Genomic DNA, 69,913 nt, shown 5'->3' on the forward strand with positions numbered 1-69,913 from the left:
GGTCACCATCATTGGGCTGTAACCTATGCAGAGCCTTGAACAACTCCAGGGAGTCACAGTGCCTGCCCACAGCCCCTCGGGCACTATGAAGGTGGGGACACTAAAGTGGCTGCCTGCTTTGCAGTCCTGCCTCTTCCTTCCAGCCCATCCTTGCATCAAGGCAGGGCCTTTAGGGCCTTGGGCAGGTGCATGTTCAAGACGCGAAGGGAGGAAACCCCTCTTCCATGCATTCGTCATCAGGGATGCAGCTCCAGGGGCTGGAGTCTTCGGCCGGGTCTGATCCCAGCTCCTGGGTTACACAGGCAAAAGGCGGCCCCTTTTCACCTGCTGGCCAGCGACACCTACCTTACCGCCACCTGCAGGCCACTGCAGTTACTGCAGCACTTTCTCCTACAGTCTGGGGTCAAGGCTTGACCTTTGCCAAGACATGATTTTCCCTCCGGCAGGTGGAGTGAGTCAGTCTGAACCTGCTGGGGTGCAGGTGAGGAAGACATGAAGGGCTCTCTGCACGTCAGGTTCCTTTACCGTCGGCTTTGCGTGGAAGGAGGAGCTGTGGTTCCCTGAAGTAACCCCAGAGAAACACGAACACACTGGACACTGCCACCCACCCTGCCCCACTTGGCCCTGGCAGCTGCCACCCAGCAAGAGTGGCCAGGACCTTGCCAGAGATGAAGTGCTGCCTCTAGGGCAGGGAGCCACTGAGCTAGGGACTATGGGAGCCCCCAGCCAGGTGTTAGGGTCTCGGCAGCTCAGCCCACCCAGTCAGGGCAAAGCCTGGGAGCCCCCTGAAGCATAGACTTGGTTCAGCAAGAAAGCTGCCTCGTGGGCATCATTCACTGCCAGTTCTAGACAGTAGGCACAGGGCCGGGAGAGAGACCGTGAAGTGGGCAGGATCTCCTGGCTGGTGGGAAGAGTGAGTTTGGGGAGCCACTCCAGTGGTCCCCATGCCTGGGCTGTGGTCCCAGCGGAACCTCAGGCAATTCCGGGTAGCTACAGAGTCCGCTGCTGCCTCCTGTGCACCTCAGTCACCTGGCTGCAGGCCTGGCGACTGCTGAGTTGTCCCAGTCTCTATAAAGCACCTCCCAGCGCATGTTCCCTCTGCCCTGGACTGGGCAACAAGCTGCCATGGGCACCTAGCAGCTCCTGCTTCTGTAAGGCCTGTGGAAGCAGGGGTGCCCTGGTGGGTTTGCAGGGCCACACCACGGAGATTCCTCCCTGGCTGGCCTGCGACTGGGATGGTTTTTCTAATGGGGCTGCAAGCAAGGAGGCTAAGGTGCCAGGCGTCCCCAAAGCAGCATGTACACCCCTGCCCCCAACCCTGGGTGCCGGGCACTGGGATCCCTGGGCACAGCTCAGCATCGTATTATGAGAACAAATCAGCCGGACTCCCATTGTTGAGTTAAATAGTACAGAAGACAGACAGTTTACTGTACAAGCAATTTGTGCATTAAAAATAAATCCCAAGCGAACGATAGTGCAAAGCGGTTTCCAGCCCTCCACCCGCCCTGCCAGCGCCAGGGTGGGGCTTCTGAGGGTGGCGGACAGGAGCCCTGGGCCCGCCAACAGCCAACTCACAGTGACACAGAGTCACATGCTCGCTCTTTTTGTGTTCTCCCATTTCCGTGTGCCTGCAGAATCCAACCTGGGGGCCATGTTGCCCATCAGGACCCGGCGCGCGAAGGGCCCAGGTTTGGTGGGCCCCAAAAGATCGGGTGCAGCAGTCACCCCTCTGTCGGGGTAGGGACAGAGGAGGAGGGTCGGGGTGCTTTATTTTCTGTCCCTGACTCCCCTTGCCCCACCCTGACAGGGGGTTTGGCCCTCCGGAAGGTCATTGGGGTTGCCAAGTACTGAGCATGGGGGGACCCACTGGTCCCTCCCTCGCTGGCCTGGGCCACGCTGCAAACCAGAGAGAAAGGCAATGGACGAGCCCAGGGCAGTGGACTGGTTGCTGTTTCCTGAGAAGGGGGGAGGGGCCGCCAGGGTGTGGGGGGACGCCCAGGACCTCCCCAACAGCAGCCAGGAGACGGACACTGCTTTTTCTCAGGTGGGGGACAGAACAAGAGAAATTGCAGCAAGAGCAGCTCAGGCAGGATCATTGGGACTTTCTGACGGGCCAGGGTGCGCGTCTGGCCTTTGGGGCTGTTGTGCTGGGGATGGCACCGACGGCCACTTACGCATATTCTGCAGGGGAGAGGACTACGGGGACCGTGGCTATGAGAAGCCACAGGCCGTCTGTTTCCTTGTCCTATTGCCCTGGATGGGAGAAGCCACACAGCCTGTGCCAGTTCCTCTGATCCCTGCCATGGCTCACACCCCGGCCATACCCGGCAGAAGGACGACCCCATGTCACAGCAGCGCTGCTATGGGCACTGGGGCAGTCCTCCGGGTCTCCTGCTCTCTGAGCCATGGGCAGGGCAGAGTGGGGCAGGGGCATGGCCACAGAGCTGTACCCCAGGGTGGGTCTGAAGAGTTTTGACTGAAGCTTTACTTCCTGAAATGCATTTAAAACTTGGTTTCTGGTTCGGGACTGCTGCTGGGGAGTGGGCGTGGAGGGACTGGTCCTGTGTGGCTGGGCCCTGGAAAGAAGATTGTCCTCCCCTCCTCAGAACTGAACCCAGGAGGCCGATCCAGGCAGAGGGTGCTCTGGGCCCCCAGCAACGGGGGAGTCCCTGGGCTGGTAAAGTGCATGGAGGGGCCAGGTCTGCAGGAGCCGCCAGCTTAAGGATCTCTGACAGGCTCACCTAAGCTGAGGCAGGGGGCTTTGGAGCTGGGAGGACTTGGGGGGGGAGGCAGGATTGGGGGTAAAGCGGGATGCCCTTGTGTCCCCACCCACCTGTGCTACCCCCATCCTGGGTCCCCCACCCCATCCAGACCAGGAGCAGAGACTTTTCAGCTGTCAACATGTGTCAGTGCCACGGCAGGGTGGGGGCATCATCCTAGGGCCCTGAGGCATTCACCTTGGGCAGCCCTGGACAGGGGCTCTGGGGGGAGGGGTGGGGTGCGCAGGGGACGGTGTCCGTCGGGAGCTCCCCATCAGCCCTCTCTGTACAGACATGGTTGTTGCTCGGTTGCGTCCGTCTCGTCCTTGGCTAGGCTGCCGGAGTCCATCTGGGCAGTGGTGGTCAGTAGGGCCGCCACACGGCCTCGTCCATGCGGCCTGGTGTGCTCAGGGCCGTAGGCGAGTTGCTGTGGCTGCCGTCAGCTTCCACGCCGTCGCTTTGGCCGCCCAGGCTGGGGTTCATGAGGTTACCGGCAGCCACGGACGTGGCGCTGCTGGGGCAAGAGGCCAGCATGCGGGTGGGGGAGCGGTCGCCGCCCCCACTGCCGGCCACCATGGAGAACTGATAGGAGCCTGATGAGGCGGCACCATAGTACAGGTGGTAGGGGGACGGGTTGGCCTGGAAGGGCCCGGCCTGGTTCTGCGGAGCGCCGGGGTAGGGCGGCGGGAGGTAGGTGTGGTGGAAACGACTGGTGGCCGGCATGCCTGCCACGCTGAGGCTGCTGATGCTTGTGCCCGACGGTGTGGCGCTGTAGGGGAAGGCGGCCGACATAGCCCCCGGGTAGTGCATCCGGGGGTCTGGGAAACGGCTCTCCGTGAGCGTCTGCAGCGCTGGGAAGGGGCGGTCAAACTGGCGGGGGTCAGAGAAGGGGCTCAGCTCCGAGGTGCCTGGGAGGACAGCAAGAAGGACAGTTAGGTGTAGTTTGAGACCAACTCTGAGTCTGGGGGCGCCCCCTAGCATCCGTGTGACAGTGGACTCTCCCCATCAAGGCCCGGCCCCAGTTAACAGCAGACCACAGTGACCAACCACTTCTGCAGATCAGGAGACGGGAGGCAGGGGGAGCAGCAGTGGCTCCTGGTGGCAGGAACTTATCCCTGGCCTTGGCTGCCTGCTGCATGTACCACAGTAGGTGCACGCCCAGGTCGAAACTCTCCTGTCCAGGTACAGAGGGGTCCTGGGCCTGCAGCTGGAGATAAAGCGCTGACCCAGTCCCAGGGAGATACAGGGTCCAGGCAGAGCCTGCCTTGCCCCCTCCCTGCCCCCACATCAGGAGCTGGATTTCAGTAGTAGAGAGGGGTCAGCCCCAGTACGGGACCCCAGGTAAAGTCTATCTGGCCCCAACCCCTCTGTCTCATCCTCCCATGATGAGGCCCAGGAGAGGATCCCAGAGGAGGTGGGCAATGCTGGTCACGTCGGAGCATGGAGGCTGTGACCACGGTGAGAGTTGTGGCCACCCAGGGCAGCTACGTGGGTCTCCCGTGGCACCAGCAGCTCTGGACCCGTGTGTGGGTCAGGCCCAAGCCACGCTCCTGGCTCTGAGTGGGGACTCAGGGTGTGGATGGGAGCCTGGCCTCCCAGGGTCATGGACCACTCTCCTTGACGTGTTTCCTGGCTGCCCTATCTGCCATGGGGACCCTTGCAGGAGTCCCTGGGGAGAATGCTATGTGTACGTCCCAGGAGTGAGGCTGGGCACTCTGCCCTGAGCAGGATGCTGCCCGTGCTTCAGCTGCCCTCTTCTCAAGGGGCACCCCAACAAGGAGCACAGGGCGGACCTGAGCCTGCTGTGTGGCCCTCAGACAACATGGGGGCTGCAGGGCACCAGGCTGGGCTGCCTGGACCTGCTGCTTTCCCCTCCTGCTCTGGTCCTGGTGAGGAAGGGCAAGTACCTGACCTCAGACTCCCAGCAGCTTCCCTAAGGCCCCCTTACTCCTGGCCCTGCAGTCCTGGGAAACCCAAGCTGGCCGGGCCACGTGCAGCAGCCATCCCCAACAGGGGAAGGTGATGTTTATTTTCTTCTCCAAATCGCCCCGGCTGCTGTACAGTGGCTGAATGAGTCCTTTGAGCAGCAAGACGCCCCCCGTTGCGGGTGGCTGCAGTTGGGGGGCTGGGGCCTCAGCACTGCTTGTCAGTGACCAAGGCTGGAGGTCAAAGCCATTAACAGGCACTGAGGGGAGCAGGCATGGGGTGGGGGGAGATCCGAGGGAAAGCAGGGCCAGCAGGCGTGGCTCCCCAAGCTGGGGCCTGCCAGCGCCCTCCATGGCAGGGCCCTCCTCCTGCCTATTCAGCAGGCTCAGAGAAGCAGAGTGAGTGCCAGGCATCTCACAGCTACTGTGAAGCATAGTCAGGACTTCTTGTGAAGTCTTACTGCAAAACTCCTGCCCCTCCTGTGGTCCTGGGTTCCCAATATTCCTGCCTCACCGAGAGGAGAAAGACCTGGGAGATGCTAGGAAACCTGTCTCAGGCAACAGCAGCAGGAGGAGGGGGACTCAGGCTCCTTTGCCTATCTAGGCAGGCCTTGTCCCTCCCCCTCCTTCCCACCCCTTGGCGGAGGCAGCAGCTCTACCTGCTGCTGGACTGGCTGGGGCCACACACTGCGGGGTGGGTGGAAGGTGGCCAGGTCTGCCTTGGAATCCCATGGTCACTGAGCCCCAAGCCACGCTTGCCCACTCTGCAAGTGTAGAAGTGGGTTCCCATCCACAGGAGCTGGTGGGCAGGAAGCCACCATTCATACCCAGTGGAAGGAGGGTGGGGCTCCCTTGGTTGGGTGCCAGGCCTTGCTGGGCTCAATTTTGCAGTGCTTGGGAATGGCCCTTGATGGGGTTGCGATAGGTGACTGAGGCAGGAGTGGGTCTGACCCCTGGGGGTCACACTTACTGATCTGGGGGGCTCAGGGAGGCTGGACTCAGGCCTTTGCCCAGGTCTGAGCACCGGTCCAAAACGGGAGAGCCCAGGGGGCTACAGAAGCCCCACCATCAGCAGGTCACACCCCCAGCTTAGCCTGGCATAGGGCTAGAAGCAGAGCGAGAGGCCAGGCTGGCAGCCCCGCTCCCACGCCCTTGCTGCCCTGGGGCCTCAGAGGTACAGGATGTTCCTGGGGGTAGGTGGACCCAAGGTTGGCCTGGGACCTTATAGGCCTCCATGTACCCATCCCCATGGGGGCTTTGACCAGGCCCTGGAGATCCTGGCACACGGCAGAGAGAACCAGGGTCCAGCTCCTTCCTGGGTGCCTGCAAGGCATCACATGTCCTCTGAGACCCATCCATGGCTGTGGTCTGGCTCTGGGGAGACTTTGCAAGCACTAGAGCAGCACTCTACGATTGGCTGGGTCTGCCCAAGGGCTGGGTTATCACTTGAACACCATTCCAACCCCAGGAAAGGGGAAACTAAAGCTGGCTGGGAGGGCGGGGACAAGTCTGTCACTTCCTTGAATGAGACAGTGGGATCCCCAGGGGTTAACCCAATTTCCTGTATCAGCTGGTTCAGAGAGCAAGGGGCATGTGGTGGATGACTGGGGGTGGGAGGCTCCCAGTGGTGGCAGATGGACCATGTGCAGCGCCCTCTGCATACCTTGGATCTGGGTCTGGGCCTGGCTGCTGAAGTGGCTCGTGGTGCTGAGGGAGCCTCGAGGACTGGGTGTGCTTGGCGTCACCCGCATGCGTAGCCGATCCAGGTCCCCGTAGCGGTCGGAGAATGCCTTGGTCTGGTCCTCCAGCTTCTGCCGGTGCCCTGCGGAACACAGGGAGCATCAGCTGCTGCGACTCTAGGCTGGGAGACCCAGAAGAGGCTGCCCTTGCTGCCAGGAAGTTCTCCCTGAGGTCTAACCTGGAGCTGCTGCAGAGAGAACCCTGATATTACCACTAACCTCTTCTCTGGGGCTCTCAAAAGACAGAGACCGGTCAACCTGGGCCTCCCCAGGGCTGCCAGGATCCCACGGTTACACAGCTGGGAGTTGGGGTCCCAAATAGAAGCCTCTAGCAGAAAGGCAAATTGACACACCAGGCCTAGTTAATGGCTCACACATGTTCCCAGGGGAGCCAACACCCTCCACCTCCTAGACATTCCCTCCACCCCTATGTGCAAGACTGTGGGGACCCGGGAGAGGAGGCTGACTGCTCCAGCCCCAAGCCTCATCCTGGCCGCTCCAGAACCCCTGCTTCTCTTTGGGCCTTAGACATGAGGTCTAGGTCATCGTGGGAGGGGTTGGGGTGGGCGGTAAGCCGGAAACCTGGGACATCTAGATGGACTGCACTGCCAGCCCTGCTCAGAACAGGCTTGGGGCATCACGTCTGGAGAGAATGCAGGCCCCTTGGCCACAGACTCTCTGCCATGACCCACACAGGCCATAGCCCTCACCTCCACGCCCCCGCTCCCTGTGGCCAGGGGTTCACAGCTTGGCTGACATCAAGTTTGCAAGGTCCTCTCCTGCCACGTGTGCACACACATACACACTCCTCGGTGACTCACTGTTACATCACACACAGCACATGAACACGCACCAAAATGCACATGCTACTGAGAAGGCTCTCCCTCCCCACGCCCCAGACCCCTCCCCGGGAGTCCTTGCTGCCATCATTTGTTTGTGTGCGTGGCAGATCCTGAGCAAATTCCCCACAGGGCTGTCTTGAATGCCCTCAGTCCAGCCGTGTCACTCTGTAACTTGCTGTCTTTGTAGCGCATCTTAGACCTCAACCTTAGTTTTCTAATCTGTCAAATGGTTCCAGAGAAATGACAAGGTTCCCTTAAAAGCTGGGGAATCCTCTCTGGTACAGCCAGGGCTCAGTGCCTGTGATGGAGATGACACTGCGGGGACATTGGCTGTCCTCCTGTCACACCCCAGGGAGGGGACACCCACTCTGCAGCAGCTTGCTTAGATGGACAACTGCTCTGCAGATCTCCTCTCCTGATCCCTTATGGGCAGGAATACCCCGTTCTGGGATTTTTTCCAGGACAGGCTCAGCCATGAGCCACTTCTGAGCTGGGCAGATCAGCTGCCCATCTGACTTCCTCCGGCCCCCAAAGGAGGGAGCCGGGCAGGGTGGCCTGGTTGGACATTCACTTGTCTGGGGCCACACAGTGAGGAAGGGAGTGGGGCTTCCTGGACCCCCATAGGGCGGTGTGAGGAAGGGGCTGAGAAGGACAGGTGAGAGCAGGTTTGCCCAACTGCGAGAGTCTGGTGGACCATGGAATTTTCTAGACAAGAAGTGAGAAGTGGTGGGAGAAGAAACAGAAGTCCTGTCAGTAACAGGCAATTTCCTAGGGAGAGCACGAGCAGCAGGGGATGGGGACAACTGCAGGCCTCTGCAAAAGGCTGTCATGACCAATAGACTCTGGCACCTGCAGGTCCCCCAAGCTCTCCCAACAGCCCTCGTGAGCTCAAAGGGCCATCCCAGAGCCCACAGAAGTGGAGCAGGCATTCCTGAGTTCCCAGAGACTTCGGCAAGTCCCCCTGGAACCAGGGGACCCCATTTAATTCTCTAATGAAGTGCCCAGCCAGAAATCTAATGAGACACCTGGCAGTGGGACCAAGGCCGTGGCCAAGTTCCACTTCCGCTGCCTCCCAGGATGCCTGGCAACAGAGGGGAAACTGTGGGTGAGGCTGCTGTTAGATGCCCACAGGGCTGGGCGAACGGGATGGGTGGGGACTGTGGCAAGACTGGAATGGGCTAGGCCAGAGTTTCCCACTCAAGGCAGGGGGCTGGGGATGTGCTGGGGTCAGGTGAGTTCAGCATGGGCTCAGCAGGCAGGAGGCTTGTTGGATGGCCGCTGAGACCACAGTGGCCCGACAGCAGCCTGCATGTGAAGGATCTGGGTGTCTTAGTCGCCTGCATGCCTCAACAGGGTTACACGAAGGCAGGTGCAAAACCTCAGGTCTGGTTTTTACCAGCACTGGTGAATAAGGCCCCCTGTTTGTGAGTCAACCCTGCGCGTACACGGAGTGTTTATGGTTCCTCCCAGGGCCCAGCGGAAGCAGGGCGGGGTTCACAACCAGGCTGCCTGTAGCCTCGGGGGCCAAGCTCCAGTCACATTCGCTGTCCCCACCCGGAACTACAGGGTCCCCCTCATGCTGCCCTCCCAGATGGAGGCGCCAGCCTGACAAGGCCTGTGGCCAGGCGACTCCCATGTAGGTCACTGCTGTCATGGCCAGCCATTGCTGTGTCCCTGGTGTCCTCCTGCGCCCCCTTGGTGTGGGAGTCCAGTGATGATGCCAGGCCTGCCATAGGCCGGTGGCTGAATGGAGTTCGCACTCAGACCCTCCCAGCCTGATGTGCTCTTCCCTACTGTTTGGGATCCAGTTGAGGAGGAGAGAACCACTCAGCTAAGGGGCTGGCCTAGCACCCAGGCCATGGACCAGGGACTCTGGCACTGGGTCATACACTACATGCTGTTTTGTCCTCAGGAGGACAGACTTCCTGGAGGAGGAGACAGGTCTCAGCTTCCCTGTGGCTGTGGCATTGTGCAGTCACCCCCGCCAGGGAGGGGCACCAGGGAGCCCTGCCTGGGATGGGAGCTGGGGAGGGAGGGGGAGACGGGTGCAGGGCAGAGGGCATGTGGCCCAGGCGCCAGAGAGTCTCCGAGCCACGGGGCTGGAGCCGAACGGAAGTTCCTGTGCCCGAGGAGAGAAAGCAGCCCTCAGAAAAGGCCCTTTCATGCCATTTCCCACAGAGAGATGGAGTATGCAGTGCCACCCTTGGCTCCCCTGGACACCTGCAGCTCTGTGCCTCAGTTTCCCAGCCAGCATAGTCTGCTCTCTCACCGAGGCTCCTCCCACCAACAGCGGGGTCTTGGGTAGTACGACTGGCTGCTGATCAGATGGGGGGACCCCAGAATGGACGGAAGGAGGTTCATGCCTCTCCCATCACTACCTCTTCCTGCTGCTTCTCCCTGTGTCTTCCTGTGGGGGTTCTTGGTCCGCCACCCACTTGGCTATGAGTGTCCTGCAGTCAGGGCCGTGGCTGGCAGGAACAGAATTGGTATAGGGCAGCACTGAACAGTGCCTGAGTCCCATGTGGTGCCCGAGCTGCCCATGCCTGTGCCTGGCCTGCCCTGAGAGCCTTCCCAGGGAGCAGGTCTCCTGTGTTCTGTAATTTGCAGGTGAGAAAATCAAGTTTCGTGAGGGTCAGGGATGTGTTCAAAGTCACGAGGAAAGCACCTGACTTCCTGCTTGCCATGGAGCCCACCTTTCAGATGAAGAGCCTGGGACTGGACCATGAAGGGCTCCAAATGGGGTGTCAGGGCCCCCAGTGCAGGCTGCCTGCTGAGGAAGAGGAGGAGGTCCTGGAGGCCTCTGGCATGGGCCTTGCCCTGTCCTGCTCTACTAGGTTGCCACAGCCCTCCTCCTCTTGAAAAGTGGTCCTCACGCGGCCTAACCCCAAGGGCGTGGCTGCCGGAGGACAGACCACAAGCTGTGAAGAGGAAGGTATTAGGGGAGTGGGGCTGGGCCACGCCTGGGAAGCCCTTGCTATCCTGCCCAGGTTGGTGGGTCTGGCTGGGGCTACCTGTTTGCCTCCAGTAGCCAGGCCTGGGCCCCCGGAGGGCTCCCTCAACCTCAGTCACTTCTTGGGGAGCAGACCCCAGCCTGCCTTGCCCCTCCGAGGTCCAGGAGCCGCAAGCCCATGCCAGGCAGCTCTTGCCCATTTAAAGGTCTTGGGTAAGTCGCCCATCCCACTAGGCCTCGGTTGCCCCTCTGTGATGTGGCCTTGCCGGATGTGCTCTGAGTGCCGGCTCTGACTCTGCCTCTTCCGACTCTGCAAACACGCCCTTCTCACGGCATTCACAGGGCCCGGGGCAGGATGAGTAGGAGGACCACATGGCAGGGCCACACAGAGCTGGCCAAGGAGGACAAGGATGGCTTCCAGTCTGGGTCCCGGGGTACCCCATCCACACAGCCAGCAAGGGCTCCACCTGCTACCAGGTATCTGCAGCTTCTGTGGGATCCAGGAGCCTACCAGTACTGCCCAACACATGCTGCCCAACACAAGACCCTTTGATGGGGCAGATCCTGTGCCAGGTGGGCCATGTGTGTCAACTTCAAGGTCACACGCTTCTGACAAGCTGTACCCCCTCCCCATTTTACAGATAGCAAAGTGCAGGCACACAGTTAGGGACACACTCCTTGGAGCTCGGTGGCTAAGCTTGGCTTCCAGGGATGCAGCCAGGCAGGAGGCGTGCTGGCTCAGCTCTGGGCCCATCTGAAGCTGTTCCATGGCTGCCTGGAGCGGCCGCAGCGGCTCAGACACAGCTGCCACTGTGTGCGCAGCCGGGGCCAGGCTGCTCTGCGGCCTGTCAGGAGATTTACACCCGGCTCCCACCAACCGCAGGGATGGCAGCGGGTGCTGGCCCGGGGTGGTCCACCGTGAATCGGCCCCCTGTGAGCAGATGAAAGGCCGGAGCTGGCGGGGGGCCAGCGGCCAGGGAGGCGGCAGCTCCCTCCCAGGCCTGCGACTGGGGCTTCCAGCAGCCTGGGCTTGATTAGGGAGCCCGGGAGGTCTGAGCTTAACCCCTTCCCTCCTGTGGGGGCCCAGGAAGAAGCCGAGTGGCCACAGAGGTGGCGCAGGGTTGCTCTCACTGCCTACTGCACCAAGGCCCTAGTCTGCTGAAACATCACCACTTGTGGGCCTTCCCCCACAGTGCCGTGCCCATTCTGTGCACCCCCAGCCTTCCTGCCAGCTGTTTTCCTACTCACTGCTCCCATGAGCCAGCTCTGTTCAAACCTTGCTGAGCACCTACTACTAAGCACCCAGGTCTGCACCCCGGGGATCCACAGCAGGGCCTGGCCAGCCAAGCAGAGGCAGGAACCCCGCACAGCGCATACATGGCAGGGAGGCAAACAATAAATGAAGTGGGCAGGCAGATGACGCTGCTGCATCCTAGCCCAGGCAGGTGCGGCGGGGAGATCACAGCGGCAGTGTGCTGGGGAGGGCAGTGCATGGGCAAAGCTCAAATAGCGTGGCAGCAGCGAGGACTGAAAGGTCTCCAGGGTTGGAGGGCTGAGCCAGGCCTCTAAGGGCAGAAGAGCGCTAAAGCAGAAGAAACAAAAGCCTGGAGGCAGGATCGTGTCTGACCAGTCAGAAGGCCAGGGAGGCCAGTGGTGCGGGCAGGGAGGAGGGTGTCAGAGCGGCAGGCCGAAGGGTGAGGGGCATGGAGGACGTGGGTGGGACCTTGAGGGCAGAGGTGACAGTAACACTTCTTTGCCACTTTGCCCTGCTCTGGGGTGTGGGCCCTAACAGGGCAGCAACCCCCTTTTTGGGTACACGTTGCCATTGCCAACATGTGGAATACTGCCTGATGCCGTGTTGGTGCCCAGGAAAATATTTGCTGGAATCATCCCACGTTGTGCACTTTGGGGAAAGAAAGGGCCCATCAGGAAGATTCCAGAAACAGGCTCTGTGCTTCAGGTAGTACCAGAACCAGCACCTGCTGGGTCCTGAAGAGTGGAACTAGCCCTGTCCAGCCTTGGTCCTCACTAGATGCTGCACAGCTCCTCCGGATCCTGGACCGGGCTCAACGACCAGCTTCGTCCCCAGCCCCCAGCACCTCCGAGGGACACCAGCACTGCAAACCTCAGAAACCAAGGCCACACAGGCAGGAAGCCACCAAGTCTGCCTCTGCCCTAGCTGGCCACCTGGCTGCAGGTCGGGCACGCTCCACAGGGCACCAGAGGAGAAGAGCGCAGCCACAAAACCCACTGCTGGGCCTCAGGGATCTCTGGGGCCCTTGCCTTGGCTCCAGGACCAGCCACCGGGCCTGCTCTGCAGCAGCCTCAGAAGAAGCAAGCCCCAAGAGGAGATCCTGGAGTGCAGCAGGCAGAGACACTCCCTGGGCTGCCAGGCACTTCCTGTGACCAGGCAGCAAGCATTGCATGGAACCCTCACAGCCACAGCCCGAGGTCCACTTTACAGACAGGCACGCTGAGGCAATAAGGGCCCTGAGCTGCACAGAAGCCCCCGCCATGGCTTGGCCTCCTGGTTGTGGAGGATCAGTTCCCAGAGACTTTGCACACTGTATTCCAGAGCTGCTCAAGGAGCTGCAACTGGGAGCTGGCCTCCCACCTCCCACCCACGGCCAGGAAGGGAGAGGCTAGAGGCCAGGTGCAGGCTGGAGCCAAGGTGCTGAATTGTAACTTGGGATTGTGGTGCCAGAGAGCGCAAGAATACCTCCCCCTTCAGTTCTAAGATTTTCTCTGTGCAAGTCACTGCAATACTACCAATCTGCCATGGCCCAGAAAGGGACGCCATTTGCCTTGAGTCACACAGCAAGCTGGCTTCCTGCCTCTCAGTCCGACCTTTCTCCCTTCCTGCTGCTACATGGCTTTCTGGGGGCTGTTTGGGGCCTAGGATTCACCAGGGAGAGGAGCAGGCAGCAGGTCCAGCTAGGGGCTCCCTGGGGTAGGGTCGAGTCTCACACTTGTCCAGGGGCTTCAGTGGAGGAGAGGGGAGGGCAGGCAGCTCTGGACAGGTGTTGCTGGCCCCTTGGGAACCTCTCATGCAGCCCCAGGACCCCTGGCACTAGTGCCTCTAACAGCAAGTTCTCCTTTCTTTGCAGAGTGGCTCCTCCACACCACGTCCCGCAGCGCCCAACCACGGCCCCATTCGCTGCTACCTAAGGGTGCCCACAGGAGCGCAGGGGGCAGGGGCCCCATGCTGAGAACCCCATGGGCTCCCAGGAACCCTCCATCTACTCCTGCCACTTGTGACCATATATCACCACTGTTTGCCAGGCCTGCTGGTGGGCAGCATCTCTGCACTTCATGAAGGAAGGGGTCGAGGCCCAGAGAGGTCAGTGTCACAGCCAAGGTCATTCAGCAAATACACCAGCAAGCACTGCCACCATGTGAGCACTTTATGCACATGAAGACATTCTCTCCTCCCAACGGCACCTTGGCATAGCTCTAGTGTAGTGCCCATGTTCCAGACAAGGCACAGAGGCAACCTGCCCAAGACCAGCTAGCTCACCACCTGCTCTCTGTGCCACGGTCATCCTCCTTGAGTCACAAGGACCCAAAGGGGGCCACTGACCCAGTCCTAAGATGATAAAACTGAGACCAGAGAGGAGATGGGATTCTCTGCAGGTGGCAAAGCCCGAGGCTGAGGGCACGGCCCTGCCCATGTCCATTCTGATGGAAAGCAGTGGGCAGGTACGTGGCTGAAGCAGATCCTGACTGTGAGTCGCTGCTACAGGCCTGAGGAGCACCCACCTCTGGCAAGGTACATGGGGTGACCCTAACATACCAGGGGGGCACAGCTGGGCAATGCCAGGCCTGGGTATCCCTGGCACAGCCACATTCCTGCCCTAGTTTGCCAGGCACCAAGGTGACACCAGGAGCTCATCTTTCTGTACCAGGCCCACCTGGCCAGAAGGGGAGGCTGGCTCTGCAGACCTCAACCTGCAGTACCCAGCCCAGCAGCTATGCAGCTGGGGTGCTGGCCAGGCACCCAACTGTCTCAGCCTGGGTCCCTGCAGCCCTGGTTGTAGGTGACCCTTCGGCTCTGCTAACACCATAACAGATACCAAATACTAAAGCCCAGGAGACAACACATGCAAAGGATGGTAACCTGCAAAGGGTCATAGTTTACACAAACAGACCAGCCCGGCTCCCCATACCACAGCCAGGGGTCCCAGGTCAGCTGAGGGAGCAGCCATCCCCCAGCCCACAGACACCACACTTCACTCACTCACTCCCTTGGCCAACACAGACCAAATGTTCCCAACCTCCCCTGCAGTGGGCAGCAGGAATGAAGCACATTCTCTGCACACAGTAGGTGCTCAATCAGTGTGTGTGGGATCACCAGTGCATCCCCCAACCTCCCTGGTGGGCAGCACCACTGCAGGGGCAGGCTCCCATGCATCTCCCAGCCACAGGTGGAGAAAACTGTGGAGGCCTCATCTTCATCCCCACCACCCCCACATGCACCACAAACACCCCCCTTTCCGGAAGCTGGCCCCACCTTTTCCTTTTCTTGACACCTTCACTGCTCAACCCCGTGAGTGGTTGTTCCATGGCGGAAGTGATCTCACCACCACGTTGCTCTTGCCTTTGGTTCTCAGCCCTAAATCTTGGGTCTAGGCCCCTACAGCCTGGGGTTGCAATTCCCTTCACGCCCCGGCCTGGGGCTCACTTACGTCTTGGCTCCCGGGGTCCATCCACGGTGACCTTGATGGCTCTGTGGTAGGTGGCCACTTGGGTGGGGTTGGTGAATACAGTGATGGTTAGCGTGAAACTCTTTCCTGTGAGAAGCAAGGGAGAGAGGTGGGAGGTTGGCACCCCCGGACCCCAGCTGGAAGCCGCTAACTCCCAAGAAGCTCTCTGTCCTTTGAACCTGTCTGGACAGAAGAGGCTCTGGGGGAGAAGTGGGCGGGGGGGGGGGAGGTTCTACACCCTCTACTTCTCACCTCACTCTGTGGACTCTTCCCTGTCCCCCAGGCTCTGGCCCAGGGACTTACTCTTTCCTCTCTGTGTCTTGGCCACCCTCTGTGCCATTCCTTCAATGCAGAGGCACGTGTGAGACGGGCACAGGAAACTAGCATGAGTACCTAAAGAGCTATTTTCTCTGAAAACGAGGTGTGATCTTGGCAGAACATTCTACAAGCACAGAAAACGCAGACGGACGAGAAGCACCATGCCCAGAGTTCTAGAGTCTGGGACCAAACCCGGCATTCCTTAGAGTGTTTCTTCCTCCGATCCTTGGGTATGAGCCCGGGGACTCTTCCTGAGCAGGAGGATGCTAACACACCTAGTTTTTGGACCCTGCTTTTGTTCCCGCTTAAAATCTCATCGGCAGTGTTTTCCCACATCTGTGCACAATGCCGTGCGCAAACAGCTGTGAGACCCCGCCACTCCTGGAGGCTGCGTGCTGCAGGTAGCCACCTTCCCTCACTCGTTTCCCCTGGTGCAGGCAGTAGATCTTTGCAAAGGGCCTGATCCAGGAGCCGCAGACATTTCATCTGCAGACACAACTGCTATTTCCAGAGCCCTGTTCTATTTTTAGACAGACATTTGGCTCCCAAGTCTCCATTCAAAATTCCTGAGATGGGGTGGAAGGGGGTAACTTGAAATAATACTATATATATATATATATTTTTTATTTGCTTTTAAAATAAAATGAAAGTGGCCTTCTGTATATGAAAATCTTTGCATCTCTGCTTATCTCCTTAGCAAGGATTCCAAGAAGCAGCAAGCAATGACGTCACCGCAGATACTCAGGACGTGTCTGCGTATCTGCGGGCGTTCCTCTCCCAGAGCCAGAGCAGCGCCAGCGCCCGTATCAGGTGCAAGATCTCTGAGATGCGCTTATCTTGTTGGTCTTCCTTCCAGCCCTTGCAGGAGCTTTTCTCCTGGCTGTGACCCGTCCTAGTCCAACACAGCTCCTGTGGAGGCTGAATGCGTTTTACAGCCCACTGTCCTGGAGACACTAGGGAGGTAGCAGGAGTCAGCCTCCCCGGGCCAGCAGCCTACACAGGCCACCTGATGACCCCGGGCTGTTCCTTGGTTCAACTCCAGCCGGCGATCCGGACTTGCTCTATGGACTTGGGGCTGACAGGTGTGCCGAAGGTCAAAGCCTCCTTGCAGTTGACAATGTTCTCTGCACCCTCTACTTCTCACCGCATTGTCAGAGGGGCTAAAACTGGTGAGTTTATGGCCCAGTGCGGTACACTCAGTCCTAGCCTTGCACAGCCAAAATCTCATATGGATGCCGGTTCCAATCCCGGCTGCTCCATTTCCCTTCCAGCTCCTTGCTTGTGGCCTGAGAAAGCAGTAGAGGACGACCCAAAGCCTTGGGACTGCACCCATGCAGGAGATCCAGAAGAAGCTCTTGGCTTCTGGCTTTGGATGGGCTCAGCTCTGGCTATTGTGGCCACTTAGAAAGTGAATCACTGGACAGAAAATCTTTCTGTTTCTCCTTCCCTCTGTAAATCTGTCTTTCCAATAAAAATAAATAAATCTTTTAAAAAAATAATCTGGCAAATTTGGCAAAACCAATTTGCCTAGTGCCTTGATAACAATCTCCGCGTACAGGGCTGCAATAATGGCATCTAGTGGGTGCAGGCTTGAGTCCGGCCTGCTCCACTTCTGATCTAGCCCCGTGCTAATGAACCTTGGGCGGAAGCAGGCGATGGCTCAAGCGCTTGGACCCCTGCTACCTTTATGGGAGACCTGCCTGAAGTTCTGGGCTCCTGGCTTCAGCCTGGCCCGACCCTGGCCGTTGTAGCCATTTGGGGAGTAAACCAGTAGATGGAATATCGCTCTTTCTCTCTGTCATTCTGCCATTCAATAAACAAAGAAAAAAACCTTTAAAAAAAAAATTCCCCATACTATTATTTTACAGTCCTAAGCCTTTATGGGACAACCCCTCCACCCCGCCCCGTCTATGCACCTGCATGTGTCTCCTACATCCAATCACAGGTCCAGGACTCCTTCAGGGCAGAATCCTGGGGAGGACTGAGGCACCCAGTGTCCCCTGCAGGGTCGTGCAGCGGGTCACAGGACCCCAATTTTGCAGGTAGGAGAAGAAGAGGGGATAACAACCGCTGCTCAAGGGATTTTTTTCGCACCTGCTCGAGGGGTCAAGAGGACACTCCTCCCCCAGAACCAGGAGATCCAACACACAATTCAAGCAGCCAGGTTGCCGGAGACCCCCCAAAACACCAAAGGACCCCCAGGGCTCCCAAGATGCTAGGGGATGTGGGGGTGGGGGAGAAGCTGGGGTGTGGCTGTAGAGTGTGAGAGGCACTGCAGTTGCTTGCCCTGGAAGACCCAGCCCCTCACTGCACAGAGGAAATGCAGACAGCTAGACTGCTGGGGACCAGGAGGTGGGCTGGGCTCCTCCTGCCAGCCCTTCCTGAGTCACTTCCCTGGGGGACCCTTCCCCCTCCCCCAGCCAGGACCTTCTTTAGGGATCCCATGAGGCACCACACTGATGGGCACTCATGAGGGTAGAACCCAAGAGGCACTCCAGACACCCAGGACCAGGGGCCCCTGCCCCATGCAGCAAGGTGACCACTGAAATGCACCTCCTTGGGCCCAACGCAGTAGCCTAGCTGCTAAAGTTCTTGCCTTGCACACGCCAGGATCCCATATGGCCCCGCTTCCCATCCAGCAACCTATTTGTGGCCTGGGAAAGCAGTAAAGGACGGCCTAAAACCTTGGGACCCTGTATCCACATGGGAGACCTGGAGGAGGCTCTAGGTTCCTGGCTTTGGATTGGTGTAGCTCGGGCCATTGTGGCCACTTGGGGAGTGAATCAATGGATGGAAGATCTTCCTCTCTGTCTCTCCTCTCTGTATATCTGACTTTCCAATAAAAATTAAAAATCTTTTTTAAAAAATGCACTTTGTTCCTGACCACCTTATCTGGACATCAAGGGAAAACACAGGTGTTGTCGCTAACCTCTCTGTCTTACGGAAGAACGTGGCAGCAAGGCCCACCGGGGTTCTTGGCCATACCCATGACCCTGCGGCCAGTGGCCGTCACAGACGCTCACCTGTCACGTTACAGTCACTGCGGATGCTCGACACATCCTTTCTGACTGTCACTCCATAATCACTCATCACCTGCCTGCCGCTAGCCCTCGCTATTAATACACGGACCAAAGCAGCAACTTGCCACAGTTGCCCCTTTAAGACACCTTCTGGCCATATTTTCACAGCATCAGTTCCCAGGACAAGCCCTTTGATTTTATGCTGTTGGACCCTCCATCTCGAACCCCCTCAGCCCACCCACTCCTTACCCTTCCTACTCCCTGCACCTGCTGGCATCTCTTCAGAACCTCTTCTCCAGCTGGAAAACTCCCCAGGGACCAGGGCAAACTGGCAATTGGCCTGGAGTCCCCAAGCCGGCGGATGATGGAGCTTCAAGTCTGGGATGTAGGTGCCCCCTGGGGGCTCTGAATGTCCTGATACTTCTAAGGCTCCCAAGGGCCTCAGGGCCCTGGGCTACCCAACAGGTTCAGTGGGGCAGGAGCCTGGGTCTCTGCCCTGGGATCCTACGTGACAAGCCCTCCTCCACCCCCGACCCACATTCATACCAGGAGCTGCCTGGGTAGCTGAGGGGCCAGCTGTCTCGCCATCTCTGGGATCCTCTAGGTTTCACCACGTGGATCCAGTAGCCACCTCCCTTCTCCCTAAACTGCACACATCTCACACTCAAAGTCTGTCTGCACCCTTGGCATTCTAACCGGTTACTGACACTTCAGGGGCTCACATCCGTGCTCCTCATCCAGGATAGTGGCTCCACTGCTTGGGGTATCTGGTAGGGAGCAGGTGGGCCATGGAGGACTCCCTCTTGGCTGGGAGGGCTCTGAGCCATGCCCACCCCTCACTCGGTTTAGGGAACATTTGGTGATGGGTCTTTTTCCAACTCCTCTCTACCTGGACAAGAGCGAGGACAGCCCTGGTTTTCCTTTTTGGTGCCATTCAGGGCTTTCCTGAGAGTTCAAAACTTGCAAGAACATGGCCCTGATGGCCAGGCCACACTCAGACATGCATTCCACCTACCCTGGCCAGGGAGGGTGGAGGGGGCTCTTACACAGGTCTTGGTCCCTTCAAAGAACGGCATATGCAGAGGACCCTATTTTAGAAAGCATCTTCCTCTTCCTCCCTTACATCAAAGCTACAAGATTCAGAAATGGTGCATAAGGAGGTGGGTGACAAAACCTGTGAATTTTATGGTAGGATGCATGGTAGAGGGTGGGGTTACTAAACATGTACTGGGGGCCAGTGCCATGGTATAGTAAGCCAGGCATCTGCCTGTGCCGCCAGCATCCCCCTCTGTGTCCCCCAGGGAAGCAATTCAGGTGTCGATTCTTGTCCTGGCTGATCCATTTCTGATCCAGCTCCCTGCTACTAGCCTGGGAAAGCAGTGGAGGATGGTCCAAGCTCTTAGGTCCTTGTACCCACATGGGAGACCCGGAGGAAGTTCCTGGCTCCTGGCTTTGGATTGGCTCAGTTCTGACTATTGCAGGCATTTGTGGAGTGAATCAAAGAATGAAAGATCTTTCTCTGTCTCTCTCTGCATCTTTTTTTTTTTATCTCTGTAAGTCTGTCTTTCAAATAAAAATAAAATAAATCTTTTTAAAAAAGTATACTGGGGCCCGGCGCGGTGGCGCAAGTGGTTAAGGTCCTCGCCTTGCACGCTCGGGATCCCATATGGGCACCGGTTCTATCCCGGCAGCCCCTCTTCCCTTCCAGCTCCCTGCCTGTGGCCCAGGAAAGCAGTCGAGGATGGCCCAAAGCTTTGGGACCCTGCACCCGCGTGGGAGACCCGGAAGAGTCTCCTGGCTTCAGATCAGCATAGCATCGGCCATTGCGCTCACTTGGGGAGTGAATCATAGGACGGAAGATCTTCCTCTCTGTATATCTGCCTTTCCAATAAAAAAAAAAAAAGTATACTGTAATCACTGCAGAAACCCACAGTCAGGTGACATGGCTTTCCTCTCTCCCCCCACCCTTTTTCTTGGTTCACACTTTTAGCCCAATGAAAACAACGTGTAGTCACCTCCCATGTGGGTGTGCCAACTGGTTAAGAGTCTTGGATGTTCCACTTCCCCTCTAGCTCCCTGTAATGGCCTGGGAAAGAGGTAAAGAATGGCCGCACTGCTCAGGCACCTGCCACCCACATGAGAGACCCAGAAGAAGCTCCTTGCTTTTGCTGAGACCAGCCCTGATCATTGTGGCCATGTGGGTAGTGAACCAGTGGTGGAAGACTCTTATCTCTCTACTTCTCCCTTTCTAATAATTAAATAAATCTCTTTCTTAAAAATTTATGGTGTGTATTTCATGGGAGGCTATCTTCCTGGAATTCAGATTCAATCGAGAAACTAAAAAAAATCAAAGAACTTGCAGAAGTTTCTATTTGATTCCTGGCCTTGTCAGAGAGCCAGGAAGGGCTTGGGACTCACGTCCCATCCAGCTCCTGATGGGATCAGATTTCTCTGAGGCGGCAGGTCCGCAGGGCAGGACGGGCTCAGCCCTACATCTCGGACCCTGCTCCCTCCCTCCTCCCTGCCAGCCGCCTCCACCTCTCCCACTCCACAGTTCACACCTTCTGGGTTTCCCCCACCCCCGCCCAAACCGCACCATAATCACAGAATCAGTGACTGTCACCACTCAAAGGGACCTCAAAGCCCGCCCCCAGCCCCAAGCATCTGCAGTGACACAATCTAACAGGCACCCATCTCTCGTTGTATGCCCACTGAGGAATCCTTCCGGAACAGGCCCTGCCCTGATCCCCTTCTTGGAGGAGGAAACGCATAAGGAGAGATGAAACCATTTGTCCAAAGGCACCTTGCCTGTCACTAGCCAGGTTGGTGACAGTGAAACCCTAGTGGGCCAGGTCCAGAGCCCAGACATTCACTGCCCTGAAGTCCCTCAATCCCGAAGCCTGGCAGCCTGGTCCACCAGCCCTGCCCCCTGCCAGGACCCGAGACTGGGAAGGGAGTGGACATGAGGACGGCGTGTAAGCTCAGCATACAAGTCTCCAGCCTTGGCTTTGCCTGCCAAGTTGGTGCTGTCCAACACGGCTTTGGACTTCCCCTCCCTCGGCCCCATGGGCTCAGGCCACAAAGAGATCATTTTCACTGACTGGCCAGACCAGCTCTCAGCAAAACCAGACTCCCCGTCCACATCCCACCTTCCAAGGTAGGAGGGGGCATCGAGAAGGAACACCCCGTCCCTGATGCCCCGCTGTGCTCTTGGGACGGGCTCGCCAGGGGGCGGCAGCCAGTCTGCATTTCCAGGGCAACACACATTCACCTGGATCAGCCCTGCCTGCCTGCCTGCCTGCCGCCTCCCGCTCACCGCCCATCGCCACCAACCCGCAGCCACACCGACACCCGAGGGCTGGGGCTCGGATTAAGTTGCAAAGGGTTTGAGAGATTGGGGATGACAAAAGGGGCTTGGAGACTAATTAGGAGCAGCAATGAAAGCTTAATTCATAAAAGCAAACATTTTCCATCCATCAACCTGCAACCAGTTAAGGGCAACGTTTGAAAGAAATCTGTGCGTGGGGAAGGGAGCCAAGAGGAACAGGAAATGTTTGAAAGAATGTAAACTATTTCAGTTTCATAAAAAGTAACAAGTAAACAGTTATTACATGCAAATAATGCCCTGGTTTTAATTAATGCTGAAAAGTCAAAATATGTCTGACATTTGGACGTATACATCGAGTGGCTGAAAAATAGAAATGGTGCCCAGATGCCCGCTTCAGTGCAGGGCTGGAGACTGGGGGAAGCCAAAGCCCAGAGCAGGTCTCGCTTATTGGTGATGAAAAGTGTAATTCTGCTTCAGCCTCCTCTGCCCGGGACACTGAGCCCAGGAGCCCAGGAGCCCGGGGAATGGTGCACTTGAAATCCTAACCGTGCTGGAGGGTTGCCTGCCTAGGGCAGGATGATGACCGGCTTTAGCCTCACCACGGCAGGGGACCCTTGTGGCTCTACCACGCCCGCAGCGAGGGCAGGGGCTCTGCGACTTCTTTCCCCAGGAGCTAAGTGATGGTCTCCGCTCTCAGCAGCCTCTCACTAAGCAGGTCCTGATGGCAACAGCCACGGTGGCTCCTGCCAGCCTGCCAACCAAAGTGAGCCGGAGTAGGCAGCTCGCAGACCGCATTTCCTAACGCTCGGTATCCTACGGGGCTCCTTGTGGCTTTACTAGGGGCTGGGATAACTGTGTGTCCGGGAGGGCACAGCTCGGGAGAGGTGGCCTGGGAAGAGTGCAGAGCCCGTGCTGTGATGGAAAAGCAGCTATGCGTTTCCCTGGCCAAGCACTTACTGGTCCTCCAAGCCCCTTACCTTTCTGGGCTTGCTAAGCCATCATCACATAGCAACATTCAAGACTGGGGGGCCTCATGAGTTGCGGGTTGCAAGGGGACGGTGTGGAAGGCTGCAGGAGTTAGTAAATGCCAGAAATTGGCAAATAACAGTGTCTTTTCTAGCTGGAGACAAAAAACATCCTCAAAGAGGTCTGGAGCCCCCTCAGGCATGATCAAGGCCATTGTGGACCCAGCTGGGCCTGCAGACCTGCTTCTGGAGCTTCCGGGGAGGACAGATGGGTGCATGGCAGGGGTGGGGGGCTCTATCCCTCTCAGCCTTCTTCCCCTAACCTTTGCCATGGCCACTACCAGACAGCACGAATCCTCACCTCGTCCGCTGCGGCCCACGAAGCGCAGATCATTGAACCTGGCCACCTGGTTCTTCATGACCGCTGAGGCGTTGCGCAGCTCAGCCGAATAGTTCTCATCATTGCCGGCCATCACAGTTACCACGGTTCCATCGGGCACATCCCCCAGCGCCACCACCTGAGGACAAGGGGATAGGGAAGCCACTGAGCAAGGCAGGAGAGGGCAGGCGAAGGGGGAGGAGGGGCTGGGCGGGTTCATGGCACTGCACTGCGGATTCTTCCAAGGAGCGCTGGGGAAGGGAGAGCAATGCCTTTGCCCCCAAAGAAAACAGAAAGCAGCCAGAAGCACAGCTGGGCATCCCAAGTTCCTGGCTCCACTGGTCAACCCGGGTCCCAAGAAATCCTGCTTTCTGCTGACAGCTGGACGAGAGAGCCGCGAGTCAGCTCCGTCCGTCATGGTGTGAGAGGCAGTTCCTCTTGCCGTCTGCTCCAGCAAAAGAGGAATCAACATGCGCCTAGCAACCAGGTCACCAAGTCAAAAGAATATCAACAAGAATCATAACAGGATGGCTCCCCGCATTCACTTCACGCAAGGGCTGCAATGTGGTCCCCAAATGTGGCCCAGGCCCCAGCCATCGGGCTCTACAGGGCCTGAATTTGTTAGGCAGGGGGAAAAATGCAAAATGCTAAATAAACTAGTGTTTTGAGAGGGTGGTCCTCCCAGAAACTCCCTTTAAAGTGCGTGTTGCGGGGTGGGGAGACGGCGGGGGGAGGGAGCTTTTGATAAGAGAAAGATGCACCTGCTGGGAATTGCAGGGTAGGGGCAGGGAAATCCCTCTCCACACCGTTTCCCCCAGCCCAGATGCCTCCTGAAAAGGGATCAGAGTCGCAGCCACTTGAGCGTGCTGGCCGCGTGCGCAGGGACCCGGGATCCAGATGGTAGAGATTTCAAGGAGACATGTTTGGGGTCTGATTAAAAAGGCCAGATTTCCTGTCAACATCCTGTCTTCTTTTAATTTCAAAGATTCCTTTTAAGCTCCAAGTGACAGTCAAGCCTCCGATCTGACGATGAAAGTCGCCCGGGCCTCCCCCTCCTCCGCGGGAGAGTTTCCCCACTGGTATTTTAAGATGTCGCCCGGGAGACCTCAAAAAGCCACTCACATATCCTTTCTTCCAATTTGGAGCCGTCTTAATGGGCGCGAGGACGGCCTCAGCTGCGGGGTCGCAGCGCTTTCCAGCCACCTCGACACCCCCGGGTCCCCCAGCCCCCACGCAGCCGCGGCCCCGGCCCTTCCTGCTCTGCCTTTTCTCACGGCAGCTGTGAGAGGTTTAGGGGAAAACCAAGGCGTTTTTCGTTTCATCTCGCTGCCCCCTTAAACAAATGAAAATGAAACAGTCGCCTACTCTCCGGCATCGGCTAAAGGATCCTCCGAGCCTGGGGGGCCGCCGGGGCGCCGCGCGGGGCGGAGGACACCCGGGCGGAGGACACACTGGCGGCAAAGGCGCGCGCAGGAGGTGGGGGCGGGCACGGAGCGTGGCTTAGGGTCGCCCAGGGTAAAATTTCGGAAGCCCAGAAAAGCTGTCGTGAGCAGGAAGTGCTTCTGAACAGGCACAGGAGGCAAGGCTAGGCCCGCCCGCCTCCCTCCCAGCTCCCCACCTTGGAGGTCCTCCCCCTGGTCCCGGGGAGCCTCTCTGCCCAGTAGCCACTGGGGATCGTGTCCCCGGGATCCCAACCAGAGCGTTTCTGCACCAACGTCTCTACGGAGCCCAGGCAGAGGGGGCACAAGCCCTGAACCTCGCGCTGCTGGGGCGCGTCCCGGCAACGATGCCGAGGTCCCCGGGCTGGGCGCGCGATGCCCGCGTAGGCACCGGCGTAGCGGATTCTCCAGCGCTTTCCTTTCCCGCTCCTCACAGCCGCGGTCCCCCACCCTCGCCCGCTTAGCCGGTCGGAGCCCCGCGGCCGTGACCTCCGTTCCGGGCCGCACTCACCTTGAAGGCGACGGGCAGCGTCTTGTTGCAGCGCCAATGAGAGGGGAGCACGGAGCAGAGGAAGTTGGGGCTGTCGGTGCGCACGAGTTCGCCCGCGTGGTCTGCCAGCACGTCCACCATCGAGCGCACCTCCGGCCGGGTGCGCCCTCCGGGCCCCACGGTCGCTTGTGCGCCCAGGGCGCCGCTGTTCTCGCCCATCTTGCCGCCGCCGCCGCCGCCGCCGCAGGGGAAGGCCGTGGAGGGAGGTGTGAAGCGGCGGCTGGTGCTCGGGTCTACGGGAATACGCATAACAGCGGCCGTCAGGGCGCGCGGGGCGGCGGCTGCGGCGGCTGCCCCGGGGTGGCCGGCGCGGGCGTCTCCTCAGCCACCGCTGCCGCGAGAAGCGGGAAAGCAGAAGCGGCGGCGCGTCCCGGGCCTCAGGGCGCAGGGGGCGGCGCCCGGGGCTGCCCCGTCGCCTCCGGGGCCCGGCCGCCGCGAGGCCTCGTTGCCCCGACGGCCGCGCGCGGTGCGCCCACTAGGACCGCATCCCCGGGCGCGCGGGCCGCTCCTCTTGGCGGTCCCGGCTGCGTGCGCCGCAGCGGGGCCCGTGCGGGCTGTTCCGCCGCCGCCCGCCCCACCACTCGGCGGCCGCCACAGCCCCGGAGCGAAAATCCTAGAGAATCAAGTGGCGGCGCCACGGTCCCCGGCGCGGGGTTAGTAGCCGGGGGCCCGCGGGGCGGGGCCGGCCCGAGCGACGCGCCGCGCAGCCAATCGGAACTCCGCCTCGCCGGCCCCTCGTGGGGGGAGGCCGGGCCCCGCCAGGGCCGCCCCGCGGGGAGCGACGCACGCCCCGCCCTGCCGAGGTAGCCGGGGCCCCGAGAGGCAGCCGTGGGCGTGGCAGCCCCGGGGCCCCGGGAGTTCGAAAGAGCCGGGCACCGAATCTGTCAAGTCGTTGGGAGCTTCTGGGCAGCCCCCCTCCAGGGTCGCGGGACCGTAGCCCCCGTTCTCTCCTGCTCTCTGAGCTCCATCGCTCCTTCCCCAGGAGGCCAGGATCCCGCCCTGGGCATGCGGAGTGCCCAGACCTGCCAAGGGGCGCGAGGAACCTCCCCAAGGAAACTGTGCCCGCGCGCTTTGGTCCCGCAACTTGCTTTGCGCCAAGAGCCTGCATCGCACTGGGGAGCCCACTGCCGTCTGGTGGCCTCTACAGGCTCCCCATTTGGTACAGCCTTGGTGTCGGCCTCGGGGTCCCTATGCCAGGCTAGGGACAGGCAAGGGGGTCCCCCAAGGGCTCACAACCCCGACCCTCTCCGCTCTTTCCTCAAAACAAATGTCACAAGGTGCAGGCCTTTGGGGCCCAGTGCTTCGTTGCAGCGACCTATGACGCTGTGAAAACCACACGGGGCCTGCTGTCCCCTCCACGCTGAACCCTTGTCCTGCATCTTGGAATTGGATGCACGTCCATGGCCGGGGAGAAACGGCGAGGAGTGGCCGCCAGGACGTCGGCCCCAGTCTCTGTGGAAGATCAATGTGCTCCCCGCGTGGGCCTGGAGAGTGGCCCCAGCGGATCCAAGCCTTGGACCGTGCGCTCCGGAGCATCGCAGGACCATGGACCGCCCTGTTTCTCGGTCCTGGGTCCCTGATCCCACTCCCCTGCTTCCCCGCAGACACGCCCCGTCTCTCCTACTTTCTCCCCTGCCTAAGGGACGGGCCGCTGCAGGGAGCAGGGGACAGGGAAGACCAAACCCTTATTTGCTGGCAGTATCCCCTCAGACGTACTCTCGGGACCCTAGGGCACTGGCGCCAAGCGAGTCTCCAGGCCCCTTTGGAGAGGGCATTGGACTTTCGTTGCCTCTGGAGTTGGGCTCGTGCAAAGCAACGAATTCCAAGCCTCTGGAAGAGAACAGCTGTAGGGCTCAAGGAGGCTGCAAGATCCCACCCAGGACCTGATCCGCGACAAGCACACGACATTTCGTTGTCGCCAAACGAAATTGAGTCCTGCGTGTGGTCCAGGGGACGGAACTCCGGTCCAACCCGAACGCCCTGGAGAATGCGTTCCTGTGTGGGCCCCATACCAGCCTCTCGCCCACCAGGAAATCAGGGACCGCGAGGGAACGTGCCTGAACCAGCTTTGAGAGCCTGCAGCTAGAAGCTGTCAGCCTCGGGGGGCCAGGACCCCTGCGCCCTCGGAAGCGCCGGCTGCAGGAGCTGCACAACCCGAGGAAAGTGAGGGATGCGGCCCTTGGCTGGCGGACCTCCGGAAGCTTCCCAGGGGAGAGTCCACTCCACCCTGGAGGCCAGGTATGGCGCTGGGCCCGGGCGGGCGACCCGTGCTGCCCTCCGGCGGCTCTAGGGCCGCGGCTCGCGGCTTCTGGGGTTTGTAAATTCGATTCCTCGAGCGGTTTCAGTTTGCAGCCGTGCCCTTCACTTCTTCCTCCGCCTGATTACTACCTCAGGACTGGGTAACAAGCGGATTTCCTGAGAGCCGGGGACCCGCCGGGGAACCTGGCGAGGCCCCGACCCTCCGGAGGGCGCTCGCTGCCTTAGGGTGCCGGAAGCCGGAGACGCGGGTGGCTGGCGAATGGGTCCCCAGCCCAAGGCCTCTGGGGCCTCCGGGGCAGCGGCAGTCGCGGGAGCCACCGCTAGTTGGCGCCTGCGCCCTGCCCCGGCCAGCAGTGGCCAGCCGAGGCCCTGCGTGCGCACAGATGTGAGCCAGCTGTGGCCCACGTGCCCAGGCGCGGCGGGCAGCCTCCTCCGGGCCGCCCTTTCTGGACAGACTGCCCATCCACTTCCTCGCCATCTGGGCGCCCACGTCTTGAACAAACCGATGACCCGGCTTCAGCGCCAAGACCCAGCCTCCGAAGGACGGGCGCTGTGCGACTTCGTTTCCAGCGGCCCTGCGCCCTGGCGTCGCTACTTTGTCTTCGCGGGAGCTGCGGCCCTTCCCTGATCACCGTGGTGGCTGGGGACGCCGCAGAAAAGCAGCCCCGGGTCTCCCCGATTTCTATTCACCTTACTTATCTGCCGCTAACCTTCTCCCTCCCCAGCCCGGACCGACAACCCGGCGCGCCCTCTTTCCATCTCGTGTGGGCAGTGGCCTTCTCTTCCTCTTCCACCGGACCCAGGCACAGACAGTGCCATTTCTCCCCAGTGCCGCCAGCTCCGCGCTCCCCAGGCTGTCCTCGCCGGAAGGTCAGTCCCCTTCCCCCGCCCCTTCTCCAATGCCTTGGCCCCGAGCTGGGTAAATTGGAACCCAACGTAGGACTCTAAGCCATTTATTTCGCCCCCAGGCGAAGGGTGGAATCCGCCTGTAGTGCTCATCCAGAGCCTACTCCAAATGCCTTCTTGTGGACGGTATTTTACTTTCAAGGGCAAGTCCCACTCCCAAGGAGTAGCCAGTACCTGAGGCTAGGCAGGAACCCCGCATCTCTGGCCCCTAAGAGGCCCGCGGGCTGTAGAAGCATGCGGAACTGCAGTTCCCTAGTCTGAATCCCCACAATGATGGCAGGGCTTCAACCTGCATCCTAGTGATTCCCTAGTAGCTGCCTCCCCCAACAGTATGGGCACACGGCGCATGCCCTATCCAGGCCAACTGCAGCTACTGTTATTAGGAAAATGTCCAGTTCTCACATTCAGCGCTTGCTGGGGACTCAGAGCCTCCTCCAGGCAGGTTTGCCTGTTGGGGGTCTCACCTAGGGACGGGGGACACCACTTGTGAGCCTCCTCAGGCCAACCAGGTCCCTTGGAGGGCTTTCCAGCATGAGTAACAGGTGCGCAAGCTTTGGTCTCTTTTTTTTCACTTTGGAAATTTTCTGGTCCCATTCTCTCTTTCTCTCCTGCCTCCTCCCCACCCCCGCGCCCCTTCTCTCTCCCCATTCTTGGGGGAGGGACAGAGAGAGGAAGAAGAGCAGCAGAGAGTACAGTAGTGAGGCCACAGCGATAGGCTCCTGCTGTGTGTCTGGTTTTTGCCCAGGGTCTGCACCCCTCCAAGCCTGGATTCTCTGCCAGGTTATCTGAGATGGTAGTCATAGGTCATAGCCAGGCACCCTGCAGCTGCAAAGTCTGACTTGACTCCAAATCTGAGCTGTGGACGTGCCAGCTGGTAAGGCCATCACTGCTTACACCCTGCTGAGGGGTGAAGCAGGTAAAGGCAGAGCCCATCTCCACGGGGTACAGTCACCAGGACTTCGGCATCTGTAGACTCCCCAGACCCAGCCAGGAGGATTTGCCGGGCCCTCCCAAGAGCCTCCTGTGCCAAGGCCTGCTCACGGGAAACCCTCACTTGACATCAGCAGGTGGTGTGGGAAGTCGGAGAGGCACAAATTAGGGTCTGGAATGAGCTAGGCAAGACTGGGATGGAGTGGGGTGAGGAGGGTGCAGGGGTAGGGCGCTCAGCTGCCCAAAGCAGGGGCTGCCTGGTCTGGGCTCTGTCTGGGAGACAGACAATGGGAATGGGGGGTGTGCAGGGAGTTACAGTCCCAAGGGTTCAGCCTCCCTGCCATGACACAACCAACCTCCGTCCCCTCACCGCTGGGGTGGAAGCGCAGGAATCGGCTTTTTTCATCCCTGGGTCTGAATGTTGAAGTGGCTCTTCCCAGCTTCTCTGCCTGGGGTCGCTCGCTACATCCCACACCTCGCTGCTTTTTATAGCGGGCAGCCCTGGATCCCGAGACTCAGCAGAAGTAAGAGGGCGCTCGGCTAGGAGGGTGGGAGAGAGAGGGGCGGGAAAGAGCCAGGAGAGAGCCAGTGCTTGGAGGTCCCAGCACGCTCTGTGCGAGCATCGAGCATCCCGCACAGCGCAGGGCAAGTCCTGAGAGGCTGAGCCAGCGGGATGGACTTTGGGCTCCCACCCTCTGACTGGCCTTCCTTTGGCTCTCCCTGTGCTTTTATTTTGTCTCCTACAAATCGGGAAACTAATTCTAGCAGAGAAGCACTTGATCTGTGACTCTGATGATTGACCCGTTGCCTAATAATGTCCCTATTTGCTAGCTGCCTGCGGGGCAGGGAGTGTCCCCAGCGTGGCTCCGCCCTCTGCCTTTTACAGGTGGGGAAATCCGGGTAAGCATGCAAAAAGCTTCCACTCACAGAGCCCTGAGTGGGAGTGGGGGTGGGGAGCCCTTTCAGTAATCTGAAGCCAGCTTGATCTGAATCCTCTAGATGGCTAGCGGACCCAAGCGGTGAACTCACCCTCCCCACCTCATGCAGGTGCAGCGCCACCTGGGGACAGAGCTATCAAATCCGAAGCCACCCACTGTGGGGTGGAGCAGTGGTGGGAGGGAACTCAAGGAAGCTTCCTGAAGAGTCCTGTGCCGAGCCCCAGGGAGTGGCCTCAGCTCTGACAGGTGGAGAAGGGAGTTCTGCACATCCCACATTTACAGTTATTTATGGCGTAGCTGCAGTTGGTTCCTCCATAGCTCAGAGAGAAGTTGCCCAAAGTCACGCAGCTTGGAAGCAGTGACCCTGGACCCCACGTTCCTGCCCACTGCAACCTGGTCTTAACAGTTCTCAACCAGATGTACCGAGCCATAGCCATGGGATAGAATCCTGGCAGAAATCGGAATTTGGCAGCATGGGCCTCCACCGGGCTCTGAGATGTCAGATTGCAAGCTCCCGTTTGCGGTGGAGGAACGGGAAGAAAAGCATCACAGGCGGGGCTCAGCCAGAGTGCCCCTCCCCCTGCTCCCTCCTACCATCTCTGATCCAGGTGCCTTTTTCTCCCACCACCCATTAGGCAGTTCCTGGGACCCCGCCTGCCCCTGTCTGGGATTTTCCACCTCCCAAAAAAGGTCCTAATGGCTGTCAGTCCTTGTGAAGCCTTAATTGATCTCAGAGGCCGATGGCTTGGAGGAGACGGGCCGTGGGCTTACGCAGATGAAGATTACGGCTGCATTTCATGTGGTGGCAAAGGAACGCCTCAGACATTCCTGCCAGCAATAAAAGCCACATGGCTTTCCAGCATCGCCCTTGGAAAAGAAAGAAAGCGCAGGCCTTTGCGGAAAGAAATCAACTATGTGCTGTATGCATGGCATGAGATAAAAACGGGCAGAGCCAGGTGGAGAACAGTCGGTCTTTCATGACGTCCTGATGGCTGCCGAGGGTGGCAGGGCCTAGTGTTCCCGACCCCAGCTACAGCCCTGGGCAGCAGGGTGGTACCGATGGAGAAGGGGACTCACCTTCCACCTGAACCGGCTGTGAGGCACCCCTGGCAGCCCAGAGCACAGACTGCCATCTAGGGCCTTGCTGTCAGAGGGCTCCGAGCTTGCTGTACTGCTTTCTGCTGCTCCCTTGAAATGCACAGTTCTCCTTGATGAAGGGTCTGTATTTTCGTTTTGTTCTGGGTCTCCCACCTGACCGATGGGTCCTTACTACACATGACCCCTTAGCCAAGCACCAGCTCCCCCACCCCCCTCTCCCTTTCTGAGCCTGGAGAGTGGCTTTTCTTGAGCATCTACTTTCGAATTCCCCTCCCCTGAGATGAACTTCTGAACAACTGTGTGAACTGCGCAGGTGCAGAAACAGGCTCCGAGAAGCTTCCCTGCGCCGAGGAAGCCCAGCCTTGCACTCTGGTCCCCCTGTCTCCAGCTGCAGGCACGTCGGACTTCTGCTATTGCTCATCTTTGTCATGTCCAGCAGCAGCGATAAACACGCACTCAGGCTTTTCTCTCCCCAAGTCACAAAGACACAGCGAGGCCAGGGATGGATACCTGCTCAAGCTCACACATAATCAAGGACCTGGGCTGCAATGGGCTCCCAGCCTTGGAGCTGTGCCATCTGTGAACTTAGGAGCTCTCGCTATGTGGACCGTGACCTTGAGAAAGGCTGGGAGTATAGCAGAGCCCTGGCTTCCCCAGTGCTACATTCTAAACATCTGTAAGTCCTTCCTTATATTTTCTCTGCTTCCATGACTGGCTGGAAGCAGTATTGCAGCTAAACAATTATTTTAAAGAGATTTATTTTGCTTATTTGAAAGGCGGAGTTATAGAGATGGGCAGGGGGAGACACAGAGAGAAAGGCATCTTCATCTATCAGTTCATTCCCCAAATGGCTACAGTAACCCTGGGTTGAGCCAAGCTGAAGTCAGAAGCCTGGAACCCTACCCAGGTCTCCGACATGCACTGCAAGGGCCGAAGTACTTGGGACATCTTCTGTTGCTTTTCCAGATACATTGGAATGCGAAGTGAAAGTGAAGCAGTAAAGCCTTGAATAACGTTCGTAGGAGTTACTGGTAAAGCAGGTTAACGCTGCCCCACTCCCACCTGGCATTTTGGCGAACTCAAAGGAAAGGAGGTGAAACTCTCAATGATTCTTAGGAAGTCAGAGCTGACCAGCACCCAAAGGTTGTTGTGTTCTAGAAGCTGGGCTGGGCCTGGGGCTTGTGTACCTATTTACCAGCAACAGGCCCATTCTCTTGCTCAGACTCCCTTTCAGGGAGACAGGTACAGTGGCCCACATGTGGTCCCCAGGAGACCAGCCTGGTTGCCCTGTACAAGCCTTCTGTGGAACCCATACCCTGCTTCCCAGGTTGCCCACTTGAGACTGCCAGGCATCCTATGTGCCCGGGGCCTGGAAGTCACAGCTCAGAGGCCTTGGTAGGCACTCCAAGTACTATGCTGTGGTCTGAATGCTCTTCCACAGTCCTTTGCTGAAACTTGATCCCCAGGGTGGTAACATTAAGAGGTGTGGCCTTTGGAGCAGTGACTAAATCACAGCAAGCATCCTGCCCACAAGAGTGGTTTATGTAAGGGCTGGAGGGACCCGGTGGGTAGCCTGTTTCTCATCAAGATTCCTTCATCAGTTCCAGCTCCTTGTTTCAGCTTCCTGCCGATGCCAACCCTGAGAGGCAGCAGTGGTGGCTCCAGTCATTGGGTCCCTGAAACCACATGGGAAACCTGTACTGAGTTCCTGGCTGCTGGCCCTGCCCCAGCCACAGCTGTGGTGGGCACTGGGGAGAACCAATGGATGGGAGCCGTCTCCACCTGTCAGTTTCCTTCCCATTTTCGGCGACTCTCAAGTAAATTAATTATTTTAAAGGGCTACAGGGACCTTGCATGGTCTGTTTGGTCCTACTGCCTTCCACCACAGGAGGACACAGCATTCATCCCCTTGGGAGGACCCAGCAGCCCAGTGACACCCAGGGAGTAGTGATGAGGTCTTCAGTGGACACTGAACTTATTCGCACCTTGATCTTGGCTGTCCCAGCCCTGACATGGCCAGGCATGCTTCAGTGTCTCTATTTCTAAATCACCCGTTAAGGTGTGGCTATTGTACCATCAACTGGACTAAGACACTCTCCTTGGAGAACAGGCCAGGTGAGTGCAGTCACAGGTTGGCCTCTCTTCTTGGGGCTGTTCTTTCACCAGAAAACCAGGAGGGGTGGGTAGATTCCAGGACCTGAGAGGCAGCTGAGGTTGGAAGCCAGGCTGAGAAAGGTACTGCCAAACCCCATGCGCATACACAGGCCTGTGAGACACACACCACACACTGAGGCACACACACCTGTGGCACACACAGCACCTGCACCTGTGACACACACAGCACACACACCTGTGACACACACACAGCTCACACCCTGAGACACACCCACCCCACACACCTGAGGCACACACCTGTGACACACATAGCACTTGCACCTGTGACACACACAACACACGCACCTGTGACACACACCTGAGGCACACATACCTGTGACACACATAGCACCTGCACCTGTGACACACACAACACATGTACACCTGTGACACACACAGAGCACACACCCTGACACACACACACACCCCACACACCTGAGGCACATACACCTGTGACACACACACACCACACACCTGAGGCACACACACCTGTGACACACACAGCACCTGCACCTGTGACACAAACACCACATGCACACCTGTGACACACACATAGCACACACCCTGACACACACACACACCTGAGGCATACATACCTGTGACATACACACCACACGTATACTTGTGACACACATGCAGCACACACCTGAAACACACACGCACCACATTTACCTGTGACACACAGCAAACATGTCAAACCAAAATCCTCCTGCAACCCAAATCCTCCTGGCACACACACATGTAGTACATGTGTTCATGGGTATGCATAGGCATACATGCTCATGAGAGGCACACAGCACATGTGCCAAAGGCAACACACAGCCCAAATGCTCATGGAACACACACAGGGCATGTGCTCATTAACAATTCACATACACACAAAAGTACACACACACACACACACACACACACACACACACACACACACACACACACACACCCCCTCTCTGGACAAGCCTTGGAATTTGCTGCTGCCCCTCAGCTTGGAGGCATAGACATCCAGCCCCTTACTTAGCAGTTTTAATTCCCTTTGCCACCATCCCTGGAGGCAAGGCAAGCATGGCTGTGCAGGCCCAGCTGACTAGAGGGCTGTGGCAAGGGTGCCCCCAGGCAGCCTGGGCTGGAGGGTAGGGCACTGGCCTGGGGCCCACATGGGTCAGCACTGATGCAGCTTTGGAGTCTCTCTCTCTTGTTCAAGGAAGCCTTCCAGAGGCACCAGCTTCTTTTCCCACCTGTGAAATGGGGTAACTGTGTTGCTGCTCCCAGGGCTGTGGAGGCAGCTCCTGGCAGCAGCTGCCCTCAGCCCCACATGCCATCCCTGTGTCTGACCCCAGGTCCCCTGGTGAGCTCTGAAGGATCTAGAACTTAGTCCTGGAGAAGAACAAACCTGGGGTGGGGGGCAAGAGCTGCAGCTGCAGGTGGGTACTGAGGACCCCTGAGTGCTTGGCTCCAGGCAAGGAGAAGTGCAGAGAACTGGCTGGAAATCAAGCGAACCATGCTCCTTTGGAGGGAGAGCATCCCCTGTTAAGTAAAGGCATTTCAGGGGAAGTCAGATGTTGTAGAAGGGGTTCAAGTGTTAGATGGGACAGGAGGCAGATGGCCACCCCAGGGTCAGCCAGTGCACAGGGAACCTCACTGACTCCAAAGCTACATCATTCCTGACCCAGTCATCTGTGGATCAGAATGTACCAGCTCTGAGTTCCCTGAGAGCTGACTACTGGTGCATCACCTGCCCACTATGTGTTCTTGGGGGGCTCCCCAAGCCTCAGTTTCCCCACGTGGGAAACAGGGAAAACAGATAATCATCCATGTACGCCCCGCCAAATCCTTTTGGTAGCTTCTGTAACTTTTTTCTCCTATTGATGACCTCTCTAATTCACCCCTGGATTTCTGCTCTTTCAAATAGAAAAAGACATTAAAAGCAGCATGGATGCAGACAGGCAAGAGAAAGGTTTCTACAGAAGCCAAGAGAGACCCTCCATGTGTCCCCATGTGGCAGGGTGAGCAGAGCACATTGAGGATGCCCTAACCACGTCAGGTCAGGGCTCTGTTTTTAAAAACCAGCTGATGAGTATGTGGGATGCTTGGTTATCACACTGGAAGATGGCTTGACATGTTACACATTCTTCTGGATCTATAACATAGACTAAAGTACTTAAAAATATCCTTAAAGGAAAAATAACAAAGACTAGAGAAAGCCCCCCCCCCCCAAGCCCAACACCTTGGAAAAGAAATAGACCTACACGCTTCAGGCTGCACTGAGCTGCCCAGCTGTGCATGGGCCCTGCAGTTGGGTGTATTCACTCTTGGCCAAGTCAATGTTTCAGCCAGGCTGTCTTCTGCATGTTCACTGTCATCCCAGCCCCCAGAGGCCTCGGGAAACCATGTCATCTGGTGGCCATGCATGCACACCTTTCCCCCATGGTGGCACTCCTTAGCTCTCTCTCCTAGCCTCCCCATCTCCAGGAAAGGCAGAGCTGGGGTGAGGACCGAGGTCTGCTTGTGGGGAAGCCGAGGACTTGCTGTCTGTAGTGACCTCTTCCCTGGGGCTAGCTGCCAGGTCCCAGTGACCGATGCTGTATAAACATGTGCTTACACTCTCGGTTTCCAGTCATGCTCTGATATTGGGTATCATCATCACTCCCCTTTGTAACGGGGTAGGGGTAACTGGGGTATCAGGTTAGCTGTTTCTCCACATTCAGAGCCTGGGGAGGGTGAAGAGGGGCGTGTCAGTACGGAGCCTTGAATTCTGACAATGCTGCCAAGCCTGGCTGAGTGGGGATCACAGCCTCACAACCAACTTTGGACCCAAAACCAGCCCTGAAGGCTAGCAGGGGTGGATATAGAGTGGGGGGACACTGAATAGGAGATCAGCTTTCAGTGTGACAGGCATCACTGTCAGTATAAACTTGTCACTGGCAGGGAGGTAACCTTTATGGCCTGTGTGTCCATGGCTGCCTGAAGCTCCCTGCCATCTTCCAACCTCAGGACCTTCAATGACACCGGGGCTTGTTCCTATCCCCAAGAGAGGAGCCTTGCATCACCTCCAGGGAGCCCTACACTTGGGGGAAAAGACAGAGGAGGAGCCGCTGGCTTTGGGCCTCAACAAGCACCTGCTGGGCACCTCTTCTTTGGGTGCCAGGGATTCAGCAGCAGCTAGGAGAGCCATGGAGGCAGGTGACTCCAGCATGGAAGATAGAAGACAGGTAAGGATGCAGGTGAACAAACCCAGTACTGGATGAGGCCAGGAACGGGGCTGAAGGCATGAGCATGGCCAACTGGGTCAACAGACACACGGCTCATCACCGATCCTTCAGGCCAAGCCATCAGGGAGCGCTCTCTGAGGAGGTGGCACTGGAGCAGGGTCTGAAGTAGAGGCGGACTGAGGAAGAGGAAGGGAGAAGCAGACAGGTGGGAGCACCCCCTGCATACCCAGGGCATCAGCTTTTCTACCTTTCTGCTCCCCTCCACTCTGCTGCCCATTCTGCGGTTCCTAAGACTTGGTCCCTTTCCTCTTTTCTGCTTCCCCCAAGGCTGGAAAGGGAAGGAACCCAGCCAGCCTAGCCTGGCCCTGAATGCCAGGACCAGATCTGGTCCAGTGCCCAGCTTCCTGCCTGGTGCTCCTCAGGCCTGCCTGCAACTGTGCTGCGCCAGCAGCTGCCTGGAGTCGGGCTGTGGGCACAGTCCCCAGAGGTCACAGGGCTGGAAACGTGGGTAGCTCGGACGAGTTGGGCGGGGGTCCCAGGCGGGAGGCGCCCAGCCCTGATTGGAACAAGGTGGCCGTACTGGCAGCCCAACCGGGCTCCATTGATCTTGCCCGGTGTTCCAGCCAACGGGCGGGGCCAGCGCCGGGCAGGCTGCCGGGATCCCCAGGTGTGGGGACACACTGGGGGGTAGGGCTTTTCATGTGGTCATGGGGCAGGCAGGCCTACCACCCAGTACGTGGGGGAGGCCAGGGCGTCAGCGGCACTTCGGCGAGGGGCAGGGCAGGGGGTGGAGGGAGAGCTGTAGATTCAGAATCCCATAGCCAGCCAATGCTGGGCTCCTGGAGATGGGACATGACCTTACTTCCCTCTCACTGCCTAAAGAGCTAGGTTCTATGACAGATGGGATACTAGGCTCGGGGAGGTTGAGTGGCCTACCTGTGCCACATGGTTTTGAGATCTTCCACGTGGGTGTCAGGAACCCAGTTGTCACTGCCGCCCCCCAGGGTATGCATGGGCAGGAAGCTGGAGTCAGGAGCCACAGCTGGGTACCTGGCCCTGTGATATGGGACCTTGCTGAGCTGAAGGATCACCTCCACCCTGAGGTTTCTGACAGAGAGCCCAAACACCCCAGGATCAGGCTCTCTTGGAGTGTGGGAGTGTCGGCTGGCATTGGGGCTCAGCAGTCTGGCTCCTGTGTTGGAGAAGCAGGTTTGCAGAGGGGACATGGGTCCTGAGGTCACACGCTGCCCCACAGGCCATGGGCTGTGCTGGGCCAGGTCTCACCACTCATGCACACCATCCTGGGAACTTAGTTGCTATCTTGAGTCTGCCCTGTGGGCTGACCTCAATGGAGTTTGATATAACTTTTAGTCTCTGTCCTCTCCTTGTACCTGGCCCCTCCCTCACCTTGCTGCAGCTACACTGGTCTCCAGCATGCCACACCTCTCCCACCAACTGCAGGACGTTTTTGTGTGTTCTACCTTCTGCCCAGAAGGTCCCCAAGCCCCATGTCTGCAGGGCTCAACTCCCCACTTCAAATGGGCCCGTGCTGCTTCCTCCAAGCCCGTCTGGCAGGCAGACTATGGGCACCAAAGATGAGCGCATCTTAAGCCCCAACCTGTGACTGTGACATCCTATGTGGCACAAGAGATCTGACCTATGTGAGGAAGATGAAAGAAAGAATGAGATGGGGGAAATTGACTTGGATTATGTGGGTGGGCCCAAAGTGAATTCACGGGTGCAAAGGAGTGCTCAGCTAGGCTGGGCAGCACGGGTTGGAGAGCCATGACTGGTGGCTCGGCCCAGGTCTGGTGACCTTGGAGATGGAAGCCATGGTCTAAGGAAGGCAGGCGATATCACCAGAAACAGGACAGGACCAGAACATGAACTGCCTGCAGATCCTTCTGAAAGCAGTTCAGCCCTAGCCATGCTTTGACCACAGCTAGGTGCACAGGGTTGCCTGATGGCCCAGACCAAAAGTGGGAAGGTGTGCATCCTATGACGCCTGCAAGTGTGGTCCCAGCAGCAGAGGGCGCATCCCCTCATCCTGCCAGAGGTGCAGTGCTGGAGCACAGTGCCTAGGAACAGGTTCCTCACACATACCACGCTCCTCTCCACGTGGGTGGGCAGCAGCTTGGCGACTGTGCATCTCTGCACCCCGAGTGGTCAGATTTCTCAACCATATACACAGTAAACCCAATCCCACCACACAGCATACCGGCTCGCACAGAATTTCGGATAAACAACAGCCCGCTTTTTGGCCTCAGTAGTGCAACAATCACTGTTTATAGTGCAATAGACTGGTCCCAATAGAGCAACTAGTCATTGTTTATCTAAAATTCAAATAATTTGCATGTCCTGCATTTAATCTGGCAAGCACAGCCAGGAACTACAATAGTTCCTGAGGATGTATGGCATGGGTCTTCTGAAAATTTCTGCAAAAGGAATTGAAAGATTTTATGTTGGTGCATGGCACTATTGAAATCTATGAATCATTTTTTCATAATAGCTATTTTACAAAGCATCTCTGTCTTTTCTAGAATGATTGGTTGATTGATTTGAAAATTAGAGTTACGGGGGGAGGGGACAGGGGGAGGGGACGGAGAAGAACAGAGAGAGAGAGATCGTTCATCTATGGTTTAATCTCCAGATGGACTCAATAGCTAAAGTTGGACCGGGCTGAAGCTAGCAGCCAGGAGCTTCTTCTGGATCTCCCAAGTGGGTACAAGGGCCCAAGAAGCTCCACTGCTTTCCCAGTTACATTAACTGGGAGCTGGATCCGAAATAGAGCAGCCAGGGCTTCAGTTGATGCCCAGACTGGTTGTTGGCCTTGTAGGCGATGGCTTTGCCTGTGACATCACCATTCTTGCTGCAATAACAGGCATTTTTCAGTCCCTTAAACATTTTTATTTATGGGCCTGGCACGATGACTCAGTGGCTAAACCCTCGCCTTGCATGCTCCAGGATCCCATATGGGTGCCGGTTCCTGTCCCAGCTGTTCCATTTCCCATTCAGCTCCCTACATGTGGCCTGAGAAAACAGTAGAGAATGGCCCAAAGCCTTGGGATCCTGAACCTGCATGGGAGACCTGGTAAAAGCTCCTGGCTCCTGGCTTCAGATTGGCTCAGCTCTGGCTGTTGAGGCTACTTGAGGAAGATCTTTCCCTCTGTGTCTCCTTCTCTCTTTAAATTTGAAATTACCTCTCAAATAAAATTAAATAACTCTTTTAAAAAATTATTTAATTGAAAAGTACACTGATAGAGAAGGCAGGGGATGAGAGAGAACATATTTTAACCATTAGTTGACTCCTCAAATGTTTGCCACAAATAGGGTTGGGCCAGGCTGAAGCCAGGAGCAAGGAATTCCACCTGGGTCTCCCACACGAGTGGTAGGCTCTGAGCACTTAGAGTATCCTTTTCTGCCTACCTAGACACATTAACAGGAAGCTGGATGAGAAGCAGAGTAGCTGGGACTCAGAACAGGGATGCAAGCATCACAGGTGGCAACCTGCTGTGCCATGATGCTGGAACCTTGCAAACTTTTTCAAGACCTTTCATACGCACACATACATTTTTAACACCAGAATAACCTTAGCTTTTTACTTGGTGTGAACTTTTTGACGTCTTCCCATATTCTAGGATCTCAAGGAACATCTGTTGAGGCTAGTGTTATAACACAATGAGGATAATGGCTGTTTGTGACATCGGCATTCCTCATGGGTGCAGGTTTGAGTTCACGCTGCTCCATGTCTGATTCAGCTACCTGCTAATGCCCTGGGAAAGGAGCAGAGGCTGCCTCAAATGCATGGTTCCTGCCCATCCATTCTGAGGAGACACAAATGGAGTTTCTGGCTCCTGGCTTTGGACTGGCCCAGCCAGGGCTGTTTTGGCTCTGTTTTAGGCAGTGAATCAGCAGATGGAAAATTTCTCTCTTTCTTTTCATCTCTCTCAGTCACTCTATCTTTCAAATAAATAAAATATATGTTTGAAAAAAGAATTATCTATTAAATGAGCCAACTAAATCCATGAATGAATTTGCATTCATTTCTAGCCTCAGCACCCTCACTGGCTTCCAAAACACCTACAGGATCACGGTCACAAAAGACCAGAACAGACAAAGTCTCTCCCTTGCTTACCTGCCAGGCACTGTGTTGTATAATTGCTCACCCACCTAGTTCTAGTAACAGACCACCAACTCCATTAGTCCATTTCCCAGATAAGAAAATTGAGGTCCTGGAGGTCCAATAAGTTGTTCAAAATCACACAGTCATCAAGTGGCTGAGCTAGGCAATTCCCAGCTCTTGATCCTGATTCATTGAGGGCAGCATTGTGGCACAGTGAGCTAGGGGGGATACTATGAGCTAGGGGAGACACACTTGAAACACTGGCATCTTTTATCAGAGCATCATTGCAGTCCTGGTTGCTTTGCTTCCCATTCAGCTCCCTACTAATACCTAGAAAAAGCAGCGAAAGATGGCCCCCATATACACAGGAGACTAGGATAGAATTCCAGGTTTCTCGTTATAGTCATTTGGGGAGGGAACCTGTGGATGGGAGGTAGGTGTGTGTGTGTGTGTGTGTGTGTGTGTGTTCCCTCTCTCGCTCTCTGTCAACCTGTCTTTAGATAAATAAACAAATGAATAAATAAATCCTAAAAGCACCTGACTTGTGGGACGTTCCGGCTGTGTTTCCTCCCCTGCCAGCAGCCAGCAGTGTCAGCTCTCCATGGCTGCCATACTCTTCCCTGTATGCCTAAGCTTTGTCCTATTCCCCTGGTGTGTGAAATGGGCTCTGGGCCCCGTCCCCTTCTTTCCCCCATGGTTTCCTGTCCTCTTGCTGTGATAAGTCACTGCTGCCCTGCCCTCCACTCACCCCAGTCTGGGGCACTGACCCCGAGGTCACTTCCAGCTCTTGGGGTAACCCTGAGCCCTAGTACCGGGTCTAGCTCTCTGAGTATCTCTCCAGAAGCATTTCTGAATGAATGAATGAATGAATGGGTGCGTGTATGAAAGAATGAATGAACATCTTTCCCTCTGTGGCCCTGACTGTTAGGGCTTTTGACAGGGGAAAAAAAAACATCCCCAATCTCCCCCCTGCTACCATCCATCCTCTTAAAACAAAACACATTTTTTGGGGTATAAAAATAATGCGTATTCATTAAAGAGAAATTGGAAAATAATAAAATTATGAGGAAGAAAATTAAAACCACCCAAAATCCTGCCACCCAGAACAATGGCTGACGTTTCAGGTTAGGCCCCCTGGCTCCCTACTGCATGGAGAGCTCCCCGCTGTCCCTCCCCCCCCCCCTCCTGCCTCTGTTCCTTCTTCCCTGTGTGTCCAGCATTGGACTGCACGGTCTATGTGGGTGGAGACCTGCGCTGGAGACTAACCAACACACTAGGTGTGCTCCCTGCTGTGTCGTGAAATCTCTCTTGGGAGGCAAGGGCCTGGATGTGGCGGGAGTGGGGTATGGGGCGGTCCTCCCCCCCCCCCCCCCGCCCCCGCCACTGGACCACCACCGTGTCCCCTTGTGGTCAGCCGTCAAGGGTGTTTCTGGATTTCTTCGTTGGCAAGGCACTGCTGGGAGCACCCTGGTGTGGAGTTTTAGCCACATACTTGATTGGCCCTCCCTGGGCACAGGCTCTGGGACCAGGACTCTGAGGTTTACAGGGAGCTTGCCAGCTCCATGTGACCCTCCCTGCAGCTACCTCAGGTGACCCACGCTCTCCAGCAGTTCTGGGCTTGGGAGGAAGCCAGCTTTTCTTTCGCCTCTCCTAGAGATAAACCCCCTTCTACATCCCAGGCCTTACTAGTTGCAGCCAAGGCTGAGGGCACCCATCTGTTCAGCCATTTGTGGCTTCATTGGGGTCCCAAGCTCCCTGTTTTTACTGCCGACCAAAGCGGCTGCAGAGGTCGCTGTGGTCTCAGGGTGCTTATGATCTAGGGCCCAGGGAGAGGTCACCCTCGCTGGCCATTCACCAGCTGGGCTGGTCCAAGACCCGCAGTATCCCCCTGGGGTGTGGGCTGGCTGGAGCCCAATTTACAGGTGAGAATATGGAGAGTCTAGAAAGTCATTGAGGAGTGGAGGCTCATCCTATGTCTGCCTGTGTACGGTGGCAGAATCTGACCGTCCCCTTGTCCTGGCCGTATTCAGGGAACTGTGAGCATTGGGTCTGCTCATGTGGGGCACTCTTCCCCTACACCTGCTGCCTGCAAGGCTGGGCTCGGCCCTAAATGCTGAGCAGCCAGTTCCTGCTTCTACCCTTAGAGGATCCTACGCCTTTTCCTCTCCATTGGTAAAATGGGAGAGCAGGGATCTGAGTAAGAGTCTCCTGGGCTTATGGCGGCTCAGGGCAGAGCTGGTGGGCGGAGCTCCAAGCTGAGTCAACGGGAGAAAGAACTCTGTCAGACAGGCCGCTGACCACAGCCGGGTCTTTGGGGGGTTGGAACCAGCAGGCCTTGGTCCCTGGCTGGGTTTAGGGACCCGACAACCCAGAGCAGGGCTACTCCCTCCCCCAAGCCTGGGACAGATGCAAGGCTATTTTTTAACCAACCCCACAGGAAGACGAGGCCAGAAATGAGTTCAGGGGGTTAACCCAGGCCCCTGGGGGCCCTTCCTATTTGCATCGGCTTGGCCTTGCCACCCAGGGAGCTGTGTGCATTTTATGCAGGCTCCCTGGAGCCCCCTACAGCTCCCAGCAATGCCCACCTTCACAGCCGCAGCTGGAAGGTTCTTGTGTGGCGTCGGCGGCGTGAGCAGGGCCCTTGCTTTCTCTAGCCCTACCACGGCCTCCTCTCCTCCTCTGTGCAGCATCTCCACAGGGCTAGCTTGCCTTCCCCACTTCTGCCTTCCCGGGGATGGCGCCCCCTCGCCCCCCCCCCCCCCAGCAGCGCCCTTCTCTTCCTGGCTTCAGGTTCCCCACCTGTCAACACTGTCCAGGCATCTCTGACTTCCCAAGCTGGGAAGCCTTGTTGTGATCAGGGCTCTTCTATACCTCCGGTCCTGGGCTCCCCGTGGCCCCTTTCCGAGGAAACATGGGCCGGCGGAGGCGTCCTGGGACCTCATGGGGTAAGGAAGGTTTCCCGGCCAGAGCAGTGGGGACCTGTGTGGGTGGGGCACAGCTGCCTCCCCGTGTAACCTCCCACAGGCCGCAGGCCCAGGTGTCTCCTGGTGTACCCAGGAAGAGGTTCCTGGAAAGCCTGTGGGTGTTTGTCATGGTGGGCATGTCTGCTGAGCTGTGTGTGTGTGTGATTTCATGGTGGGCGTGGGCACATAAGCCAAGATGCCTCAAGTGGAGGCAGGTAGGCCAGACTTTGGTTGCTGTGCCAGGGGAGGCTTGTATGAAGGCCTAGCCCAACCCCCGGCCCTACCCAGATTCACCACAGGCAGACATGTGTGGGGGAGGTGAATGCCAGCAGGGGTCCCATGTGGTAGGGTGGATGGCAGGGAGCGCAGTGTGCAAGGCAGGGGGACCTCTTGGGGAGTACACACACAGAGCCCCAAAGCTGTCAGGGCCTCCAGAAAGCCAGAATGGGTGCCTGTGGGAGAAGAGCAGCCCAACCCTGCCTCTGCTGGACTGACCGCTTAAACAACACTGTTAATCACACTAATTGAATCTCCTGCCCCCACAGTACAAGTAATCCCAGCACAATGCAAAGCCTTGGGAAAGGCGGAAAAGCACAGTGACTAGGTTAAAGCCCCAAATCTTTGAGCCGGAGCGACGAGTGGGAGCACCCTGAGCGATGGCGTCTGTGGCCGTCTCTGGACCCCACAGGCTGAGCCCCTCACACAGGGCTTCCCAGTCCTCATTCACTCTGGCAGGGTGGGCTAACTGCCCCCAGTGTCTGGGAGAGGAGACCAGGGATAAAGCAGGCTGAACTGCTCTCTGTAGGAATAGGAGAGCAGAACTATGATTTGAATCCAGATCTGGCTAATTGGGGTGCACAGTTCTCCACCAGGGGTCAGGGCTACCCTCTAGCCCTGGATGTCCTAGGGCCAAGCATCCATTTCTGCAATCCTCCAGTGGTGTTTTCTGGGTACATCTCATTGTCAGGACTGGCTCAGTACTGGCAGATGAGGCCGCAAGCTGAGCCCCCAAGAAGCCACAGGCTGACCCCTCACCCGGGCCACAGCTCAGTTCTCGGTCCCAGCTGTCACTGAGGCCCTGCCCTCGTCACTGACCAAGCTGCAGTCCTGCCCCCGCTGAGCCAGCCCTGGTCCATACCTGTGGTGTACCCAGCACACGGCCAGTGTCTACTCTTCAGGCCCACCGTCCACATGAAAACAGGGAGAGGGAGGCCGCTGGAGTCCACCCACTCAGGCCAGCCACCCTGCCCTTGGCCTTGGCCCGGGAGGCTGCAGCTGCACAGAGAAGCCCTCTCTGAGCTCAACAGGTGTAGGTCCAGGGCAGTCCCCTAGGATCTTCCTCCTGCCCAAATCCTCATGCTGTGATCTCCCCTTCCTTCTCTGGGGGACCCCTCCCCCCCGGAGATCCCTGTTGTCGCTTCAGCTGAAAGCAACAGGGCAGGGATGGAAGGGGTGGGAACAGGGTTTGAACCCAGGCCTGCTAACCACTGCTGTCATGGGGGAGGGGCTCTGACTGGCTCCCTGGGGAACCCTCTGATCATGGTTCTGTCATTTCATTCCTTGTTTTCTCCAACTGTGCCCTGGCACGCGTGAGCACCATCACCTTTAAGTGCCAGGTACATGGGGTCTATACCATCCCTTCTCTTGGCCCTCAAATAAATGATTGATGGCTGGCCCATTGCTCAGGCAGAGAAGTGGAACCCAAAAAAGGCAGTGATTCATCTGGCAAGAAGGTGGCACAGCAAGGCACACTGGGCTCTCCAGCCTTCCAGGATTTGGCTGAGGGTCATGAGCACAGCTAGCTCTTCCCAGGAGGGAGGCTAATGGGGGACACAGGTGCTCCCCAGTCAGAGGAAAACTCAGTCTGCTCAGGGGTGCGGTGAAGTCCACGGCTCTGGGTTCAGGCTGCTTGCCTTTGAATTCCAGCTGGGTGACCTTGGGCAGGTGGGTTAGCCTCTCTACGTGTCTGCCTTCTCATGTATAAAATGGGCTTCGTGACAACAATCATCTTCTGGGGCTGTAAGGGTGACATGAGCAAAGCTGCACAAAACCCTTAGTGCAGGCACACTGTAAGACCTCGCTCTGTGTTTGCTTATGGTAATTCAGAGTTGAGTTCTCAGCCTCTCTATTTTCTGGACACTCACACATTTGTTGATTTCAATTTTGTACTTTTCCTTTTTGTATTTAGGACCTAGCATATTTTCCTTTCAATTTCATGCAATTTCCTAAGTCCTTGGAAAGGTGATTGCCCTGTGTTCACAGTCCTTGGTGGACTTAACACTCCTTGAGATGGCTTTTCCCAAAGCGGGCTTCCTAACGCATGCATGGGTCTATTCCAGACGCATCTTTTCATTAGCACATTAAAGGCTCTGAAAAGTCCTGCAGCAAAGCACAGTTGGCCATTGTGAGCTAGCACTGATCCCTGCTTGCCAGCTCCGGCTGAACACAGTGGAGAGCACCATTCCTCTCCTGGGGTCTGGCACGAGGCCGGCAGACGAGAGCCGTGACTATGATGGCCTGCCTGCCTCCAAGGCAGTCAGCTCCGGTAACATGGTATCCTTGAGTCATAGCACACTGGGGTGGCCAGCAATGTGCATAGCCCCATCCTTCAGAGTAGGAAGCTGAGGTCTACAGGGGTTAAGTGGCCACACAGCCAGGAAGCAGCCCATCTGGAAGACAAATCCCACAGCTGCGATCTGAAACTCCACGTTCTCTCTTCTGCGTGTTGATAGGAAAAGTAAGAATGGATTCCACTCGCCAGGATCACTCTTTCTAGGATAAGCTTTTAAAAACTTAAAGGGTTGGGGCTGCTGTTATGGCACTCAGGGTTAAACTGCTGCCCACATTGCCACCATCCCAATGGGAGCACTGGTTTGAGTCCTGGCTGCTCCACGTAAGATCCAGCTCCCTGCTAATGCACCTGGGAAAACAGCAGAGGATGGTCCAAGTGCTTGCACCCCTGTACCCATATGGGAGACCTGGAAGAAGCTTCTGCTTTCAGCTTGGCCCAGCCCCAGTTGTTGTTAACTATTTGGAGCGTGACACAGCAGATAAAAGTAACTTTATCTTTCTATGTGACTTTCAAATAAATAAATCTTCAAACAAAACCTTAAGGGTTTTTTGCCCTCTAAAGTTGAATGTATAAAAACCTCAAAACCCTCAACAGCTTTCTTCCAACCTTAAATGCGGTGTGGGCTTTTCACATATATGACTTTCCAAACATTTTGCATGGGAAAAAATGAGAAATACTGTAATGTCATCTCAAGAAATAAGAGGGTCGGCAGTTAGCCACATGCTGCTTTGGATCCTCATGGTCCAACCCTGGAGCCATTAGCCATGTGGACTTTGTTTGCATGAGAAGACTAAAACTAAAAAGATTAAAAGTGCAGTTCTTTCCCTGTTGTGTGGGCTGCATTCCAAGGGCTACCTATTCCCACAGAGCTTGTGGTTCCCACCAGGGGCAGCACAAGGAACTCAGCCAGCAGAGGTGTCAAAGAGAACCTGGTGACAGCACTGTTCTAGATTCTTCCGAGGCACCCTAACACATCTGTATAACCACTATTAATATTCTAATGCAGCTCTTGAATATAGTTCCCCATACCTTCAATTTGGAGGCAAAAACAAGACATGGGGAAAAAATAAACTGGAAGGAAATACATCGAATGATGGTGGTTTTCTCTGGGTATTGAAATGACTGGGTTCATTTTTAATTTTCCTAGCTCCTTCAGGTGTCCTGCACCATAACCAGCCCACAGGGGAACGTTGACTGGCTTTCCCCAATGTTCTTGTAAGTTCTCAAGTGTTCAAAGGTATGAACTCCCTCAAGACTTAGGGCATTACTGTTTTTTCTTTCTTTGAAAGGCAGCAAGACAGAGAAAGAGAGATTTCCTAGCTACTGAGTCACCCCTAACTGCCTGCCACACCAACCAGGGCTAAGCCAGACCAAAGTCAGGAGGAGCCAGGAACTCAATCCAGCCCTCACAGGTGGTGGCAGGTGCCTAAGAAGCTGAGCCATTACCTGTGGCCTCTCAAGGTGCACATTAGCAGGAAACTGGAGCTAGGATTTGAGCCCAGTCATCCTCACACAGTTTGATGATGTCCAAGTGATATTGCCATCATTGTGCCAAATGCACACACTTATCATTATTATTTTTATAGCTATTTGTTCACTAGTAAGTATTTTTAAATTTTTATTTATTTTAATTGGAAAGTCAAATATACAGAGAGTAGCAGAGACAGAGATCTTCCATCTGTTAATTTACTCCCTAAGTGGTCGTAACAGCTGGAGCTGAGCTGATCTGAAACCAGGAGCTTCCTCCAGGTCTCCCACGCGGGTGAAGGGCCCCAAGATCTTGGACCATCCTCTACTGCTTTGCTTTCCCAGGCCACAAGCAGGGAGCTGGATTGCAAGTGGAGCTGCCAGGACATGAACCGGCACCCATGTGGGATCCTGGCACATGCAAGGTGATGACTTTAGCCATAAGGCTACTGTGCTGGGCCCTCATTATTTTTTAAATTGTGTCCACATCCAAGGGGAAGACACAGAGCCTTCCAGCGAAAGGCTCTGTTGGCCAGCCATGACCTCATGCCTCAGGGGCCTGTGAAGTTACAAGGGAAGGGCTGGTGTTGGGAGCAGTGTTCTGGGACCCATACCCTGGAATGTGTTTTGCACCCAGGGCCCTGCAGTTACCTTTTGCACTGGGCCTTGAGACTCAAGTGGCCATCACTGCTCCTGGAGTATCCCCAAGGAGTTTGAGTGTCACTGTGACAGCTTTGACTCTTTGGCCCCGGTTCTGTCTGACCACAGACATGGTCATCCACAGAGCTCTCTATAAGTCTGAGAACATGCACACGCTGGCTGCTCAGATGTGCGACTAAGCAGTGATAAAAATAGGCCTGGTGAGCGGGTGCAGGAGGCTGCTGTGGGCGCCAGGTGCACGTCCACACTGGCCTGTTTCAGAGGGCTGCCCTCCACATCATGGGCCGCTTTGCCCCACATCACTGCCAGCTCAGCTCCTGCCCACACTCCTGGCTAACCCCAGGCCCAAGCCACCAGTCCCTCTACTGGACCACAAGACCCCTCTACACTTTCCTCACTCTTCTCAGAGTCAGTGCTTTCTTAGGGTCTGCATAGGGCAAGACTGTGCTCCGGTCATACAGAAAATAAACCACCTGACTTAGAGGAGTCAGGGAGGGCTCCGTGGAGGTGGTGTGGCCAGGTCTTCAGGAAGAGGAAACATCAGCCAGGTAGTAAAGTAACAGGGGGATTCCTGATGGTCTGGCTTTGATGCTAGGCAGATCCTGGGCTTTGTTAGTTTTTCTTTATGTGATCTTGAGTGAAAGTGACTTCCCTTGGCTGAGCCTCAGTCTCCCCATCTATGAGGGTAATAATAATAATGACGACATCTGTCACGGGGCCGTGGTAGAGACTGTGAATGTGACACGCTCCCAAGGAGACTGCCTCCATGCCTGAAGCACTGAGTCACAGACAGGGGTTCCCTTTGTTCCCAACTCGCGGAACTGCAACCAGCCCCTGTCACCTGCCTGGGTCTTCACAAGCAGTGGGGTGGAACTAACGGAGATACCCGAAGACTCGGAGAAAACCCAATGCTGCAGCTAGGAGGGAGGGACACAGCTAGGGGGGCCGTGGCAGCTGCGCCACAAGGCCCCTGGAGTTTCAAACAGCTTCTGCAGCTTCCAGGCTGTGGGGTTTAGGCCTCCGTTTCTCCATCTGTAAACGGGAAGGCAGCCAGCGCTGGCTCCAGAGGACTGCATTTTGTTCTGTCAGGGGCAGTACTTCTATGCAGTAGGGGCTCAACAAATGCCTGTTGCCCTGACTCTGATTTGCATGTCCACTGGGAATGTGAGAATCTGGGGACCCAGCCTATCTCTCTCAGGAGATTGCCTCGAGACTGAGAAGACCACAGACCCACAGACCACAGACTCAGGCCACAGACCCTTCCAGAGTGCCTGCTGAATCCACGCCAGGCCAGGGCCTCAGAGGTAGGTGGCTGGGGAGAAGCAGAGCCAAGCCAGGTGATACAAGTTGGAGGCTCCTGAGGGTGGAGCTGCCTCTTCCTCTTTCTTTCTTTGAAAAAACAAACAAAACCTCCCCTAAATCCACAAGTAATAGATGTTCAATATTCACAAGTTCAGAAAGCACGTTGCCACCCAAAGAATATAGAACAAAGCTCCCTGCCTGCTGTAACCACACCAGAGGGTGCTGGGGAGTCCAGGCCAGGCTGTTTCCCGGCATGGGGACAGTTCTTGGGGCTGCGCGTGTCGCCACTGGCGCTCAGGCAGTCGGATCTGGGGACAGGGACATGGCTCAAAAGGATTTCCATGCTTGCCCCCCTCCCTCTTACTTGATTTTGCACGCTCGTTTTTCTGTCCTCAACTCCCTCCTCTTCCTGAGCAAGGTCAGGTCCCTGCTTCCAAGCAAAGGTAAATGGAGCAGGTGCAGCTGGCTGAAGCCCTGACAGCCAGGGGTTACACGACGCTTATGAGAAGAGTACGTGACACTTGGGGATCTGCAACTGTGACGGCTCCCCCCGCCTCGGGACCTGCCTTCATAGAAGCTAAACTGGGCAGTGCCCCGCCCCCTTAGTTACCATGTCACCCAGCGCCAGCCATTCTGCAGGTTCTAAGTCTCACATGTCTGTCCTTTCCGCCCACACGTAAGTCTGAACCTTTTGCCAAAAACCCAGTTCCCAGACTCGAAAGAAAACCCCCAAGAGGAACCTAAACCTTCATGGCCAGGAGTGTGCTGGCTCACGCCAGCAAGCGTTTCAGAGAAAAACGCCAGACAGCCAAGGGGGAAGTAGGGCGCAGCTGGAGACCCGCTGGGCTGGGCAGCTGTCGGCTCATTCATTTGCTCGTTCATTCGTTCTTCCTTCCCTGTGCGACACAGAGTCTGCAAGACCTTTTCTGCAAAGGAGGCAGGGAGCACAGAGGAGTGCTTTCAGCATGGGTAGGAGCCGAGCCCACCCCAGGTCCTGCGTGAAGCCCCTGATGAACAGGACCTCATGAAACCTAGCCAATGAGTCTGGGGCAGGTCTTGTCTGTCCTCCCTGTTTCACAGTAGAGAAAACCAAGCACAGAGAGGCAGGGCCCAGCCATGTTTCACATTTCCTCCTCATCCCACTGTCAGTCCTGGGATCCTTGATAAGGGGCCCATCACACTCCCCGCACAGCTCAGCTCTCTGCAACAGTGGTGGAAAAGCAACCTTGGGCCAGCAGGCAGGGGCAGAATTGAGGGACAAGGCCTAGGAGCATGCTCCCTGCAGACCACACGCGGCCCAGGACTTTGAAGCCCAGGCCTTCCACCACCCACCACCAGCCTTTGAGGTCCATGTTTCAGAGTAGGAGATTTCCAGTCATGAAAGAGCAAGTCAGGTCACTGAGCTCTCTGGGTTCTTGCGCAAAGCAGATAGCGAAAGCTGGGCAAAGTTGGTGGGTGATCGGGGCTCTCCTAAGGCTGCATCTTATCTTTGGACCTCAGTTTCCCCATGGACAGAGAAGGAGGAGGAAGCTTCCGCCCCAGCAGACTCCTGGACCGGGTCACAGGTCCCCATAGCAGCCCTTCCGCTGTGCTGGAGGCTGGCTACAGGAGGGCAGGGCTGCAAAGCGCCTTCTCCCTTCCTGCCCTCCTTTCCTTGCTTCACCAGGTAAGAACGACTCACAGACCTCCCAGGAAGGTACTGGGCTGGGGCTACAGGTGGTCCTAGGAAGACCCTTGGTGGGAAGGGGGTGATATTCGAGCCCAGTCTTAAAGATGGAGAGGGAGATTCTCCAGCCACCAGTGGCAGATTTGAGAAAGGGTCCACAGACGACCTGCCCTCTCCAGGAGACTGTGCCACTGAACCCCAAGTCCAGGAAACAGTGCCTACCCACCACCACCTTCATCCACAACCAGCAGAGTCTGGTCTGGCTAAGGCACCTCTGGGGTCAGAGGATGTTGCTTTCTTCAGAATCTTCCGGAAGGTCAGATTTTCAGACCTTCCCGGCCCCTCCCACCAGGTAATCCAGCAAGCCTCAGCTTTGATGCGGCCACCACCAGGCTGAGGCGTCAATGGGCCTTCTATATGACCAGTGGGACCGCGGTGGGCGTGGGTGAGGCTGAGACACACAGTCCCACTGTGTGGGGCCAACTTACGCCGGCTCAGGCCCTGCGGGCAGTGGGGGGCTCCCAGGAATGCCCTTCCAGTTTGGGGGGTAGTGTGCTTTGGACAGGCAGGGTGGTCTGGGGAGATGGGCGGGTACAGGACGGCCTCCGAGACCGCCGTCAAAGGGGCCGGGCAGTTGTGGCGCCAGGCAAGGCTGCTGTGGTGGGCATGGAGTGGTTAGCAGTCAGGGCCCTCATCTCCCAGAGCTGGCGGGCAAGGGCAAGCTTCCGTGGCATTGGCCCTCATGGGATGGGGGTGGGGGGCAGGAGGATGGTGGTGGGGGATGTGGTGACGAGCTATCCTGGGTTACCTGGGGCTTTGGGTACCCAAACCTACACAGCCCCTTGTTGCCAGCCCTGCCTTGTGCTCAGGAGACAACAGCAGAGTCGGATGACGGAAGGTCTGTGTAGCTTCCTTCCTGTCCAGTGACCTCTGAGTCAGACCCCTGCCTTCATGCAGGCCACCTCTTGCCTGAGGACCCATTTTCTCTTCTTTGCAGATCTCTTTTGGGGTAGGAGCTGCCAGCCACCTCCCCCTCACCTCCCAGCTATTGCTGAGAGAAGTCCGGCCAGGAAGGGGAGGCCCTGGCTTCATTCTCCTCTGACTCTGCCCCCTGTGCCAAGGCCTCCAGCCCAGGCCAGGGGCGCACACAGTCATCACATCCGTGCCTGGTCACACCCCTCTGCCCAGCCTGTTCCCTCTGCCTGGGACCCGCTGGCCACCTCTAGCCTCTGATACCCCTCTCACGTGTCATTCTTTTGTGGATGGGGCTATGCTGGGATTCCCGGAGCTCGACCCATGCTCCTCTTCCAGATGCCAGTCTTGCCCCTAGCAGCCCATCAGCTCCCATAGTAGAGGTCCTGACACTCTCCCCTGGCCCCGTGGCGGGTGCGGGCAGCCAGGATCTGACCTGAGTGCATCCCTCTGAGCGCCAGCATTACTCTCTTCACCTCTCCTCTCCAGCCCCATATATTTTCCTCCCTAGCACTGTGTCCACGGGAGACAACATGTGTCTGTGGAGTGCAATCAAAAGGGTACGGAGAAGGGCCTGAGGGACAGACTCAGGAGAAAAGAGTCAACCCCAGACAAGAGTATGATGAGGATCAGGGGAGGGGGGAAACAGGCCCCGAGAGAGAAGAGGACTTGCTCACATCACGAGGGCAGAGTGCCCCAGCCCCAGCCTCAGCTTCCCTGTTCGTCAAATGCAGGCATAGGCACTTTGTGGGCCATCCAGGAGGCCGTTATGGGCTGCCTGGGAGGCACCCAGAACCCCCTTCACCCTCAGGGGCAGCTGTTTGGGTTTCCCTCAGCCCCTATGCGACTCCTCCATTCCCTTGGGCTGCTATGTGGACTCACCAGTCCCCTCCCAAACCTGGCTTCCACATGACTGCAGGTCAGTTCTGGCCCTCTTGGCTCAGAATGAGCCCCCCTGCTGTTCGTAAGCCAGAGGGGCAAGGCAGTTGGTGCTTCAGGGAGTCTGGGGGCTGTGCTGGCCCCAGCCCTGGGTGGGATTCAGGTGATCCCTATCGGAAAAAAATAGCACACAATCCCTGTCCCCTCCTCCCTCATTCTGGGGTCTATAGCAGCATGTGATGGAGCTAGGGACCCACCCCAGGAGAATGAGAAACCTTCATGGGGGGACCAGATCATCTCAAAGATGCACGGAATCCAAGCCACTCTTCCCCTCTCAGGGGTGAGAGGATGGCAGCCTAGAGAGGTCCCCTGAAAGTCACCCAGCATCCAGGTGCCAGAGCCAGGCAGGAGACAAGGCTCCTGACCGGCAGGCCCCAAGCTTCAGTCACCCAGGGGGACCTGGTGTCCGGGCAGGACCACAGGAATCTAGCATCCAAGACCTCCTTAGGGTGGTGACACTGGAGGACGCCCTGGAGGGACTGCGGAGGTGGGCAGGAGGGCGAGGGGGTCGTGAGGACAAGGTAGGCCCTTCCTTGCTGCTGCAAACCTCTGGGGGCCCCCACAGCCCCGGAAGACTCTAAGCAGCCCGCCTCAGACCTGCGCTTCCTCCCTGCACAGACCTCGGGGGCTCCATGCGTGTGGGCTGGAAACAATGATGTCTTTCCATTTACTGAGCTCTAACTGAAACCGGGGGTCTTTTTCCACCACACCTCTCTGTGCCCCCAGGTACTGCTTTGTATCATTAGGGCCTGTTCACAAGGAGTGTTCTGGATTGTGGCTCCTGCTCACTGCCGCGACATGAGGTTGGTGGCTGTGCTGCGGCCAGACCCCTAACAGGGTACACGCTTACTATCTTGTACGAACGCTTCCTTTCTGAGTTTGATAACCCCTCATGCCCCAGACACACCTTTCTTTGTAATCCTTTGGATTTTGTGTTCTGTATCTAAAAATTTGACTCCTAGATAAGGACCCTGTGTAGGTGGTATGCCTCTAGGGACAGCACAGGCAGCTGGACCTAATGAGAGACGGGAGACAGACTCAAGGGGGCATGCACACGACAAACTGAACTGGTCAGGAGAGGGTTTGCCGGAGTGGACAGAGCTGTCCCAAGGAAACACAGGGAACCCTCAACCCCCGGATCCTAGGCCTCACCAACATCCAGCCTCCCACATCCGAGGCACCTGTTGAGGCGTGAGCAGTCTGCTCTACCCAACTCTTTGCTCACCTACTTCTCCCTTCACCTTGGTGTTTCCGCTGCTGCCACTGGCCACCTCCTGGGTTCTGTGACCCCCGGAGCCCATCCTAGTGGGTCAGCCCTCCAGCCCCGGCTCCCAAGGTTCCTTTGTTTGAAACCCTACATTGCTCCATCGTGCTCACGGAGGGAGAAATACAGATTACAAAGACCCAGCAAATGGTTTTTATAAACTCTTATTTTCTTGCCGCAGAACTGCCTTTAATTAGCTCAGAGGACTACAAAGGGAACACGTATAATAGCAGCAGCTTGAAGGCAGGAGCCCACAACCCCGGCTCCCAGACAGGCCGCCTGTCACCAGCCCCAGCCAGGTTTGCTGGGAGCACTCCCGTGTCGGGTACAGCAGCAGCCCCCAGCCCCTCCCTCACCACTACCTCCATCTCTGCCTGCCTGGACCTACCAGGGTGGAGGCACAACAGCCCCTGCCCAGGCTCCTCTGGACAACAAAGACCCACATGGGTCTCAGGCCCTGCCCAAAGCTGGCCGCCAAGGGCTGCCGCTGAGTCACTCTGGTAGCTGGCAGCAGGGGGGCAGATGGACACACAATCAAGCCAGCTAAGGCGGACCCGCTAACCGTCCGTGTCCAGCAAGGCCACAGTACTCCCAAGCCCAGGAGTTCTAGAACCCCCTTGGCTCTTGGCCACAGGAGAACCAGGTCCTGTGAGTAGCCCAGCCTTGGCATTAGACACTCATAGCTGGAGTGGAATCAGGGCCCAGAGAGGTTAAGATGTTTGCCTACAGCTGCTCCGTAAGGCTTCCACTGAGCAGTGGGGCACTCACTCCTGGGGACTTTTGTGTCCAGCTGGGCTCCTGCTGGGGACAACGGAGGTGGCTCTGGGGTTGTCTGAGGCCATAGCCAGATGGGCAGGGAAAGGCTCTCTTAAAATCCAGCCTCAACCAGAAGCTCTAACAGCAGACCCCAGCCCCTTTCTCGCTGAGCAACACAGCCCAAGTTCGGGGTGCCTCCAGGCCATGCATTGAGACAGACCTCACCAGTGTCTCTCTCTTCTCCCGGTGCCCAAATCCACAGAACTCCCCGGGCCTGCCCCTGACACAGGCCCAGCGCGGCACCAGCTCTACCCCAAAGACAAAAGCCCTCCTCTTCCCGCAGCCTCCTTTCGCAGAGTGGGGGCGGTGGGGGGACCAACCGGGGAAAGTCGCCAGGTCCCACAGTGCTGCTGGGCCCTTTGCCTGCCTCCCGCGGCTCTCTGCCCGAGCCAGGTGCAGGACAGGAGCCTCACTCTGGCAGACCGGGCCACGGGGGGCTGGGCTCTGGGGCCCCACTAGAGAAGCAGGAAGCCGGGGGGCTGAGGTGCCCCCTGGACTCGCCTCCACCCAGCACCCTCCGAGTCTGGCTTTGAGGTCTGGCAGTCGAGTGTGAGCCACTGCCGGGTGACCAACTGTCCCCACAGGCTGGGGATGGAAGCTCCACGGTGATGTCTGCCTCCCCCGCCCCCCCAGGGAGACCACGGTGGCCACCACTGGCCCCTCTGCCCCCCCAGGGGTTTAGGTGGCCAGGCTTGAGGGCAGCCTGACAGGCGGCTGAGGGACAGGGCCCGGGTGGTGGCCGCGGCTCCCCACCGGTGCCATCTCCGGCACCCACGCGTTACTCACCACGGATGAAGGCTGGCGAGTAGCTGGGGAAGGAATCGAAGATGCTGTTGGAGGCCATGCCCCACGGTGAGGCCGGTGAAGCTGCCCGGCCAGCAGTCAGCACGTCAGGGGGTCGGCCTGGGCCGCTGGGCGGGCCGGTATTTGATTTTTTTTTTCTGACTACTTTGGAGAATGAAGTGGGTGTGTGTGAGTGTATGTGTGTGTGTTGTTTTTTATTTGTGTTTTGTTTTGTCTCTTTTTTTTTCCCCCTTGCTGCTATGAAAAAGAGAAAAGGAAAGAACGCGAGAGTGTGTGTGAACAAGAGAGAGAGAAAGAGAGAGAGAGAAAGAGGAGAAAAAAAATCCCCCAGGAAAGCAGAGTTGCTGTTTTTACCCAAGGCTCTGGATTGCTGGTCCCACAGGAATGTCTAGCCACAAATTCTCCACAGAAGTCGTGTGCAGTGTATCATTAGATGGCGGGAAGGGGCGCTCGGCAGCCAGGGCGGAGGAGCGCCTGGGGCCGAGGGAGCTGAGTGAGGCCCCGCACCAGCACCAAGGGGAATGAATGAATGAGGCTTACCCTCCACGGAGCCCAGGCTCCTGGCCCACTGGTGCGAGGGCGGCCCCAGGGGGTGGGGACGACCAGGAGCCAACCAGCTCCCGCGCTGGGGGCCCCGGAGGCAGCCGAGGGCCCGGCCCTGTGGTTCTGTGGTTGAGAGGGACCAGGCCTTCCCAGTGTCAACCCAAGCTCGCGGCACAGGATGCCAGAAGCCAGCTCGCGGCCTTGGCCCATTGGCTGGGTGGCAGTCACCTGGGCCGTGATGTCATGGCCTCTTAGAAGATCTTGTGGCTGCCTTTCTATGTCTTTTGGGGAGAGGAGCTAGAGAGAGGCAGGCAGTGGCTTTTATTTGTGGGACTGGCCTCAGCACGCGGCCCAGAAGCAGAACTGAAAGCGGTTGGAGAGGGGGCGGCAAGGGTGGCGGTTTGGACCCTGTGTGGGAGACTCCGTCTTAATTAAGGCCAGCGTTGGCCTGGGCAGGCTGTGAGCCCTGCTGGCCCCCTTGCCGGGTGCCGGGAGCCTGGGCCAGCCGCGGGTGCAGGGCTCACACCCTGCCATTGTCCTGCAGCACCCGTGCCCGGCAGAGGCGTCCACATGTGTGTGGCTGGGTGGCACTTGAGGGGATTTTATGGGAGCTGGGATTACATACAAATGGAAAACACATGACACGGACTTGTCAGCACTCGTGCCCAGCCGTGGCTTGCTCCTGAGGGTGACGGTGTGGCAGTCCCAGGAGGCCTCTGCAGAAGCCCAGGTCTGTTAGCCACCTCCATCACCTGGGAGTTTTCTGCTCTGGTCTTACACCCCGGGCTCTCCTCGCTTCCCCTCCAAGGGCCCTTTGTGGGCTCCTGTCTGAATCCTCTGTGGCCCAGAGAAGTGGAGGTTCCGTGCTGCCCAGGCCATTCTGCTGTACACGCATTTGTGCCCAGGGCAGAGTTAGGCTTGGGGCTGCAGTTGGGAAGCACAGATGTGATGTTTCCTACTCTTCTGGCAAGTTCTGCTCTCCCATTTCTCAGGCCAGGGCACTAAGGCCCTGAGGTGGTGCAGTCAGCGTGTGGGAGGTCACACAGTCTCTGGAGTGACATTGGAACACCAGCCTGGCTCTTGCCTGCCTGGAGCTCAGCCATGGCACCACAGCTCCTCCCCAGAACTCCCAGAAGTAGCCTCCTGCCCATTGCACCCTGGGCACTACCCCTTCCTCTCCCAGGGAGCCCTGGTTTAGGACGACACACCTCCTGGTTCCCTGCATCAACCATGGTCCTTTGGGCTCACACTGGCCTCTGCAGGCCAAGAAGGAGCAGGTGGGGCATGCTAGGGGTCCCCTAAGCAGGAAGTACAGCACTGAGCCTCCCGGGAAGACGGTTCAGCCTCTGTCTCTAAGAGACGGTGGCTCAGGGTGCTGGGCTTGGGTGGGCATGAGTAGGGAGCAGGGGGTCCTCATTTGGCCAGGGAGGAAGAAGGTTTGCGGTGAAAACCACAGGGCGCTGGAGTCAGATTTGGGTTCCAGTCCCAGCTCTGCTGAATCCAGGCCATGAGACCTTGGGACAAGTTACTTCCCTTCTCAGGGCCTTGGTTTCCTTTCCTGTAAAAGGAGGATAACGCCTCTGCAGATGGAGCAGCTTCTGGGTGAGGACACCATCGATGTTGGTTTCCTCGGCTGAGTCTTAGTGACGCCATTCGAGCTCCGTTATGAGTCAGCTCAGGTACGGAACCGGCACCGTCCTGTCGTTACGCAGCAGCAGCAGGGATGGGGGGGCCCAGGCGCACCCTGCGACGTAGGCACACAGGCTGACCTGGCCAGAGGGGGGGTCTTTGGGAATCAGGGGCCCAGGTGGAGCCTAAGTCAGGTGTCTTTTGGAGTAGGCTGTGCTGTGCAGCACATCAGGAGAGACCCCCATTTGCGGTGGAAGCTGAGCACCCCCCCAGGTTGCAGAGACTCACTCTGGTTCCCCCAGGATGAGTCAGTGGGAGCCAGGCCAGGAGTGGTTTCTACTCTGCCCACGCCACCTCTTGTTTCCAACCCCGCGCACTTGGCTGGCTTTTTCCATGTCAAACGGTGGGCCCCGCCTGAGCCCCCAGAATTTGATCATCAAGAGGGTGAGCCTAGGCCCAGAGCCGGGAGGAAGCCCAGAAGCCCAGCAGTGCACATGGGCAGTGGGCAGCTCCTCCAGTCCTCAGGGGCTGGGTAACAAAGGTTTGCTGAGTGCCACTTCTGCCCCAGGGGGAGTTATTCTCACCGCCTTTGCCCTGTAAGTGAGCGCCAGCCCTCTGGAACCTACCTAGGGACACGGAGAGAGTGTGGAGGCTGGAGTCAGCTGTACCTGGAGGCTGACTTTGGTTCCTACAAGCTGTGAGTCAGGGGCAGGAGGTTCTGCTCTCTTTGCCTGTAAGGCGAGTCCAGTGTCAGAATACATCTCCCCAAATTACAGCGAGGATGAAATGAACAAGTGACTCAGTTGCTGTGGCACAACGTAGGTGCCAGCTCTTGGGAACTCCTGTCCCTGTAACCTCTGACTATGTACTACCTGGCACACAGAAGGAAATCAAGGTCCATCTTCTTCTTTTTTTTCTTTAAGTTTACTTATTTTTTATTGGAAAGGTAGATTACAGAGAGGAGAGATTAAGAGAAAGATCTTCTGTCTGCTGGCTCATTCTCCAAGTGGTTGCAACAGCTGGAGATGAGCTGATCCAAAGCCAGGGGCCAGGAGCTTCTTCTGGGTCTCCCCGGTGGGTGCAGGGTCCCAAGGCTTTGGGTCGTCCTCTACTGCTTTCCCAGGCCACAAGCAGGGAGCTGGATGGGAAGTGGAACTACTGGGATAAGAACCAGCGCCTGTATGGGATCCTGACATATGTAAGATGAGGATTTAGCCACTAGGCTACCATGCCAGGCCCCCTCTTGCTCTTCAATGGAAAAAAAAATAAAGAGAAACTTGGTTAAAAAAGGAGTTGTAAGAAACCATATCTGAGAGTAAAAGGGTATTGGAAAAATCACATCTTACAGCCTTTAGTGTTAAACGCCCAAACGTGCCTGCAGCAGCTTTTTTTCTGGCCCTCCCGGCAAAGTCAACCCCGGAGGTCTTTCCTTTGGTCTCCCTGTGAAGGGACACATGAAGATGCTCGTGGAATCCCTGGCAGGCAGCAGCAGCCGGCCCCTTCTCTCAGGCCTGCAGGGTCTGTGCTCAGTTCCAGCGCAAGGTCTTTTCAGCGACCTGCCTCTCTGTTGAGTCTCTCCCAAGTGCTCCTTGTGGCTGTCACTCAGACAGGGACACCCAGGTGGCATCCCAGCATCGATGTCACCGCATCTCTGGTGATGAGAGTCTGCTCTGGAGAAAGGTCCCTTGGCAAATGCAAAGTGAATTCCAGGGTTATTGGCGACAAGGGTGAGGAAAGAGCTGAGACGTCAGATGAAGACATCAGGAGCCTTGGCAGGAAGAGGAAGTGGCTGCTACCTTTTGGGAAGAGAGGGGCAAGGAGAGTGGGGAGCCTAAGCACCTAGCATCTTCCCAGGGAGCAGGGGACATCATGGAGATGCCCCCTGAGATGTGGCTTCTCCCTCTCCCCACCCGCACCCCAGCTCTTCAATCCCCTCTCAGCTGGAGCTGGAAGCAGCTGACCCAGGGTCCAAGCAGATGCAGTTTTGGCAATGAGAGCCCTGTACCACGAAACCAAGTAGAAAGGAATGAAACAAAGTAAGGGCTAACTGGCTTAGGATTGGCGTAAAAATCCAGGGACTTCTGCAGCCATGAAAATGCCCAACATGGCCAGGTTGGGAAACAAGGCCAGCTCGTGGGGATGAGTTCACAGATGAGTGGATTTTGGGGAGGGGGTGGCACAGGGACAGCATCCCAGAGGCACCTGCTAGCTGTGCCTCAACCAATACACAGCTTGAGAAGTGAGGAGCAGATGAGTCCCACAAGCCTAGCTCTAGGGGTCAGTTAGGAAAGCACCTGCTAGGAGTGGTGATAAAATCTGTTTCCTCAACTGGGGTGCAGTGGTGCATTTTCCACCATAGCCTTGGTTTGCTGCCAGCGGGGGATTTCCTTGCCAGCGATGGGTTCTGGATGCAGAGCACTGACCTTGAGCCCACTGGATCCTCCCACAACCTTCCCACTTTTCAGATGAGGAGGATTTCCAAATTGGAGGCTCTGGGACTCCACTAGCCATATAGACCAGAGGTGGCAGGTTGGAGGCAGGGTCTGGCCTTGGAGTTCCAATTTTGATTGAGTCATGATACAGGATCCACGCATGGTGCTAGAGCTATCTCAGACACCTGTTGCAACCTGGTTGGAGGTGGGGGCTCACATCGAGGGGCAGGCACAGAAGCCCTTACCCTGCACAGATATGCCCCTCCTGAAGGATGGGTGCTGAGATCTGTTGGGCTGACCCAGGATGTCCAGGCCAAGGCAGGTGATCATGAACAAGATCTAATAGGTACAGTGAACATGCTGAGTGTTTCCCAGCGATGGCTCTTAGAACAGCACAGTAGACCTGCCACACTACCTGACCACCTGCCAGCATTCAAGGCACAATCAGCAAGAGGATAAGTCTTGCTTAAGACCCCCTAGTTTACAGATATAATGAAGCACAAACCCAGAGCCTGCCCTCCACCTGCTTCTGAGCTCCTCCACTCCTCCCTGGCTGCTCGCCTATTGTTTGTTTCAAACTTCCAGAATACCCGCTTCAGAATCAGAGCCTTCCCTCTTCCTGCTGCCTTCTCCCTTCTCTAGCCCCTCATTTTGCCAGAGGTCTCACTGTACCCCCCCTAAGCGGCTGTCTGGTCACCTCTTAGATTACAGAGTCTGTGGCCTGGAGGGTGCCCCTGCGACACCTCCACCAGCCACTCTGCCCACTGCTTTTCCTTCTGCCTGATGCATCCAAACTGGGCTCCTGGCCTTACCCAGCCACCCATGGACAGCCACCTGCCTCTCTCACTCCTGCATCTTCCCTGTTGAAGCCAGGGTTGCTGCTTCCCTCATTGCACACGCCCCTGCACATAGATGCTCCCCCTAGAGTCCTCAGAAAATCGTGCAGGATATAGGCCAGGGAGATAAAAGGCCCCATTCCACAGCCCAGAGAATGGGGCTGAGGGGAAGAGCTAATTGGGGTTGGAGCACAGTCGTGCTGCCCCTACCTGCAGCCCATCCCCACAGCACCCTGAATTTCCGTTCTTTCCCTAAAGTGTCTTCCAGAGAGGCTAGGGTTATGGGAATGGGAATTGGAGAAGCTGATCTTGAATCCCTATCTTGGCCCCACCGTAAGGTGAGCTGTTGACTGGGGCTGTCAGAACCCCACTGCTTGCCCCCTGGAAATCCTGGGAGAGCACATGGCAGGCCTGGAAAGTTTTGCTTTCTGATTGTCCCTCCCTCGGAGGGCTAGAGAAAACCCCACCTTCTCCCCTTATGGCAAATAAAACGATCCTTCTTTGGGCCTTTGGGTGGAATAATCCATTTTTTTAGCTTCAAAGGCTTGTGCCAGGGACTTAGACCTGCTGCAAGTTAGGCTCTGTGTGGTCATCCTGGGCTGGCGGGCACAAGGGAGGTGCCCCTACCCAAGGGCTGGCTGGGAGACCTACCCTCTGGATGCTGGGCCCAGGGTGCCTGCCTATCCCTGTTCTGTGAGTATTCTTTCGGGGCCTGGTCTTGTCCCTGCTCCCATTTCCTCTTTGAGGCTTCCCCACACAAGCCCGGTAATGATAACTCACAGCAGCCATAAACCAGCACTTAACCTGCGCTTACCACGTGCCAGGCACGCTTCCAAGAACCAGGCATCAACTATCTCTCAGAAGTTTTACAAACGTCATTTAAATATTCATTAATTTACTTATTTTTCATGTATTTGAAAAGCAGAGCGTAGAGAAACTGAGATCTCCCATCTGCTGATTCCATCCCCGCCCCAGCTGCTTACAACAGCCAGGGCTGAGTGGGATGAAATCTGGGAGTCGAAAACTCCATTCAGGTCTCCCACGAGGCTGTCAGGAAGCCAAGTCCTTGTGTTAACACACCTGCTGCCTCTCAGAGTGTACATTAGTGGGAAGCTGGACTCGGAAATGGAGCCAGAACTCCAACCCAGGCACTCCCATACGGGCTTTGGCGTTCCAAGCTATGACTTAACTATTGAGCCAAATGCTCTTGCTGTGACCATTGGAAAGGCATGCAGACTCTAGGAGGTTAAACCCCAGTCCAGCACAGGAGAGCCCAATGGGGTTGCATCCTGTCCGCATCATTGTTCTTCAGGCCCTTCTGACAGATGAGCAAACAGAGCCTACTGAATTCATGAGTTAATGGGTTTGCTCAGAATGAGTTAATGGGTTTGCTCAGAATGATCTAGAAAGTGATGTATTGTACTCTTTTTAAAAAACAATTTATTAATTGTATTGGAAAGTCAGACACATAAGAGAAGAGGAGAAGGAGGAGGAGGAGGAGGAGAGAGAGAGAGAGAGAGAGAGAGAGAGAGAGAGAGAGAGAGGAAAATCTTCCATCCACTGATTCACTCCCCAAGTGAATGTAATGGCTGGAGCTTAGCCGATCCAAAGCCAGGAGATTCTTCTGGAACCCATGCAGGTGCAGGGTTCCAAGGCTTTGGGCCGTTCTCCACTGCTTTCCCAGGCCACAAGCAGGGAGCTGGTTGGGAAGCAGGAACAGTTGGGACAGGAATCGGTGCGCATATGGCATCCTGATGCCTTCAAGGAGAGGACTTGAGCTGCTAGGCTACCATGTTGTATTCCTGATCAAGCACTCAGACCCAGATCTTTCAGCTTTTAGTGTGTGGCAACGTTGACCTCGGTGAATGCTGCTAACAAATGGAACATGAGTGTGTGTGGCGGTTGGAGACAGGGGAGACTATTATCCTCCTCTCCCCATTTTACTGAGTACTAAACTGAGGCTTGCCTTACCCACGTTGTGTTGCTGGACAGTGGGAGAGTCTGTTGTGCCCCTGGCCTTTGCTGCAATCCTTGCTCTCAGCTCCCTGTTCCCTCCAGGAGCCAGGACTGGGGTTGTAATTTTTGCAAATGACTTGGTCTGAGTGTTTTCTTCTCTCTCTTTCTCTCCCTCCTTCTCCTCATCTTTCTCCCTTAAAATTATAATGACCCTGTTTGCAGGGGTGTGCCAGCCGGCAGATTTGCTGACCCAGGCAAAAGGGAGGGGATGTCATTATGTGGTTGGGAAATAGTGGGGCATTTTGTATGCCACCGACCGAGCATCCCAGGAATTTCAGCAGCCCTCCAGGAAATGAGGGAATTAGCCCCCATCCAGGACTGTGGCTTCTGCGTCTCTCAGCATGCCTTCTCCTGACCTTAAATGAGGAGGTTTTATGCATCCATATGCAGGGGCGGTACTGTAGAAGAAGGGGCTTCCTGGGGTAAGGAGTCCTGGCCAGTGAGTCTAACCATTGCAGCTGACTACTGGGACACCAGGCTCAGAGAGGGACAAGACACTTGTCCTAGGCCACACAGCCAAGGCCAAAGATCGATGTGGACTGACTGTGGTCAAGTACCCTGTCCCAGATTCCAGGTTCTGGGAGTGACTTGCCAAGCTCCATTAGCCAGATGCTGTTCCTCTCTGCCTTATTTTCCTGGTCTGAAGAAGGGGGGAAGTGGTGGTGAGGCTGCATGATTGATTTGTGCCCAAGAAGTAAGGTACAAACACTTTTTCTGGAAGGAAATCCCAGGAAGCAGGGGTGAGTGGTACTGGGAAGAGAAGGCCTGCAGAGGGTCCAGGAGTGAGACGCTTATGATTCTGGGCACTTGGCACTCAACCCCACTGGGGCTGTCTCAACTGGATCCAATGCCCCAGGGGAAAGAGAGTCGGACTCCATATCCACTAATCCTGTTTCTTATTGGTGAGCTTGTTATAGAGATGGTCACTGCCAACATTCATCCCTGCTGTCTCCTGGCAAGGCTCACTCAAGGTCTGAGTGACCAACTCATCCTTCTAGGAAACTGTCAATCAGGCCATGTGGTTCCCAAGGCAGCTCCCACGTGCCCACTCAGCTGTCTGATCTACCTTACCCCCAGCAAGTGGTATGCTGGCATGGCAGATAGGACTCAGCATTACTCTGTTCATGCTTTAGTTTACTGTCCCTGATGTTTAAATAGCGTCTGCTGGGCAGTAACCAGGATGTCCCGAGGATTAGGCTGAATTGGAAGCAGAGGCTCCTTTCTCTCTACCTCTGAGCAAGGAATATAACTTTGTCTTTCTTTTCATTTTTATTTTAATTTATTCTCTCCTTTTTTTTTCACATAATATGTGGGTACTTGGATAAAATTCCCCCAGAAAGTATATATGATGAAAAAAAAAAAAAAACTAGGAAAGGCTTACTTTTTTTGTCCTAAAGGACATTTTACTTATGTATCTATTTATCTGTTACAGAGACAGAGAGAAAGATCCTTCATTTGCTGGTTCACTCCCCAGATGCCTATAGTGGCTGAAGTTGAAATGATATGAAGCAGGGACACAGGAGCATCTTCTCAGCCTCCCACATGAGGGTACAGAAGCCCAAGGACTTGGGCCATCCTCTGCTGCTTTCCTAGCCATGAACAGGGAACTGGATGGGAAGTCGAGCAGCCAGGACACAAGCCAGGACCCATAGGGGACATCAATACCAGCGGGCGGAGGATGAGCCCACCCTGCTGCACCACTACACCAGCCCCTGGACTTGGCTTTTGACACTCTGTTTTACTCTCTTCCTCCTCATTAGGTACCCTCTCCTGCCCTCCAAGAGAGTCATAATTTTATTTAGATTAACTGTCAATATTTCCCTTGTTAAGATTATGTGAGTGCTTTTCACAGCTAAGCCAGATAGCGCACTGAGTACAAATCTTTTTTGCACAGCTTTGTGTTTGTAGAGTGTTTACCTTATTATTTGTATCATTTGTTGGGTACTGCTCACCAGATCATCCCCAAGCTCTCTGCTGGTAGTCTAGCTTTCTTTTAGGAAATTCAGGACCATCAAGTATTCTCTTTGCTCCCCATCACACTGGAGCCTTGGCTTCCTAAATCCCTTTTCTTTGCTGATTTGCTCCTTTATTTTGATGTAGCACATCTTCCAATAGCTTACTGAGAAAGGGTGCATCGGGAGTAGATTTATTGGTGTGCTTGTTGCACACTTGATGTCTTCATGGTTGCTTGGCTAGGTATAGAAATACAGTACACCCACGGATAGTTTGGCTGGGTATACAAATCACAATAGGAATAAATGTTTTGCAGACTTCAAAGGATTCTCCTTTGCCTTTTTGCTTCCTGTACTGCTACTGACAAGTCTAAAGACCTCCTGACTGGTAGAGTCTGAAAAGGGCTTTGAAGATGGTTTGTGTCTTAAATGTTGGCAAGTGCCACAGTGAGACATTTTTGTGTGGTTGCTTTCTCTACTGTTGTAGACATCCAGTTAATTCTCTTGATGTAAAATCATTTATAATGATTAGTGCTAGGTGGGCAAGGTCATTATCTGCTCTCCTGTCTATAGGCAGCTTTTTCAGCAGCTTGGGGCCCCTTTTTCCCAGACCCTCCACCCACCAGAAAAAGGGACAGCCCTTCCCAGCCTCAGTTCAGACTTGCCAGGCCAGGTTCAGCATGACCATCCTGGATGACCCATCCACATCCTAACTGTCAGAACCTGTGGCTAATGCCCCACACTGTAGCTGACAGCTTTGTGGATTCAGTGGAGGTTGTCAGTGTGGCTCTGAAGTCTTCCTGGGTGTCTTTGGAGGAGGATGAGGGGAAGGGGCACCAGAGAAGGCAGAAGAGGAGGCCATGGGTCCAGCAGAGACTGAAGTTACAAGGAGCAGAGGCAAGGGCCAATTCTGTCCCTGGAGCCTCCAGAGGAAACCTGACCTTGGCCACCCTCAGGATCAACCCTCTGCTTCCCCCAGCCCTGTGCTACACAGTTCTGCACATCCCAGCCACTTGGTCTGTGGCCCTCTGTCTCACCACCCTAGCCCACAGAGTGCAGCCCAAGACTCTGCTGGCTGGCTGAGAACCAGGGCTGACTGAGCAGTTTTTGCGTAAAGGGTTCCCTACCCTGTACCTCGACACTAGAATGTCCTTCTTGGGACCAGCTGCCCTATAACTGTGGGATCCACAATAACTGAGCTGAACTGAGGTAAGCCCTGGGCTTGTGGACCATGACTAGCTGGGTTCAAAACCTCTGCCCATGACCCACACTGAGACACAATTCCCTGTCTCCCAGGGTGGCCATGGATATGGGAGAGCTGCAGAAGTCACCCTAAGGAGGCCACAACTGCTTCTGGGCTCCCATCACCCTTTGTTATCAGAGAACATGGGACTACCTATGCATCTCAGGCCAGTACCATGTAATTTTTGAAGTTTTGAAGGCATCAAGGAATTGGATGGGTACAACAGGTGAGCAAGTGGTATCAGCGGCATTCCCTGGTCCCTGGGCATCACTCCCAGCTCAGAGGCTCCTGGCCCTCAGCCCACTCAAGGTGGCTCTGTCCTTGACCTTGGCCCTTGCAGGTTCTGGACCCTATGGTCAGAGCAGCCTTTCAGTTTCCTCACCTGTCCCAGCTTCCAGCTCCTGCACAAATCTCCAATTTCCCACCTTCAAGGACACAGATCTGAGACCATCAAGTTGTGCCCCAAAGTCTGGGAGTGGGGGACCAAGCAGACAGCTCTGTCCTTATGCTCAGGCCAAGGCATTCAGTCCCCTTTAACAGATAAGAAAAGAGAAGCTCAACTCTTGCATGTGACAGACCCTGGGAGCTTAGGCTACTCCACGACTGAACTCATATCACCAGGCTCTGATTCGTAAGAGGGGCTGAAGTCTCTGCCCCCTCCACTTGTTCTCCCCCTCCCTGTACCCTGTTCCAAAAACAGCACTTTTCTTTTATTATCATTTTATGAGACAGTTCCATAGGATCCTGGTATTTCCTTTATCCCAGCCCCAATCCCCGCCCCCCACTTAGTTCCTCTATATCATTACTAAAGTATAATTCTTCATACACAGTCATATGACCGTCATTGTGGACATGTACAATGGCAGAGAGTTCAGCGTCTTATTGTCAAGATATAGTAAACAGTTTCATCGTAAGTCCATCTTTGTCTGGAAGTAGAAATGCATACTACATTGTATCTTCACATCTAGGTATGTTAGTCTCCATTTCACAATTACTGTATATCCCCTCAAATGAAAAGCCACAAATAAAATCAACATCAGGAAGAAATAAAAAAATTAACAACACCATGAAATTAAATAACATGTTACTAAACATGACAGTCTCTATTACACAGCTACTATACATCCCCTTAAATGAAAACCCACAAAACAAAATCAACATCAGGTAGAAATAAAAAATTAACAAGACCATGAAGTTAAATAACATGCTACTAAATGACTAACGTGTAGCTGAAGAAATTAAAATCAAGAACCTTCTTGCAGAAAATGATGCTACTGTATGATATATGAGTCATTGAAGAATTTAATCAGAAGAAAATGTTTAGAAGAGATGAAACTAACAGAAAACATCAAGACCCATGTGATATAGATTCCGCTGATTTTTGTTGGTGAAATGTGTTTCTTCTAGACAACAAATAGATGGGGTTTGTTTTTAAATCCAGTCTATTAATCTGACGTTTGATTGAGCTTAAGCCATTTATATTCAGGGTTAATATGTGTGGGTGGTACTTTGGTCCTGTCATTTTAGGAATGGGTTGTTCATTGGTTTGGTCTTTTGCCCTACCAAAGGCAAGTGTGAAGAACATCCCAGTAAAATGACGACGGAAGACTTAACTAATGAAAAAAAGCAGCACTTTAAGTGCAGAAGACTTGACCAAGGAAACTTGGAAGAATCTGCCCAGTTCTAGGACTCAGTATTTGGGGTGCTCTCTTTCCCTGGAGCAGGATCTATCTTTCCTCCTCTTGTCTCCAAAACAGCAACACCCCTCCCCCCCGCCCCCCCACACACCGAGATCCTTACCAGAGCCCTTCTTGCCCTGAAGACACATAGACTATGCACTGGGGGCAAATTTCCCATGACAGCAGCTCCAGCTTGCCCTCAGCCCCTGCAGGAACCCAACGCTCCTCTACCTTGGTTCTCAGGCTGAGCCCCTGATGGCACAGCTCGCACCTGGGAGCTGAGAGAGAGGAAGGGGCTATTGCTTCAGCATTCGGAGGTTGTTCCAGATGTGTGGAGGGGGCTATGCAGTGTGACCCCAATTCCGGGGGCAGGCTGTGCAGGAAATCAGCTGGAATGCTTACGGTGAATCCCCCATTCCCCAGCTGAGGCTGCAGCGAGGGCTGGGAGGAACTGTTGGAAATATTCAGCATCTAGACTTGCCTCATTTGGCAAGGATGCCAAATATTTTGTGGGATTTGCTTTAAAATTATTCATCATGTACTGGAAATGCAAGTTCAACTGGGCACCCTGTCTTTTATCTGGCCACGTACTCTGTGGACTGGGAACTGGGTCAAGTGGGCCTCCAGAAGACCCCAGCTAGTTCAGAAGGGACAAGTGGGTTTCTTGTCATGGTATTTGCACTTACTCCTGGTGGGCAATGGGGAGCTATGGAAGGATAGTGAGTAAGGAAGAGGTGAACACTGATTTGCCCTTCAGAAAAGTTACTTGAGTGGGGAGAGTGATGGGGGGCAGACAGGGATGTGTTCAGTCTTTGATGATGTCCAGGAGTGGGTGCTGGTGGCTAAAGTAGGAAGGACAGTGGCTTGAGGGAAGCCAGGCAGATGGGTTGGGAGGCTCATGTGGGAAGCTGAAAGCTGGAATGAGTATGTTGAGAAGGGCCCTGGGACTATGGCCTGGACACTGGAGCCAGTGGTGAGGACCTCTGGGTAGAGCCTGTCCAAGGAGTGAGGGGTGGGGCCTTTAGAGTGGAGTCTGCCAGAGCTGAATCAGGCAGGACTCAGGTTGGTCCTATAAGGCTTGCGGAGGTCTCCTGGGGTGGAATGGGTGGGTCCAGCTGGAGGCACCCAGAATAATACCCGCAGCTCTGGAGCCTAAAAGAGGGGGTTCAGGGATCTTGATGTCCATCACCTGCCCAAACAGCACTGCGGACACACCGGGCGTGAGGAGATTGGGTCAGTATGCAAGGGGCTAGGTTCATGGGCTCCTAGGGTAGGATAGGATGGGGGATGGTAGACGGCTTCTGGGGTAGGATAGTGTCCTCAGTGATGGTAAATGCAGCATTGATGATCCTGGTGACCATGATCTCCTTATGACTCATCAAGGACAAGTTCAGGTGGATGCAGATGGCTCAAGAGAGAGGCCATTCACTTCTCCATCCATCTACCTATTCCCCATCAATCCTTTCTGATTCTGGGCACATGGCATGAGTCCCCTTCTTCTGAGGAGCCAAGGACCTGGGCAGTGGGGACAGGAGGTGGTAGATGAGGCAGGGACTGTCCAAGGCAGCATCTGAAAACTACCTTAATGGTGGGAGTAGACAGAGGGGTGGCATCTCCAGAGGGCTGC

At 56.2% G+C, this 69,913-nt stretch overlaps 1 protein-coding gene across 2 annotated transcripts; it reads right to left on the bottom strand.

Annotated features, from left to right (window-relative positions):
- Window positions 1-1,391: 1,391 nt before the first annotated feature.
- Window positions 1,392-56,127, bottom strand: RUNX3 (RUNX family transcription factor 3). Of its 2 annotated transcripts, XM_040979584.1 has the most exons (6): window positions 55,939-56,127; window positions 24,879-25,150; window positions 22,911-23,067; window positions 14,901-15,005; window positions 6,348-6,506; window positions 1,392-3,667 (listed from the first exon to the last, which is right to left on the bottom strand). In XM_040979584.1, the coding sequence occupies exons 1-6, from the start codon at window positions 55,994-55,996 to the stop codon at window positions 3,123-3,125; spliced, it is 1,296 nt and encodes a 431-aa protein (XP_040835518.1). In that variant the 5' UTR covers window positions 55,997-56,127; the 3' UTR covers window positions 1,392-3,122. The 2 variants fall into 2 exon arrangements, with proteins under 2 accessions (XP_040835518.1, XP_040835519.1); XM_040979585.1 differs by lacking the exons at window positions 6,348-6,506; window positions 55,939-56,127 and having other exon boundaries at window positions 24,879-25,312.
- Between the last annotated feature and the right edge of the window lie 13,786 nt (window positions 56,128-69,913).

This window comes from Ochotona curzoniae, unplaced genomic scaffold (assembly GCF_017591425.1).
Source record: "Ochotona curzoniae isolate NIBS_2020 unplaced genomic scaffold, NIBS_Ocur_1.0 contig_3255, whole genome shotgun sequence".
Lineage (NCBI taxonomy): Eukaryota > Metazoa > Chordata > Mammalia > Lagomorpha > Ochotonidae > Ochotona > Ochotona curzoniae.

Bases quoted from the DNA above. Each gene is read 5' to 3' on its own strand.
- RUNX3 (XM_040979584.1), bottom strand. From the start codon at position 55,996: ATGGCCTCCAACAGCATCTTCGATTCCTTCCCCAGCTACTCGCCAGCC. The intron at 25,151-55,938 runs GTGAGTAACGCG...GTATTCCCGTAG, and splicing joins CTCGCCAGCCTTCATCCGTG to ACCCGAGCACCAGCCGCCGC. The intron at 15,006-22,910 runs GTGAGGATTCGT...TGCTTCTCACAG, and splicing joins CGTGGGCCGCAGCGGACGAG to GAAAGAGTTTCACGCTAACC.